At 42.8% G+C, this 72,089-nt stretch overlaps 1 long non-coding RNA gene across 1 annotated transcript; it reads left to right on the top strand.

Moving 5' to 3' along the window:
• Nucleotides 1–23,391: 23,391 nt before the first annotated feature.
• Nucleotides 23,392–70,352, top strand: LOC130281770 (uncharacterized). The gene is made up of 3 exons (XR_008846102.1): nt 23,392–23,498; nt 50,366–50,487; nt 70,039–70,352. It is a non-coding gene; the product is annotated as an uncharacterized LOC130281770 (long non-coding RNA).
• Nucleotides 70,353–72,089: the final 1,737 nt, after the last annotated feature.

Here is a 72,089-nt window from a genome sequence, read left to right as displayed (position 1 = left end):
GAGAGTGCTCCGCTGTCAAAAGACGGCGTCAGCGTTCCCCTGGCAACCTGGGTGCAGACCGGAAGTGACGTGCTGGGACGGCCCGCATAATGTACGCTCTCCCGGAGCGCGCCTTCCCTGCACGCCGGCATCATCACCAAACAGGATCCACACCAGGTATTCACATCCCCGCTGCTCAGATTCACTCTGAAACAGCCTTAGCACACTGGGCATTGACTGTCATATGTTTCTCCATCCACAGCACGCTCCCACTTGGCAGTTTAACCCCAGTGTTGCCAAATTGTATCACATGTAGTTAATTAGTTTACAAACATGTCCTTTCCCCCATAATTTATTGCAATCCAGTCAAGCTCATTTATCATCATTTTTTACCATATCTCATATTATATATATTGTGTATATCTACATCATACACTATACATTTTATTTTTTTTATTATTATACTCGCTGTATTTATTCTATTTATTTTATGATATGTGTGATATTTTATGATATGTGTTTTTTTTACCAACTAATTTGCTGGTCACATCACATTAATAAGAGTATATTATTAATTGACCATATTTAGTTTATCTATACATGTAATTGTCAGACCACCACCTCATATGAATACTAAAATAGTTGGTTGTCTGTTATGTTATTTTAGCAAATTTATTGCACCTGAGGAAGGCATCAGAAGTATGCCGAAACGCGTTGTCCATGTTTACCACAATAAAATCTATTGATATCCCGTTGCCGGTCTGCATTCTTGATTCTTGACGCCATACGAGCAGCGCCTTCATCAACCGCCATTTTTTACCCTTTTCCTTGCAACATTGAAATGTAGCAATGTGTTCCATACAGTATATACAATATTGTCAACGTCTTAATCCTTGGTGTTATATAGTTCTTATATTCTCCATAACAAATTTACTTTAAAGTTTAGCATAATATGTACGTAATTTTTTTTTTTGGGATTTTATATAAACTCCAGTTAGACTGAAAATTAATACCAGACACATTGACCCTAATGCAATGTTGTTTGCTGTCCGTTTTATTTTGCTGATTACTGGGGGTCTGGGGAGTCACCACCTATCAAAAAAACATGGGGGTACTCCGGTTTTGGGGTTTTGTTCAGAATGCTTGGAGCCAGAGGCCGTGATCGTGACATTGAGGCCAGACGCATCGTGATGTCACGCCATAACCCCTCCATTCATGTCTATGGGACGGGGCGTGTCGATCAATATGGAGGGGGCGTGGTGTGACATCACGAGGGGCGTGGTCACAGCATCACGATCACTGCTGACCCCAGTGTTTTGTTTAGAACATCGGGAGCTGCGGGAGATCGCAGGGGCCCCAGCAGTGGGGCCCCTGCAATCGGACATTTTATCCCCTATCCTTTGGATAGGAAATAAGATGTCTAGCAGCGGAGTGCCCCTTTAAGTCCCAAATACCCCTATAGACGAATATGCTTACAGGACGGAACCCCTTTACTTTAGGGTGTCTGATGCCTAGTGAGTTTTTCTGCATCCCAACAGCCCTCAAACTCTTTTAAGGGTGTTGCAGATAATGATGCCCTTGTGAAATCTAGGATTGGCCCAGCACCACCATGGGGGCACATTCAGATGATTTAGATCTAAAGTGCCATGACACAACCATGTAGTGCCACTTTGTCTATCAGCTGAGCAGCCAGCTATATTTGCCTTAGTGTGCGCACATTTTTATTTAGTACCCTAAAAGGAGTATGAAGGGGAGTGTAATTGGGGGTGTAGGAGCACATACTGGCATTTTTGTTAAAATTGGGGTCTGTATTGGCGCTAGACTTCTTTGAATAGTAAACATTATTTCATTTGGGCATGGGGGACCTATGGGTCTGGAAAATCTTCAATCCCTATTGCCAAATCACTAGCATGGAACAACGATCTTCTCCACATTGAGCCATTTCAGTAGGTGCATTGCATTTCTCGTTTCACACCGCCTTATTATTATTATTGTCATTCTTTTTCCAATGGTTTAAACCTCAGCATTGCCGAATACCTTGTGCTCACACATCTCTACATTGAGCAATCCTCGGCAGTGGCTCATGTACATGTTACTGTTCTATTTATCACAATGTTTGTAGCTCCAATAAATTGCCATTTATATTGCCCAACTAACTATGTGTTGTCCAACTTTCCAGCCTCTGCACTGAAACCCTCAGCAAATGGGAGGAGGATGTGTAAGAGCGGAGGGCCCGGAGATTATATGCGACACGTGCAATAAACTCTTATTATTAAACAAATCTAGGATTCTTCCTCCCTCATAATGAGCAAAGTCTGTTGTGCTGCCGAAAATACATCATCCTGGGCAACACATTATTACAGCTTTGCTTATCTCTTAATTTAGAAGATCAAAATGGAACGTATACATTATGTGATGAAAACCAGGGGCAGAAAATGTGCTGTAGAAATGCCATATATGACCATATACAGTGAACTTCCGTTAATATCTTACATATTCATCAGCAAAGTCTGATAATCCAATACATTTGATTGTGCTTATAATGTCACAGCTACATTCCCACAGCAAACTTTTCCTGCTTCAGACAGTTCCTGACATGGACAGAGGTGGCAGCAAAGAGCACTGTTTCTGACTGGAAAGACTATACAACTTTCTCCGGGGAATACAGTTGCTGGAAGTACTGGAAGGCTTGAATTTTTTAAATTGTAATACCGTATTTTTTGCTGCATAAGACGCACTTTTTCTTCCCCAAAACTGGGGGGGAAAAGTTGGTGCGTCTTATACGGCGAATACCTGCGGCCATCAATGGCCGGGACCCGCCGCTAATACAGGACATCACCGATCGCGGTGATGCCCTGTAGTAACTCTTCAGACGCGGCGATCAAAGCTGACCGCCGCGTCTGAAGCGAAAATAACACTAACTGCTCAGTCGGGCTGTTCGGGACCGCCGCGGTGAAATCGTGGCGTCCCGAACAGCTTACAGGACACCGGGAGGGACCTTACCTGCCTCCTCAGTGTCTTCTCCGTGCCGGGATCCCCTGCGCTCTCCTTCAAAGTCATCACGTCATCGCGCCATCGCGCACGCCGTTATCCAATTGGAGCGGCGTGCTTAGCGACATGATGACGGCGACGTGATGACGGCGACAGAGAGCGTGGATCCCGGGGAAGAAGAAGTCCGGAGCGTCGGGGACACCACGGGGAGGCGGCGACAGCGATGGAGCAACATCCAGGGCAGCGGTGACAGGTCCAGAGCGGCGGGGACACGTGAGTACTACCTCCTATACCAGTGGTCTTCAACCTGCGGACCTCCAGATGTTGCAAAACTACAACTCCCAGCATGCCCGGACAGCCGTTCGCTGTCCGGGCATGCTGGGGGTTGTAGTTTTGCAACATCTGGAGGTCCGCAGGTTGAAGACCACTGTTGGGTTCAGAATCTTTATATTTTTAGATTTTGCACCTATAAATAGGGTGCGTCTTATATGCCGGTGCGTCCTATAGGGCGAAAAATACGTAATTTACAAATCTGTTTCTATTAGCATTTGATTTGAAAAACATTTTTTTCCCTCCAGAATAGATCCCAGTGTCATCATATTGTAAATAAAATATGGTAGATGCAAGACCATATTAAAGAGTTAAAGAGCATTTGGGCCCAGTAAACTTACAGCAGATCTGTTTTTAGGGTATGAATTAAAGATATTGTGTATGGGGCTTTTAACCCTGAATCCAAACATACCTCTCATTAGTTAACTGGACCATCCAGTACCGAGATATCGGAGATGCTAAAGATATGCAAATTAGGCTTTTGTGCCCACTGGGCGTTTCCTTCAGCTGCAAAAGCCCAGCACAGAACGGCTCGTTCAGTGACCAGCGCACAGAGGGGTGTGACTTGGTGAAGTGGCTGAACTGTCCTGGGCTCTAGCAGTTGGAGGGAATGCCCAGTGAGCTTAAGGGGTCAATTAAAGGGGTACTCCGGCCCTAATAAATCTTTTCCCCTATTCAAAGGATAGGGGAAAAGATGTATGATCGCGTGGGTCCCGCCGCGGGGGACCCCCGCAATCTGTCATTCCGCATCCACCTTTGTGAGCTCTCCGCAGTGCTGGAGGCTCCGAGTGTGAAGCGTGACAACCACGAGGCCGGAGTATCGTGACGTCACAACTCCGCCCGTGTGACGTCAATGCAAGTCTACAGGAGGGGGCGTGAGCCTCCAGTGCTGCAGAGAGATCACAAAGGTGGGTGCGGAATGACAGATTGCGGGGGTCCCCAGCGGTGATACCCCTGCGATCATAGGGGATAAGATGTATTAGGGCCAGAGTACCCCTTTAACTAATGAGTGGTATGTGTGGATTCAGGTTCAAAAGCCCTATACAGCTCTAAATCTGCTGATAGATCCCCTATAATGTGTACCTATTTTTTTTTTAACAAACTTCTGACATTATAGTGCTATGCCAGGAGTGTTGGTGCAGAGACCCCCACTGACTGCTAAAACAAAATTTCTTCTTAGCTCTCCTTGGAAAGCCTAATGAGCTGTATACGGAGTTATGATAGTCACAGTGCATCTGATGCCTTGTTTTAGCAGTCTGTGGGAGTCTAAGCACCTGTAACCACAAAGATCAAAACTGTTATAGGGTACGTTCACATGTGCATATTTTCTGCTGCAAATCCGCTGCGCTTTTGCTGTGGCAGATTTTGCTACCCATTGAAGCCAATGGCAGCAAAATCTGCAGCAGATCTGCAGCAAAATATGCACATGTGAACACACCCATATTTCGTATTTAACTAAAATCTCCTGGACCTCACTGCAAAATTTTGAATACAACCCCTAACTACCATGTACTGTATATTACTCCTGTAATCCTATTTGGCAGATTAAGCCATTTAACCCTTTAGACATCCGGCTTTAAGTGTGGCCCCCTTGTATCCCAGTACCGTACCGCCGTCTCCGCTTCTCTGATCTCGCAAATGCGCCGCCTCTCAGATCTCGCACATTCATGTCTGCGCCGCTTCAGATCTCGCACATACGCCGTTACACTGCAGTCCTCAGGAGCAAGATCTGAGAGGCAGAGAAAGAGGTACGGTAATAGGATACATACAGGGCCGGATGGGTGAAAGATGTGTGTTTTTCTGGGTACAGCGCCACTCTCTCTCTACCCATACCCCGGGAGCCCCGCTGTATCTCTATCCGAACAGGGGAAGATCCAGAGTCTAGCCTGGGGAGGGGCACTATCAGAGTATCGTGCAGTGGTGGACATGCCCCCACCTATAGACTTGCATTGAGGGGGCGCGGTGTGACATCACAAGGGGCTTGCCTGTGACGTCACAACCCCCGCAGTCCGCACCCAGAGTTCGGAACAAAATGTTCCGAACGCTGGGGCAGTGGAATACCCCTTTAAGTACGCAGCATTGTTTTCCCACACTAGGTAGGCAGCATAGTTCACCCCACACTTGGTAGGCAGCATAGTTCCCCCACATTAAGTAGGCAGCCTAGTTCCCCCCCACTAGGTTGTCAGCATAGTTTCCCCCACATTAGATTGTCAGCATAGTTCCCTCCATATTAGGTTGTCAGCATAGTTCCCATCAAATTAGATTGGCAGTATAGTTCCCCCACATTAGGTTGCAGTTCCCCCACATTAGCTTGGCAGCATAGTTCCCCCCACATTAGGCTGGCAGTATAGTTCCCCCACATTAGGTTGTAGTTCCTCCCACATTAGGCTGGCAGTATAGTTGCCCCACATTAGGTCGGCAGTATAGTTCCACCAACATTAGGTTGGCAGTATAGCTCCCCCACATTAGGTTGTAGTTCCCCCACATTAGGTTGGCAGTATAGTTCCTCCACATTAGGTTGGCAGTATAGTTCCCCCACATTAGGTTGGCAGTATAGTTCCCCCACATTAGGTTGGCAGTATAGTTCCCCCACATTAGGGTGGCAGTATAGTTCCCCCACATTAGGTTGGCAGTATAGTTCCCCCACCTTAGGTTGTAGTTCCCTCACATTAGGTTGGCAGTATAGTTCCCCCACATTAGTTTGTAGTTCCCCCACATTAGGTAGGCAGTGCCCCCCACAGACATACAGCCTTCAGCCATATACAGTGTATGGCTGGAGACTGTGTGCCTGTGTACTGTCCCACTTCAGTGCTCCGACCACCACCCCTCCGGTCAGGGGTCATGATCTACTGCTATGGTCTATAGGCCATAGCAGTAGGTCCCAGGCCCGGAGGAGTGGTGGTCGGAGCACCAAAGATGACATGCCGCTGGTAACTTACCATGCGTGTGTCCTCCACCTTGCTGCTCTGTTTCTATGGGCGCGCACACGGTACGTCAGTGAAGTCCCTGCGTGTGCTACCTCCCGGCAGGCCCTGCATTTTTAAAGTTAACATGGGGCCGCAGAAAGGTAACCGGGACATCCTTGTGTCCCAAAAAGATATTTTGGAACACAGGGATGTCCTGAATGTTATGGGGGAAATTAATCTCGGCCAGGACGCCCAGGATATGGATAATTCATACCCCGGGCGTACCGGCCAACTGCAGCACCCGCCCTATAAGACGACCACTGACTTTTGAGAACATTTTAATGGGTTAAAAAGTCGTCTCATATGCCGGAAAATACAGTATTTAAAACTTTTATTTAGCAATGTGTTCCATACAGTATATACAATATTGTCAACATCTTAGTCCTTGGTGTTATATAGTTCTTATATTCTCCATAACAAATTTACTCTAAAGGGGTACTCCAGTGAAAAATGTATTTTTTTTAAATCAACTGGTGCCAGAAAGTTAAAAAGATTTGTAAATTACTTCTATTAAAAAATCTTAATCCTTCCAGTACTTATTAGCTGCTGAATACTACAGTGTAAATTATTTTCCGTTTGAAACACAGAGCTGTCTGCTGACATCACAAGCACAGTGCTCTCTGCTGACATCTCTGTCCATTTTAGTAACTGTCCAGAGTAGGAGAAAATCCCCATAGCAAACATATGCTGTTCTGGACAGTTCCTAAAATGGACAGGGTTGTCAGCAAAGAGCACTGTGCTCGTGATGTAAGCAGAGAGCTCTGTGTTTCAAAAAGAAAAGAATTTCCTCTGTAGTAGTCAACAGCTAATAAGTACTGGAAGGATTAAGATTTTTTTAATAGAAGTAATTTACAAATCTGTTTAACTTTCAGGCACCAGTTGATAAAAAAAAAAAGTTTTCCACTGGAGTACCCCTTTATAGTTTATCATAATATAAAAAGTTTATCATGTATAAAAAGAGGCATGGACTCGAGGGACAGGGACATAATACTCCCCCTTTATAAAGCATTGGTACGGCCTCACCTGGAATATGCTGTTCAGTTTTGGGCACCAGTCCATAAAAGGGACACTGTGGAGCTGGAAAGGGTGCAGAGACGCGCGACTAAACTAATATGGGGCATGGAACATCTTAGCTATGAGGAGCGATTAAAGGAGTTACAATTGTTTAGTCTTGAGAGGAGACGTTTACCCCCTTAAGGACGCAGGACGTAAATGTACGTCCTGGTGCGGTGGTACTTAACGCACCAGGACGTACATTTACGTCCTGTGCATAACCGCTGGAATCGGAGCGATGCCTGTGTCATGCGCGGCTGATCGCAGCCAGGGACCCGCCAGCAATGGCCGACGCCCGCGATCTCGCGGGCGTCCGCCATTAACCCCTCAGGTGCCGGGATCAATACAGATCCCGGCATCTGCGGCAGTGCACGATTTGAATGAATGATCGGATCGCCCGCAGCGCTGCTGCGGGGATCCAATCATTCAGAACGCCGCACGGAGGTCCCCTCACCTGCCTCCGTCCGGCTCCCGGCGTCTCCTGCTCTGGTCTGAGATCGAGCAGACCAGAGCAGAAGATCGCCGATAACACTGATCTGTTCTATGTCCTATACATAGAACAGATCAGTATTAGCAATCATGGTATTGCTATGAATAGTCCGCTATGGGGACTATTCAAGTGTAAAAAAAAATTTAAAAAAATGTAAAAGTAAAAAAAAAGTGAAAAATCCCCTCCCCCAATAAAAAAGTAAAACGTCCGTTTTTTCCTATTTTACCCCCAAAAAGCGTAAAAAATAAATTTTATAGACATATTTGGTATCGACGCGTGCGTAAATGTCCCAACTATTAAAATAAAATGTTAATGATCCCGTACGGTGAACGGCGTGAACGAAAAAAAAAAAAGTCCAAAATTGCTACTTTTTTAATACATTTTATTAAAAAAAAATTACAAAAAATGTATTAAAAGTTTTTTATATGCAAATGTGGTATCAAAAAAAAGTACAGATCAGCTTATGCAGAAAAATAAAAAAGTTAGAGGTCATCAAATAAAGGGATTATAAACGTACTAATTTGGTTAAAAAGTTTGTGATTTTTTTAAGCGCAACAATAATAGAAAAGTATGTAATAATGGGTATCATTTTAATCGTATTGACCCTCAGAATAAAGAACACATGTCATATTTACCATAAATTGTACGGCGTGAAAACGAAACCTTCCAAAATTAGCAAAATTGCGTTTTTTGTTTTAATTTCCTCACAAAAATAGTGTTTTTTGGTTGCGCCATACATTTTATGATATAATGAGTTATGTCATTACAAAGGACAACTGGTCATGCAAAAAATAAGCCCTCATACTAGTCTGTGGATGAAAATATAAAAGAGTTATGATTTTTAGAAGGCGAGGAGGAAAAAATGAAAACGTAAAAATTAAATTGTCTGAGTTCTTAAGGCAAAAATGGGCTGAGTCCTTAACCTCTTCAGGACATAGGGCGTATGGATACGCCCTGCATCCCGAGTCCTTAAGGACCGAGGGCGTATCCATACGCCCGTGGGAATTCCGGCCCCCACCGCTAGCCGGTTGGGGACCGGAGCCGGATGCCTGCTGAAATCGTTCAGCAGGCATCCCGGCATATCGCCCAGGGGGGTCATTATGCCCCCCCATGTCGGCGATCACCGCAGATCGCTGGACAATTCAGTCCAGCGATCTGCGGCGATTCCGGGTCAATCGGGTCTCCAGTGACCCGATGACCCGGAATTACCGGCTGTTCGGGGCCGTCTCTGACGGCCCCGAACAGCCAGAGCCTGCAGGGGTGAGGTGGCACTGGTGCCACCTCACGATCGCCCTGATTCCCTGATTCCGCCCTGATTCACGATCGCCCTGATTACCGGCCGACCAATCAGGGCACCTGCTGCGGGTGTCACTCCCGCACCCGCTCCGCCCCTCTTCCGGAGGACGTGAGCGGGTGCGGGATGTGCACCCCGGGTGCTGGGGACCCCGATCCCCGGCGCCCCTGTTGGGATCGGGGCCCCAGGAGCAGCTGCGGCGGCGGAGACGACGAGGGACTGACCTGCAGCGTCTGGATCGTTGGAGGTGAGTGACAGCCTCCTGCTGTTGCTTAGCAACAGCTCCCAGCATGCAAAAAGGGCATGCTGGGAGCTGTAGTTATGCAACAGCAGAAGGCAGACCACCACAACTCCCAGCATTCACTTATGGGCATGCTGGGACTTATGGTTTTGCAACAGCTGGAGGCACATTCTTTCTATGGAAAAGTGTACCTTCAATTGTTGTATAACTACAACTCCCAGCTTGCACAAACAGCTAAAGTGCATGCTGGGAGTTGTAGTGGTGCATCTGCTGGTTGCATAACTACAACTCCCAGCATGCCCGTTGGCTGTCGGTGACTGCTGAGAGTTGTAGTTTTGCAACAGCTGAAGGCACACTGGTTGTGAAACTCAGTTATTTTTTTACCTAACTCAGTGTTTCACGACCGGTGTGCCTCCAGCTGTTGCAAACTACAACTCTCAGCAGTCACCGTACACCATGCACCGTACATGCTGGGAGTTGTAGTTTTGCAACAGCTGGAGGCACACTGGTTGTGAAACACTGAGTTAGGTCACAAACTCAGTGATACATAACCAGTGTGCCTACAGTTGTTGCAAAACTGCAACTCTCAGCAGTCACCGACAGCCAACGGGCATGCTGGGAGTTGTAGTTATGCAACAGCTGGATGTCCCCCCCAATGTGAACGTACAGGGTACACTCACATGGGCGGAGGATTACAGTAAGTATCTGGCTGCAAATTTGAGCTGCCGCAAACTTTCTGCTGCAGCTCAAATTGCCAACAAGAAACTACTGTGAACCCCCGCCCGTGCGACTGTACCCTAAAAACACTACACTACACTAACACAAAAAATAAAATAAAAAGTAAAAAACACTACATATACACATACCCCTACACAGCCCCCCTCCCCTCCCCAATAAAAATGAAAAACGTCTGGTACGCCACTGTTTCCAGAACGGAGCCTCCAGCTGTTACAAAACAACTCCCAGTATTGTCGGACAGCCGTTGACTGTCCAGGCATGCTGGGAGTTTTGCAACAGCTGGAGGCACCCTGTTTGGGAATCACTGGCGTAGAATACCCCTATGTCCACCCCTATGCAATCCCTGATTTAGGCCTCAAATGCGCATGGCGCTCTCACTTTGGAGCCCTGTCGTATTTCAAGGCAACAGTTTAGGGTCACATATGGGGTATCGCCGTACTCGGGAGAAATTGTGTTACAAATTTTGGGGGGTATTTTCTGCTTTTACCCTTTTTAAAAATGTAAAATTTTTGGGAAAACAAGCATTTTAGGTAAAAAAAAAATTTTTTTTTTTACATATGCAAAAGTCGTGAAACACCTGTGGGGTATAAAGATTCACTTAACCCCTTGTTACGTTCCCCGAGGGGTCTAGTTTCCAAAATGGTATGCCATGTGGGTTTTTTTTTTTGCTGTCCTGGCACCATAGGGGCTTCCTAAATGCGACATGCCCCCAGAGAAAAATTTGCGTTCAAAAAGCCAAATGTAACTCCTTCTCTTCCGAGACCTGTAGTGCGCCAGCAGAGCACTTCTCACCCCCATATGGGGTGTTTTCTGAATAGGGAGAAATTGGGCTTCAAATTTTTAGGGGTATTTTCTGCTATTACCCTTTTTAAAAATAAAAATTTTTTGGGAAAACAAGCATTTTAGGTAAAATTTTTTATTTTTTTTTTACATTTGCAAAAGTCGTGAAACACCTGTGGGGTATTAAGGTTCACTTTATCCCATGTTACATTCCCCGAGGGGTCTAGTTTCCAAAATGGTATGCCATGTGTTTTTTTTTTGCTGTTCTGGCACCATAAGGGCTTCCTAAAGGTAACATGCCCCTCAAAAACCATTTCAGAAAAACGTACTCTCCAAAATCCCCTTGTCGCTCCTTCCCTTCTGAGCCCTCTACTGCGCCCGCCGAACACTTTACATAGACATATGAGGTATGTCCTTACTCGAGAGAAATTGGGCTACAAATACAAGTAAAAATTTTGTCCTTTTACCCCTTGTAAAAATTCAAAAATTGGGTCTACAAGAACATGTGAGTGTAAAAAATTAAGATTGTGAATTTTCTTCTTCACTTTGCTGCTATTCGTGTGAAACACCTAAAGGGTTAAAACGCTGACTGAATGTCATTTTGAATACTTTGGGGGGTGTAGTTTTTATAATGGGGTCATTTATGGGGTATTTCTAATATGAAGACCCTTCAAATCCACTTCAAACCTGAACTGGTCCCTGAAAAATACTGAGTTTGAAAATTTTGTGAAAAATCGGAAAATTGCTGCTGACCGTTGAAGCCCTCTGGGGTCTTCCAAAAGTAAAAACACGTCAATTTTATGATGCAAACATAAAGTAGACATATTGTATATGTGAACCAAAAAAAAATGTATTCGTAATATCCATTTTCCTTACAAGCAGAGAGCTTCAAAGTTAGAAAAATGCTAAATTTTCAAATTTTTCATCAAATTTATGAATTTTTCACCAAGAAAGGATGCAAGTATCGACAAAAATTTACCACTATGTTAACCCCTTAAGGACTCAGGGTTTTTCCGTTTTTGCACTTTCGTTTTTTCCTCCTTACCTTTTAAAAATCATAACCCTTTCAATTTTCCACCTAAAAATCCATATTATGGCTTATTTTTTGCGTCACCAATTCTACTTTGCAGTGACATTAGTCATTTTACCCAAAAATGCACGGCGAAACGGAAAAAAAAATCATTGTGCGACAAAATCGAAAAAAAAACGCCATTTTGTAACTTTTGGGGGCTTTCGTTTCTACGCAGTGCATATTTCGGTAAAAATTACACCTTATCATTATTCTGTAGGTCCATACGGTTAAAATGATACCCTACTTATATAGGTTTGATTTTGTCGCACTTCTGGAAAAAATCATAACTACATGCAGGAAAATTTATACGTTTAAAAATGTCATCTTCTGACCCCTATAACTTTTTTATTTTTCCATGTATGGGGTGGTATGAGGACTCATTTTTTGCGCCGTGATCTGAAGTTTTTATCGGTATGATTTTTGTTTTGATCGGACTTTTTGATCACTTTTTATTCATTTTTTAATGATATAAAAAGTGACCAAAATACGCTTTTTTGGACTTTGGAATTTTTTTGCGCGTACGCCATTGACCGTACGGCTTAATTAATGATATATTTTTATAGTTCGGACATTTACGCACACGGCGATACCACATATGTTTATTTTTTATTTTTTTTACACTGTTTTATTTTTTTTATGGGAAAAGGGGGGTGATTCAAACTTTTATTAGGGAAGGGGTTAAATGACCTTTATTAACACTTTTTTTTTACATTTTTTTTGCAGTGTTATAGGTCCCATAGGGACCTATAACACTGCACACAGTGATCTCTAATGCTGATCACTGGCGTGCATTAACACGCCTGTGATCAGCATTATCGGCGCTTGACTGCTCCTGCCTGGATCTCAGGCACGGAGCAGTCATTCGTCGATCGGACACCGGGGAGGCAGGTAAGAGCCCTCCCGGTGTCCGATCAGCTGTTCGGGACGCCGCGATTTCACCGCGGCGGTCCCGAACAGCCCGACTGAGCAGCCGGGTCACTTTCACTTTCACTTTAGAAGCGGCGGTCAGCTTTGACCGCCGCTTCTAAAGGGTTAATACCGCACATCGCCGCGATCGGCGATGTGTGGTATTAGCCGCGGGTCCCGGCCGTTGATTAGCGCCGGGACCCACGCGATATGATGCGGAATCAGAATGATAACTAAAAGCATTCCAGAGTTATTAATGTTTAAAGTGACAGTGGTCAGATGTGCAAAAAACGCTCCGGTCCTTAAGGCCAAAATGGGCTCCGTCCTGAAGGGGTTAAAGGGTTAAGGGGGGATATGATAAATGTATATAAGTATATTAATGGGCCATATAAAAAATATGGAGAAAAACTGTTCCAGGTTAACCCCCCCCCCCCTGTCTGGAGAAGAAATAGTTTAGTCTCAAGGGGCGACATGCCTTCTTTACCATGAGAACTGTGAACTTATGGAACAGTCTACCTCAGAAACTGGTCACAGCAGGAAAAATTAACACCTTTAAATCAGGATTAGATAAATTCCTGGAACAAAATAACATTAATGCTTATGAAGAAATATAAAATCCCATCCCTTCCCCAATATTGGGCCACACCCCTACCCTTCAATTCCCTGGTTGAACTTGATGGAGGTATGTCTTTTTTCAAACTATGTTACTATGTAACTATGTAATTATGTAATATGCATGTACATTTTTTTTATTAATTTTTTTTTAGATTTTATATAAACTCCGGTTAGACTGAGAATTAATAACAGACACATTGACCCTAATGCAATGTTATTTGCTGTCCGTTTTATTTTGCTGATCACTGGGGATCTGGGGAGTCACCACCTATCAAATAAGCATGGATGGGCTATCTTAAAGGGGTACTCCGGTGCTCCAGCGTTCTGAACTTTTTGTTCAGAACACTTGGAGCCAGAAGCTGTGATCGTGACATCGAGGCCACACCAGTCGTAATGTCACGCCATGACCCCTCCATTCATGTCTATGGGAGGGGGCGTGAATGGAGGGGGCATGGCGTGACATCACAAGGGGCGTGGTCATAGTGTCACGATCACTGCTGACCCCGGTGTTTTGTTTAGAACATCAGGAGCTGCGGAAGGTCGCTGGAACCCCAGCAGCGGGACCCCTGCAATCAAACATCTTATCCCCTATAATAAGATGATAAGATGTCTAGCAGCAGAGTTCCTTTTTAAATCCCAAATACCCCTATAGACTAATATGCGTACAGGATGGGAATGGCTTTACTTTAGGGTGTCTGATACCTAGTGAGTATTTCTGCATCCCAACAAACTCTTTTAAGGGTGTTGCAAATAATGATGCCCTTAATCCTTAATGCCGCAGCCAGACTCATCTTCCTCTCCAGCCGCTACACCGACGCCTCCTCCCTGTGCCAGTCACTTCACTGGTTACCAATTCAGTCCAGAATACAGTACAAAATCCTCAGTCTCACACACAAAGCTCTCCACAATGCTGCACCTCCCTACATCTCCTCTCTCATCTCTGTCTACCATCCTACACATTCTCTCTGATCTGCTAATGATCTCACACTAACATCTTCTATAATCCGAACTTCTCCCTTCCGTCTCTAAGACTTCACTCGTGCTGCACAGGTCTCTGGAATGCTATCCCTCAATCCCTCAGACTCAACAACAACATCCATAGTTTCAAACGTGGCCTAAAAACACATCTCTTCAGACAGGCCTATAACAGTCTCTAATTGGCCTCAACATATCCTCAACATATCCTCAACATATCCCCAACATATCCCCAACATATCCTCAATATATCCCCAACATATCCCCAACATATCCTCAACATATCCCCAACATATCCTAAACATATCCTCAACATATCCTCAACATATCCCCAACATATCCTCAATATATCCCCACACCTCTTGTTTGAATAGTTATTGTGTAATATTATGTCTGATACTTGTCGTTGTTTGTACCCCATAATTGTAAGCGCTGCGGAATCTGTAGGTGCTATATAAATAAATAAATAAATTGTGAAATGTAGGATTGGCCCAGCACCACCATAGGGCCACATTCAGATGATTTAGATCTAAAGTGCCATGATGCAACCATGTAGTTCCACTTTGTATGAAGAGAAGTGTAATTGGGGGTGTAGGGCCACACACTGGCATTTTTGTTAAAATTGGGTGTCTTTATTGGCGATAGACTTCTTTGAATAGAAGGGCTTTTGTTCCTGCTCTGGACAGTTCCTGGCATGAAAAGAGGTGTCAGCAGAGAGCACTGTGGTCAGACAGAAAATAAATTTAATAAGGAAAGAACTTACTGTGGAGCATACAGCAGCTGATATGTAATGGAAGAATTAAGATTTTTTTAATAGTGGTAAATTACAAATCTGTTTAACTTTCTGGCACCAGTTGATTAATAAAATAATAAATTGTTTTCCACCGGAGTACCCCTTTAACATTTGTGTTTTCCTTTATTGGTAATATCCCAGCCCAATCATTATTTCTGCCTTATCCCCAGTCATTGCTATTTGCTTCCCTCATGACCATCGTATCTCAGTAGACATATAGCTGCACTACCCATGTTAAACCATATGGACTGTTTATGGCCCATTGGGGACAAGTTCCAAGATAGAGTCGTGCTTTTCAAATCGAGTACTCTATTCAAGCAGGTCAATACAGGGCAATTCATGGCATTAGTCTTCAGTTTAGGATATTTCTAATTAACATTCTCCAACTATTTAGAGAACATAACATACTGAGGGGCAAAAGAAAACGTTGGCATGGGGGTTCAAAATGCAATCAACAAGAGAGAACCAATATGGCAATGCACAGAAGCTGTACAGGCTGCGTGTACGACAGTATGGTTCTGCGCACAGGGTTCTACCATATGGATGCGCAATTAGACGTTGTTTCATTTTTTTTAATATATATATAGAGCAGTGGTCTCAAACTATGGCCCTTCAGATGTCGCAAAACATCAACTCCCAGCATGCCCGGACAGCCGTTGGCTGTCCGGGCATGCTGGGAGTTGAATTTTTGCAACATCTGGAGGGCCACAGTCTAAGACCACTGATATAGAGCAATACACTAAAGGGGTACTCCCCTGGAAAACCTTTTTTTAAATCAACTGGTGCGAATTTTTTTTACAGATTTGCAGATTATTTCGATTTAAAAATCTTAATCCTTCCAGTACTTACAGTATCAGCTGCTATATGCTCCACAGGAAGTTCTTTTCTTTTGGAATTTCCTTTCTGTCTGACCACAGTTCTCTCTGCTGACACCTCTGTCCATGTCAGGAACTGTCCGGAGCAGGATAAGTTTGCTATGGGGATTTGCTCCTACTCTGGACAGTTCCTAAAATGGACAGAGGTGTCAGCAGAGAGCACTGTTGTCAGACAGAAAGGAAATTCAAAAATAACTTCCTCTGGAACATACAGCAGCTGACAAGTACTGGAAGGGTTAAGATTTTTAAATAGATGTAATTTACAAATCTGTTTAACTTTCTGGCACCAGTTGATTAAAAAAATGTTTTCCAGTAGAGTACCCCTTTAATTCACATCTCTGTGGCCACTTCCACTAATTTGAGGCAGAACCTGTGAACCATGATACCGTATCGAGCTTTCACTGCCATTATACTTGTTTAGCCCTTGATCGTTGAGAACTTTGGTTTCTCCCTTGCTTTGTGGTTCACCTTGTTGTGGAGGAAGAGCCCCAGGGTCTGTCCCTATAGTAGGCCCACCCTTGTCTCAATCCATAATTCAGTTCAATTAGATCAATTTCCTCGTAGGCCGCATGCCTCTTTACCTCTTGCAGTCTTACTGTTGTCTTTCTTATGCCTGCTCTTTGACTGAATTATATGCAAGTTTTTTTGTATTGTTTTGTTTTGTGTTGTTTCTGTATGGTATGACCCTTGTTAACCTTATGTTTCCAAAAGGGCACACTTGTTCTTTTTCTCATTCCGCCCTCCCACTTACTCAACAGCAATACAATGAGTCCAAAACTTCAAGCCATCCAACGTCACCTCACTCTGTCATTTTGGAAGAGGGAGCAAGTTGGCTGACAAGGGATGTATTGAGCAGCTCGATTTAAGGTGATCAACGAGGCTTGTGGGCTTCAGCAAGCAGCAGATGTTGATGCTCCTCCGATTGAGCTGTTAATGTAACCGGAGTGTATTGAACAGTAATTAGGAGGAGGTCTATTAACATATAAGTGGATCAAACACACACAGGCAGGCAACAGCGCGGCAACAAAGGGGTAACATGAGGCCAGCTGTGTTTTCACATCATCTGAAAGCGGAGAACAGTCGATTGTATTTATGTGACGATATTCAATTGAATACCTCATTTCTGGATATAATGCATTGCTTGCGTCTCCATGCCTGCCAATAACTTTTGACAAAATGCTAGGAAGGAAAAAGAAATACAATACCTCATTAGGTGGAAAATGTATTTTCAATTATGACGGTTTCTAATATTTTGGTTGCATTATTTAAAACAGAGAAAATCCATATACACTGGATTATAATTAGTTTGATCTTTCTTTATTGCTCGAGATTGGAACAGAGGCCTCAGATGATGGAGGAGCTGTTGGTGCAGGGAGGGTGAAAGGTTGTTTAGAGAATGAGTTACGCCATGTCTAGTATGGTATGGATCCATTATATAGTGCCCATCATCTGCTATGGTATCTACTATGGGGCCAAGTTGAGACTTTCCTTATTATATCTGAATTAGAGATGAGAAAATTGATTATTAGTGAATGGAATTTGCTCTGAGTTTGTCAAAACATTTATATTCACCTTAATCCACATTTTTCTGTGCAATTTTAGGAGCAGGGATTCCCGGAAAGGCAGGAGTCCCTGCTTATTATAAGATACTGGAGGTAAGCAACAATGCAGTATGCTTCGCCGCTTAAGATGACTAGTACATTCTGTGGAATGAGTGCATAGTCAAATTCAAATCAGCCATTAAATCTGAATTGAAAAAGACAAAGAATGACTTCATATTCCAAAAGACCACATTTTGACGCATTTCTAACGCATGTTATAACACTCTTTGTAAAAAGATACACAGACTCGTACACATCATGATTAAATGCTGACATACATAGATGCACTTAATTAAAAGTAAATTGTGAACCGAGAGGCAAGGTAATCCACAATAGGACATTTAAAAACATTTAAAAACAATTTCTCACTGAAAAGGATTGCAGTTACACATGTTTTGCTATACACATGTTTATTCCCTTTGTGTGTATTGGAACTAAACCAAAAAAGGGAGGGAAAAAAGCAAATTGGACATAATGTCACACCAAACTCCAAAAATGGGCTGGACAAAATTATTGGCACCCTTTCAAAATTGTGGAAAAATAAAATTGCTTCAAGCATGTGATGCTCCTTTAAACTCACCTGGGGCAAGTAACTGGTGTGTGCAATATAAAAAGCACCCCTGAAAGCAGATAAAAAAAGAGAGAAGTTCACTTAGTCTTTGCATTGTGTGTATGTGTGTGCCACACTAAGCCACAGAAAGAGGAGAAGAGGATTGTCTAAGGACTTAAGAACCAAAATTGTGGAAAAATATCAACAATCTTAAGGTTACAAGTCCATCTCCAGAGATCTAGATTTGCCTTTGTCCACAGTGCGCAACATTATCAAGAAGTTTACAACCCATGGCACTGTAGGTAATCTCCCTGGACGTGGACGGAAGAGAAAAATTGATGAAAGGTGTCAACGCAGGATAGTCCGGATGGCGGATAAGCAGCCCCAAACAAGTTCCAAAGATATTAAAGCTATCCTGCAGGCTCAGGAAGCATCAGTGTCAGTGTGAACTACCCATCGACATTTAAATTAAATGAAACGCTATGGCAGGAGACCCAGGAGGACAACACTGATGACACAGAGACATAAAAAAGCAAGAATACATTTGCCAAAATGAACTTGAGTAAGCCAAAATCCTTCTGGGAAAATGTCTTGTGGACAGATAAGACCCAGATAAAGCTTTTTGGTAGAGCACATCATTCTACTGTTTACCAAAAATGGAATGAGGCCTACAAAGAAAAGAACACAGTACCTACAGTGAAATATGGTGGAGGTTCAATGATGTTTTGGGGTTGTTTTTCTGCCTCTGGCACTGGGTGCCTTCAATGTGTGCAAGGCATCATGACATCTGAGGATTACCAACGAATTTTGGGTCGCACTATACAGCCCAGTGTCAGAAGGCTGGGTTTGTGTCTGAGATCTTGGGTCTTCCAGCTGGAGAATCATGTCAAACATACGTCAAATAGCATTCAGAAATGGATGGCAAAAAAGCGCTAGAGAGTTCTGAAGAGGCCAGCAATGAGTCCAGATCTAAATTCCATTAAACACCTGTGGAGAGATCTTAAAATTGCTGTTGGGAAAAGACGCCTTCCAATAAGAGAGACATGGAGCTGTTTTCAAAGGAAGAGTGGTCCAACATTCTGGCTGAGAGGTGTAAGAAGCTTATTGATGGTTATAGGAAGCGACTGATTTCAGTTATTTTTTCCAAAGGGTGTTCAACCAAATATTAAGATAAGGGTGGCAAAAATTTTGTCCAGCCCTTTTTTGGGGTTTGGTGTGACATTATGTCCAATTTCCTTTTTTTCCTCCCTTTTTGGTTTAGTTCCAATACACACAAAGGGAATAAACATGTGTATAGCAAAATGTGTTACTGCAATCCTTTTCTGTGAGAAATAATTTTCTAGAAAAATTTCAGGGGTGCAAACATTTACGACCATGACTGTACTACAATAGAACTTAGACATCTGTTAGGTTCCTGAATAAAATGTAGAGATGCACTGGAACGGTTTCTGAAACTGGTATTAGTGATGTCATTGATCTAGGAAACGAGTTTTACGTTTTCTAGTGGTACACCCTACATATTTTTTTGTCACAATCCCGGCATTCAATGACCTATATATAATTGGTAGTGTTGCAATTCAGATGTTTTTTGATAGAATAAGTTTTGGTCTGGCTGGCATTAGTAAATTATTTGCATGGTTTGCATGGCAAACTGACAAGTACGACACCTATTCGCACCACATTTATAGAAACCCTGCATTTTTAACCAGTACTTGTTTCCTCCTGATTTGACAAGATCATTGTCAGGATCCGGATGGGTAAACAGTGAGGATACTGGTGGTGGATCCTCTGTGTTAGTGGGGTGATGACGTGGGCCGTACCAGGGGAATGGAGTCTAAGGGGTTACTGGTTTTCACCAGAGCCCGCCGCAAAGTGCGATTGACTTGCAGGTAACCCCCAGGTCGTTCCACCCGATAGCGACTCAACCCCAGCTGATGGCTGGGACAGGCGCGGTACAAGGGATAAGGCAAGAACAAGGTTGGACGTAGCAGAAGGTCAGGGCAGGCAGCAAGGATCGTAGTCAGGGGCAACGGCAGAGGGTCTGGAACACTGGCTTGGAACATACACAAGAACACTTTCACTGGCACTACCAGGAAGGGGAAGTGGGCTTTTATAATGAGGACACCGGTGAATATACTGATTGGACCAGGCGCCAATCAATGGCGCACTGGCCCTTTAAACCTCAGAGAGCCGGCGCGCGCGCCGGGACTGAGCCGACGGAGGACAGGACAGGTGAGGGGATTGGGATGCAAGCCACGGGAGGGCGCGTCCTGCTACGCGGGTCGCATCCCCGCCGGTGATACTAATGCAGCGCTCCCGGTCAGCGGGTCTGACCGGGGCGCTGCATGGAGGTAAACGCCGCGAGCGCTCCGGGGAGGAGCAGGGACCTGGAGCGTTCGGCGTAACAATCATACTCGGGGATAACAAACCCCCAAAAATAAGAAGAGGAGGACATAAACATACCAAGAAATCCACAGTACAGAGACGTCCCATTGCATCTGATCAATCCAAACCTATACAGGGTGTACTTAACCTATCTTCCAGGACACTCTCATACGAACATGTTTCATTACTAGCACGGGGTTTACATTTTTCGCCTTCCAATTATATTTTGTGTGATGTGAACAAATTTGTTTGTCTACTTTACTATAAAAAAAACTTTTTTGTATCGGATACATCTTTTATGGACCGTACTTTAGATGTTACTAATGAGGAGGTATGGATTTTTGTGAACAGCAAGCATTGTTATCTTTACAGGATTTAGAGGAACCATGTCATAATCCTTCAACTGTTGATAGGAATTTGTTCCACACCAATAAAAATCCATACTTCTATCCCATTCAATCTAGAACGGAAGGTATGGATTTTATTTTAGATTTGGAAATAAAGTTGTTCTTTTGAAACTGCTGGATCATTCTTTGTTTCTTATATTTTTTTTGTGTTACAAGACACCCGAGTCTGAGTGTCGGATCTGAACACATAGGGAGATAATCTAGACGTTGTTTCATTCATTTACATGGATTAAATCTGAATTGAATTGATTTAAGCAAATCAACCAAAAATAAATTTTATCTCATTCCTAGTCTAAATCCAAAAATCATGACCTACTCCAATGCACAGCCATATTACTCATTGAAGAATTACCTCTAGGGGAGTGGATAGTCCCTCACAGAGGCACCATATGGTGGCACACATTTAGACAGATTATTTTTGTGGGGCATGACTTAACCGGAAAGATGTAACTTCAAACACCAAATTATGTAAACATTTTGCCAAAAGTCAACAAACAGGTTACTTAGCTTAGATTACACTCTCCTATAGCAACAATTCCTTCAAAGCACAAGTGGAGTAAGATGGCGCTGGACAACCAACAGATAGACTGCTTTATCAGGCATGCCTAATGAAGCAGTCTATCTGAAATAAACTATCTTCTCCCGTTTGTTGGCTGTCTGGCGCCATCTTACTCCCTTTGTGCTTTGGTGGAATTGTTGCTATAGAAGAGTGTGTCTCTTGGATCTGACATGGAGCGGCTGCAGGCACTTTCATGTTTATGCTATTCCCATTGTTACACTTGGTGGAGTGTAACCATCCTTAGTAAGCGCTAGTTCTCACTAGTGTGTACTGATCCTGACAATATTACACCACGGAGCGCTGTCTCTCCTTTCTATTGTAAACTTTGATTAGACAGTCTAAGGATGTACCATATTTATCAAACAGCAAAGCCACAGTGATAAATCTGGTATCTAGTCTAAGGGCTGTTACGAGGAGAGCTCCAGTCTGGTACTCTGACCCGTGAGTGCTCACCTCTCCGCTTCTCACCTTCCTCCGCTATGGCCCTGTCTCCTGCTGCAGCCGGCTGGGATTAGCATCGCGGGACGTGCCCGCATCTGAATTCCAGCCCATCACTCACAACATGCTCCTTCTGCATCCTCCTCTGCTTCTCTGCTCCGGCACACATGTCCCCGTCTCCTAGGGCATGCGTGCCGGAGCTCGAAAATTTTAAGGGCCGGTACACACAATAATTAAAGGGGGCAAAAACATTTTATCCCCTATCCAAAGCCCCGTGATCTCCCTGCAGCACCCGCATTCTATGCGGAAGCTGCGTCTCCAGTTTCGGAAACCTCCGGGTTTCTGGGACTGGGGACATGATGTCCCGCCACGCCCCCACCATTCATGTCTATGGGAGGGGGCGTGACGGCCATGGCAGGCATCTTATCTGCTATCCTTGAGGTAGGGGATAAAATGTTTTTGCCCGGAATACTACTTTAAGTAATCATCTGTGCCTCAGTTATAAGTTCCCCCACCTCCCACACTTACCTGCCGGATCTTCAGTGCCCCTAGCCTGAGATTAAGCGTTCATGTTGTCTGTTTGCCTTTCCCGTGTATTTTGACCCTTCAGCTACGTTATTTGTCTACGCACCTTTGCCACCTGCCCTGACCTTCTGCTAAGTCTGACTACGCTTGTGCCTCATCCTTCTGTACCTTGTCTTGCCCAGTTACCTGTGTGGTCGAGTCGTATCGGGGGTAGCGACCTGAGTGTCGCCTGCCACAACAAACCCATCCTGCCTTGTGGTGGTCTCTGGTGAAGACCAGCGGCACCTTAGACCCCATTCCTTGATACGGTTTGTGTCATCTACCACACAGGCAGCGCTACTACTATTACTGTGAGCGTTACAAGGGCCTTATTAGATGGGCCAATTATTGGGTGAACAGGCTGACATTACCTGGTGTAATAAGGCCAAAGATCAGCCACCAAACTTTTTGACCTGCAAAGAAATAATTTGCCATTGGTCACACATATCCTGGGGGCTAATTGTGTTAAAGGGCAACAAATGATCATGCTATTGTTTGCACAGCCCTCTCCGCATGGTGTTCAAGCTGTCTGATAGGCCCAGTAAACTTGCGTTGATCTATGAGATCAGATCTCCCTTACAGGATGGCTTGGGCCGTCTATTGTGACCCTATGTGTATTAGCATTAGTATATCTGCTTCACTGGGGGACATTTATCAAAACCTGTGTAGAGGAAAAGTTGCCCAGTTGCCCATAGCAACCAGGTTGCTTTAATTTTTAAAGAGGCCTGTGAAAAATGAAAGAAGCTATCTGATTGGTTGCTAGGGGCAACTGGTGTCTATTGGTCAATAAAATAGAACTGAGAAGAGTCCAAAGTACACACCTGTATGAACTTTTCTATAAAAGCACATCACTTTGCAACACCTTTCCACTTACTTCAGGAAATGCTGGAGATTAGGTAATTTTTTTGTTTTGTTTGTTAGCCCTAACAGTGCTTTGTTTAACCAGGGAGGGGCCAATAATAACTATTTATTATAGTAAGTAATACATGACCACAAAACTACTTATAGAGCTACTACTACTACTACTTATAGTTATAGTTATAAAACTACTTATAGTTATAGGGCAGTGATGTTCAAACTGTGGACCTCCAGCAGTTGCAAAACAACAACTCCCAGCAAACCACTGCTATAGAACAACATTTGTGGAGTGCATTACTGTATACAGTCATGGCCATTCGAGATGAGCAAATCGAAGCTGACAAATCTGAATTAATAACGAATTTCATGAAAAATTCAATTTGCAACGAATGCGAATATCGCCGCGATTCTATCGCCAAATCACTTCATTAAACTTCATTTAATGCCGTCTAGGCTCCAGGGCATCTAAAATGGTGGATCCATTTGTCAGTACATGGGGCAAAGAATGTTGGGAAGGCGGGAAGGCAAGGCGGGAAGGCAGGTAGGCGGGATGACTCTGAATCACATGCAGGATGCAGCCTATCAGCAGCCAGTAACCCCTGGGATGTCACAGACCTATATAATGAGCAGCAGCCATATTGCGTTTCGTCACTTCATTCATGACACTGCAGAGAGATAGGACGGACAGCCTGTTTGTGTGTTACACAGAAAAGCTTATTTAAAGGGGTACTCCGCCCCTAGACATCTTATAAGATGTCAGATCGCCGCGGTCCCGCTGCAGGAGTCGCAGCGAGAGGCCTGAGCTCCCAGTATCAGCTAGCGGTCATGTCTCGACCAGCAACTCATCTGCCGTCATCGATTGGTTAACACGGTCATCCACTTAATCACAAGTGACATCTTATACCCCAGTCAACAGTCGGTGGGTTCCTCAGACATAACCCTTAGTTGGCATGGCCCGGGAGCAGTCCCTGTCCTCCCATTGACTCTGTCATATGCTGTTACCTCCACTAAAGAAGTATCTTATGCTGTGGGTTCAGCTCCACTATTCAGTGAGGACAATGTACTACTACTACTATGATCTACTACTTAGCTACTGCCCAGCCAAGAAGTGGAGGAAACATCCGCCGCATCCCCCACGAGGCGGGCAAGTAGTGATGAAGAGAGTGACGTGGGAGGCAGTGTTGCCAGCGTTCAGGGTACTAAAGCAGACACTGTTGAGGAACCTGATGAGGACATCAGTGACGTGCAGACACTTGTTGATGATGATGAAGCTGATCGCAATTGGGAGCCGGGTGCAGAAGGGGCTTCATCATCATCAGGAGAAGAGAGTTGCAGGTTGCCCAGAGCCAGGAACGTGGTAGCATGGTTGGCAGTCAGAATGGTGGCAGAAGTGCCCGGGGGAGACCACCTGCTTCGCGGCAGCCTACCTTCCCGGGAGATAGTGGAACAGGGTTTCCTGGATCCGGCGGCAGTAGCAGTCAAATAGTGCGGACTGTTGGTGGGAAAATCAGCTACTCGGCGGTGTGGCAGTTTTTCATCAAGCATCTGTAGGAGGTTAATAATAGCCACATGCAAGATATGTTGGCAGAAGGGGAAGCGTGGCCAGGGTCCCAATGTTGGCACCACGGCCCTGCTCAACATATGCTGCGCCACCATAAAGCGGGCTGGGAGAATCGTGGCTCCGATGTAGTGGTCCAGCCTGCTGCATTACCCAGTGGCACGCTGCTCCCTCTTTCAGCCAGCCAAGGCTCCACCACCTCAGCCAAAGGGAGCAATGTGTCGTACCCTACTTCTGTCGCTCCAGATGTTCCTGCTCCTCCTACTTTTTTTCAGTCATTCCGCCAACAATCCATTAGCGAAACCATGTCCAAGAGACAACAGTATGCGCCCATTCATCCAACAGCGCAGTACCTGAATGCGCTCCTGTCTAAGTTGGTGGTGCTGCAGTCCCTCCCTTTTCAAGTGGTGGACACTGCACCTTTCAGAGAACTGATGGTTTGTGCCGAGCCGAGGTGGAGAGTGCCAACCCGTAATTTTTTACGAAGAAGGCAGTACCAGCCCTGCACAATTTTGTGGAAGAGAAGGTGGGCCAGTCCTTGAGCCTGTCGGTGTGTACCAAAGTGCATGGCAGCACTGACATCTGGAGCTGTAAATATGGTCAGGGACAATACATGTCCTTTACGGCTCACTGGGTGAATGTGGTTCCTGCACAGCCACAACACCAACTTGAACAGGTCACGCCGCTTCCTCCTCCACACTCTCCTGTGACAGTGTGCGACTCTGCCTCCTCATGCTCCACTGTGTCCTCAGCCTCCACGGCCCAGACAAGTGTCAGTGGCCCTTCAGCATACCATGGGTGCAGGGCACGGCGGTGTCACGCTGTTCTTCACATGGTTTGCCTAGGTGAACGAAGTCACACAGGGGAGGAACTGCTAAAAGTAATTTGTAAAGAAATCGGAGCATGGCTTACTCCACGAAAACTGGAAATGGGAATCGGGTTGGGGGACTCCCCTGTGTAACTTCAATGTGAACCAGTGGCCGTTCATAAGTGACACCTGCCATTTGCTCAGGACTAGTGTTGCTCGTGAATATTCGCAAAGCGAATTTTATTCGCGAATATTGCATATTCGCGAATTCGCGAATATTCGCGAATATAGCACTATATATTCGTAATTACGAATATTCGTTTTTTGTTTTTTTCACAGTACACATCACAGTGATCACCCCTCTCTGCTTCCAGCTTGTGTGGTGTAAAGAAGGCTCTAATACTACTGTATGAGACTGGCTTGCGAATTTTCGCATATGCGAATTTTTGCTTATGCAAATTTTTGTATATGCTAATTTTCGCATATGTAAATTTTCGCAGTCACGAATTTTTGCATATGCGAAAATAAAACGAGAATATTACAAATATGCGAATATTCGCGAATATATGACGAATATTCGTCCATATATTCGCGAATATTCGCGAATTCGAATATGGCCTATGCCGCTCTACACTACTCAGGACCTTTGAGGAAGACACATTATTAGTAAGTTGCCAGGATTACGGGATGAATGTTGTCATTCCACTGCTTCATTTCTTACAACACGTCTTGGAAATGATGGCTGGTCAGGGCACTGGAGACGTGGCGCCTACATCTCACGGCCACATGAGCACAGTGGAGCACAGTTTAGATTTTGCTAAATTTGCGATTTTTCTAGTAAACTGACAGGAGAGGGGGAGCAGGAGCAGCCAGAAGAGCTAGAGGGTTATGAGGAAGGTGAGACAGAGGACCCAGACACACCCTGGCAGTATGCAGTGGAGATGGAGGCAGGGAGTTCCTCCGAGTCACTTGCACAAACGGCATGATGCATGCTCACTTGCTTGTGTGGGGATAGCCGAATTGTCACCATTCGGCAGCGGATGACTTCTGGCTCTCCACCTTATTGGACCCTCACTACCACCACAAAATACACCCACTGAGGAAAGACTGACCTACTACAGAAGCATCCTATGTAGTCAGTTGGCCGATGCCTATCGGCACCATCGTCCATCCTCTCGCAGGTCTGAATCGGGGGGCCCCCTGCACTCACCTTCCACTGCCATGGCTGCTGGGGAGGGGTGGGGTGGCAGGAGCAGTACCAGCTCCATCAGCAACAGCCTGAGTCTACAGTCACCTTTCTTCACCCGCATAGTGAAGCAACTCATCAGCAGCAGGTAGACCTGGAGCAGGACCTGAATCAGCAGGAGGTGGCATGCCTTGACATGCCCATGCAAACACACCTAGAAGATCTGCTGGACTTCTGGGCAGCAAAACTTGATTTGTGGCCACAACTAGCAGAGTTTGCCCTGGAAAAGCTGTACTGTCCGGCCAGGAGTGTGCTATCAGAGTGGGTGTTTAGTGTGGCAGGGGCCATAGTCACCCCAAAGAGAACTCGACTGTCCACGAAAAATGTGGAGAGAATGACCTTTGTGAAGATGAATCAGGCATGGATCAGCCAGGATTTCCACCCACCAATGCCTGATGCATCAGAGTAGATTGACCATGGTGCCACACCAACACTTCACAAATAGTGATGAGCGGCATAGGCATATTTGAATTCGTTATATTTCACAAATATATGGACGAATATTCGTCATATATTCGCATATTCGTTATATTCGGGTTTTTTTGCGCATTTGCAAAAATATATGCATATATTTGCGAATATTGAGCCCTCCCTACTTTAATGGTATAGGGAACTATGACTAGTGCATTAACTGTGATTTTTTGCCCATTGAAATCGATTGCCATTGTGGTCTATGGGGATCTCATGGCATGTAAAACAGTAAAAAAAAATCAGGAGCGTCTTGGCAGCACAGTGGATGGGAGACCACCACTGGTTCGAGTCCCGGGGTAGGACAGAGGGTTACAGTGTTGTGGTTAAATTTTACTTTCATGGAAAAGCTGCTGAGTTGCCCATAGCAACCAATCAGATTGCTTCTTTCATTTTTCACAAGGCCTCTGCAAAATTAAAGAAGCAATCTGATTGGTTGCTATGTGCAACTCCGCAGCTTTTCCTGGAAAATTTCAGAGGCCTTTTCAAAAATGAAAGAAGCACTCTGGTTGCTATGGGCAACTGCACAACTCTTCCTCTACACTGGTTTTGATGAATCTCCCCCATAGAGGGAGATTTATCAAAACCTGTCCAGAGGAAAAGTTTCTGAGTTGCCCATAGCAACCAATCAGATTGCTTCCTTCATTTTTCAGAGGCCTTTTCAAAAATGAAAGAAGCGATCTGATTGGTTGCTATGGGCAACTGCACAACTCTTCCTCTACACTGGTTTTGATGAATCTCCCCCATAGAGGGAGATTTATTAAAACCTGTCCAGAGGAAAAGTTTCTGAATTGCCCATAGCAACCAATCAGATTGCTTCCTTCATTTTTCAGAGGCCTTTTCAAAAATGAAAGAAGCAATCTGATTGGTTGCTATGGGCAACTCAGAAACTTTTCCTCTGGACAGGTTTTGATAAATCTCCCTCTATGGGGGAGATTCATCAAAACCATTGTAGAGGAAGAGTTGTGCAGTTGCCCATAGCAACCAATCAGATTGCTTCTTTCATTTTGCAGAGACCTTGGGAAAAATGAAAGAAGCAATCTGATTGGTTGCTATGGGCAACTCAGCAGCTTTTCCAGGAAAGTAACGTTTAATAAGGTGCTACTCCCCAGGTACAAACATTCCTCCGCATCAGACCTTCATTCACCCACCTTCGTCACTGGGTACTGGTATTGCCACCCACCACACCACTCTATCACCGAGTCACTTTCAGGACTCTTGATGCTGCTGCTGCAACCTGCCATTAAGCCACTATAAGGTCTCCTCATGCTGCCACAAACTCCAGGCTGTGCCATTCAGCCACTATATGGTCTCCTCATGCTTCAGCCACCTCCAGACTGTGCCATTCAGACACTATATGGTCTCCTCATGCTGCCACAAACTCCAAGCGGTCATTCAGCCACTATATGGTCTCCTCTTACTGATGCCACCTCCAGGCTCAGGCTTTCATTGTGTGGACATGTGACTCCTTGTTAGCTTTGGTCCTTTGTACCCACACACCGGTGCCCAGGACACAAAAACTTGGCAGATTTGGCTAAAATTTCAATTTCAAATTCTTAAATTTCAATGGTCTCTTCTTGCTGCCACAAACTCCAGGCTGTGCCATTCAGACACTATATGGTCTCCTCATGCTGCTACAAACTCCAGGCGGTCATTCAGATACTATGTGGTCTCCTCATACTTATGCCACCTTCAGGCTCTGTCATTGTGCTGCCATGCGACATGTGACTCCTTGTTATATTTGGTCCTTTGTAATCACATGCCGAGGCCCGGGACACTAAAACTTGGGAGTGTTAGCTAAAATTTCAAAATCTTACATTTCTATATCAAAATCTTTAATTTCAATGGTCTCCTCATGCTGTCACAAACTCCAGGCTGTGCCATTCAGTCACTATATGGTCTCTCCTAATGCTTTAGCCAGCTCCTAGATATGCCATTCAGACACTATATAGTCTCTCCTCATGCTTCAGCCAGCTACAGGCTGCACCATTCAGACACTACATAGTCTCCTCATGCTGCCACAAACTCCAGGCGGTCATTCAGCCACTATATGGTCTCCTCATACTGATGCCACCTCCAGGCTCTGTCATTGTGCTGCCAGGTGACTCCTTGTTAGATTTGATCCTTTGTAATCATACGCCAGGGCCCGGGACACTAAACTTGAGAGTGTTAGCTAAAATTTCAAAATCTTAAATTTCAGTTTCAAAATTTAAAATGTCAAAATCATACATTTCAATGGTCTCCTCATGCTTCTGCCAACTCCAGGCTGTGCCATTCAGACACTATATGGACTCCTTATGCTTCAGCCACATCCAGGCTGTGGCTAAGCCATGACTAAGAGCACTAGCTCGAAATGCGTCGGCATTTCATCCGTTTTTAGAGTGACATGTAACTTGCCGCTTATGTGGCAACCAGTTTTTAACATGTGTTGAATTAAACGTTAAGTTTTACTCCATTTCCTGGGTGCTGGATCCTACCTACTTTCTACATCAATTACCACGAGGAGAGGCAGCTCCTTCATCCGTGCTTCCAACACTCATGCAGCGGTGTCTATACATGAACTATACTGTAGTGAGCTGATCTTTTTTCTTTGAACTCAAGCATGTGATGCTCCTTTAAACTCACCTGGGGTAAGTAACAGGTGTGGGCAATATAAAAATCACTCCTGAAAGCAGTTAAAAAGGAGAGAAGTCCACTTAGTCTTTACATTGTATGTCTGTGTGTGCCACACTAAGCATGGACAACAGAAAGAGGAGAAATGTCTGAGAACTTGAGAACCAAAATTGTGGAAAAATATCAACAATCCCAAGGTTACAAGTCTATCTTCAGAGATCTAGATTTGCCTTTGTCTACAGTGCGCAACATTATCAAGAAGTTTACAACTCGTGGCACTGTAGCTAATCTCCCCGGGCGTGGACGGAAGAGAAAAATTGATGAAAGGTGTCAACGCAGGATAGTCTGGATGGTGGATAAGCAGCCCCAAACAAGTTCCAAACATATTCAAGCTGTCCTGCAGGCTCAGGGAGCATCAGTGTCAGTGTGAACTATCCGTTGACATTTAAATGAAATGAAACGCTATGGCAGGAGACCCAGGAGGACCCCACTGCTGACACAGAGACATAAAAAAGCAAGACTACATTTTGCCAAAATGAACTTGAGTAAGCGAAAATCCTTCTGGGAAAACGTCTTGTGGACAGATAGGACCAAGAAAAAGCTTTTTGGTAGAGCACATCATTCTACTGTTTACCAAAAATGGAATGAGGCCTACAAAGAAAAGAACAGTACCTACAGAGAAATATGGTAGAGGTTGAATTATGTTTTGGGGTGGTTTTGCTACCTCTTGCACTGTGTGCAAGACATCATGAATTCCGGAGATTACCAACGGATTTAGGGTCGCCACTGTACAGCCCAGTGTCAGAAAGCTGGGTTTGCATCCGAGATCTTGGGTCTTTCAGCAGGACAATGACCCCAAACATACGTCAAAAGGCACCCAGAAATGGATTGCAACAAAGTGTAGGTCCCTCGTAAGTCGTAGTGCATGCACCATTGGTAAACTACCAGATCCCCAATTGACCCCATTCTGGTCAATGAGATCCAGCAGTACCTGGTGGTTATCCTGTTGTATTAGTTTAGTTGTATTCTGACTCATTTTGGGGCCATTCGGCAGAAAAAGAGAGCTGAATGGACCCAGAAAGGGACAGAACACAACAGCAATGGTAACCAAGCCTAAAAAAGCTGTAATGATGGACATGTCATCAAGGCCACATTGGGGGTGCAGTCTCCAAATGCACAGGCTATCAGAGCCAGTGGCATCCCCTTTAATAGTGACAGGAAATGTGCCAAGTGCAACCATGCAAGTTGACCTCTTAGGCTTACTCTGAATATTCTCAGCTACCAGAGAATAACATTTTTTTTTTTTTTTTTTTGCAAATAATGAATTCATATGTGTTGGCAGTGGGTAGTGAAATAGACTATTCGCTTTGTGTCAGATTAAACAATAAAACTGAATGAATCTCTATTTCATGTGTGCGCTCTCATAATTACATTTGACAATGTACTTTCTGTTTAGTTCCTTTTACATAAATTCTAATAAAAGTGACTCAATTATTGGGGGGTCTCAGAAAGAACAGCTAATCCCACACTACTCTGCAGTTTCTTGTTACTGCTGAAAATAAGCGCCGAAGTAGCCAAAAACGCACAGATACTGGCCAGGACTGGCTTATTCATTTAGCAGTTTATTTTCCCCTGCTGTCTGTTAAAACTCAGTAACACAAACAGAAGGGTTCTTCCCTGCAGAGATATACAGAAGCTTTTTGGCTGCTTTTCATGGTCTGAGGTAAAACCCCATTAGCAGGGAGCCGTTTTAGAGCTATTTAGGTACTTGTAAAATTATAATCAGATTTCACCAAGTTCTTCTCTGTGCCTTCTGCTTGGTATTTTCCAGTTCCATGTGTGTTGTTAAATATTGAAATTCCAAACAGAGAACAATAATGGATTTAATATTTCTGAATGGAAAGGCGAATATGGAATCATATAGTGTGGTTTTATTTGTCAGAATAAGAGACGGGGTCCCCTAAAAAAATTAATATGCCCTTTGTTCTTTGTGACAGTTTATATACTGTAGCTTACCTCATCGTGAGATGGGAGGGCTCAGTATTTATTTACTTCCCACCCCCTTCCTTTGCCTTTCCTCTTAAAGAGTACCCGTCATGATCTTGTGTACCAGTCATGATTTTATAATCTTCCCAGTTTACTGCCCCCATCATGATAAACCACCCCCTGCCTTTATTCTTTTTATTATTTTTTCGTTTTCTACCTTGATATTGCTCTGTATTTTCTGCTCAGTCTCAGTTAGATTCACAGACTGGGAAGGGGCGTTACCCAGTAGCCGGGACATCATCTGAAGCCATACAGTGGAGAAATTCCTCCCTCAATCTGCTACACACAGCTCAGAGCAGTTCAGTGTGTGAGATGAGCTATGATTGGCTAAGGCTGCACACACACCTCTCAGCACTCCAGACTGCATTTCTTGATTTTGGACTTTTGCCAGGCCAGCAGTAGTAAGAATTCTGTGCAAGAGATGCGGGAGGAGGAGATGTACCCTGGACAAGTAGGGAGACACCTAGTGGCAGCTTATTTAACCCCTTAACGACAATGGACGTAAATATATGCCATGGTGCTGTGGTACTTAACGCACCATGACGTACATTTACGCGCCACCATGACCGCGAGCACCAGAGCGGTGTTCGAGTCATGCGCGGCAGGTCCTGGCTGCTATCATTACCTGATGGTAATGGCGGACATCCGCAATCACGCAGATGTCCGCCATTAACCCCTTTTTAGAACATTGCCTATTTCACAGTATAAACAACATTATCTACTTACCTTTAGCACTCCCGCAGAGACTCTAATGTCTTGCTCCTGTCCCCAACTCCAATCATCTTCCTGAGCTGCAGCATGATGCTTGGGCCCAGAGTTATGTTGGGGCCCAGTGTGTCATAATGCCGCTTAGCCACTCACTGGGGAAATGTATGACCAACGGCCAATAATTTCTTAGCAGGTCAAAAAATGTGTCTTCTGATTTTTGCCTCTATTACAGCAGGGAGTGTCGGCATGTTCACCCTGTAATCGACCTGTCTAGTATGACGTATAAACTAGACACTAGATTTATTACTGTGGCTATGCTGTTTGATTAATAAGGTACATCCCTAGACTATCTAGTCTAAGTTTAGATCACCAATTAGATGACTTAATTTTGGTGTTTAAAGTTGGGTAAAGTCGAGTCTCCTTGGCTGATCTTTGGCCCTATTACACCAGGTGATATCAGCCTGTTCACCCAATAATTGATCCATCTAATAAGGCCCTGAGAGTAGACACCAGATTTATCATGTACACATGCTCACTCAAAAGCATTCAGCCTATTAAATGGGAAGTCTAGTACAGAAAGGTAGTCCATGTTCATACATGTACATTGCAGTCCAATCTCCTTGCCTGTCAGGTTAAATCTATGTTGTAGAAATCATTCTTATTATATTAACAATGGCTGGATACTTTACGGACAGTCTTTGCATGTATGGCCAACAACATCACCACACCTGTCAAAAGGTTATATTTGGCGTTACTACACCCATTTAAGTCATGCCCATTCCCACGCCACTTTCGGGTATGCCACGCCTCCTTGTCAAGTGAAGTTTTCAAGTTGTCAAGTGCCAAAAAAGGACTAAAATATATATTTAAAAAAATATGGAGCTAATCATGTAAGCCAGTTTTTTGCTGTAAATTGCACCAGGTTTTGGCACAGGAAGTTTTCAGTATGTCCCCTATAGTGTGTATGGCAGCTTTATCAATGTATTCATTCCAGATTCATAAGGTTATTATAGATAAAGATATGTATATATTGTTTTTATATTGTTTTATATAGTTATTTTTCCCCACACAAGCAAGTATGTCTGAAAAAAGGAAGTGATGCCAACCATAACTCATTCTTCAAACATTTTCTGACACTTTTCCTTTTACCGTATATACTCGAGTATAAGCCGAGTTTTTCAGCACGATTTTTCCTGCTGAAAACACCCCCCTCGGCTTATACTCGAGTGAACTCTCCACCCGCAGTGGTCTTCAACCTACGGACCTCCAGAGGTTTCAAAACTACAACTCCCAGCAAGCCCGGGCAGCCATCGGCTGTCCGGGCTTGCTGGGAGTTGTAGTTTTGAAACCTCTGGAGGTCCGCTGGTTGAAGACCACTGCGGCCTTCGACATCATCCAGCCCCCTCTCACCCCCCTTTAGTTCTGTACAGTACTCACCTCCGCTCGGCGCTGGTCCGGTGCTGCAGGACTGTCCGGAGAGGAGGTCGTCCGGTGGGATAGTGGTTCCGGGCTGCTATCTTCACCGGGGAGGCCTCTTCTAAGCGCTTCGGGCCCGGCCCCAGAATTGTCACGTTGCCTTGACAACGACGCAGAGGTACGTTCATTGCCAACCTACTTCTGCGTCATTGTCAAGGCAACGCCTCTATTCCGGGCCGGAAGCGCGGAGAAGAGGCGGCCCCGGTGAAGATAGCAGCCCGGAACCACTATCCCACCGTACCACCTCCTCTCCGGACAGCCCTGCAGCACCGGACCAGCGCCGAGCGGAGGTGAGTACTGTACATAACTAAAGGGGGTGAGAGGGGGCTGGATGATGTCGAAGGCCGCAGTGGTCTTCAACCTGCGGACCTCCGGAGGTTTCAAAACTACAATTCCCAGCAAGCCCGGACAGCCGATGGCTGCCCGGGCTTGCTGGGAGTTGTAGTTTTGAAACCTCTGGAGGTCCGCAGGTTGAAGACCACTGAGGGCGGATGATGAGAAGAGGATGATGAAGGGGGGGTGTGGAATGATGAGAAGAGGATGATGAAGGGGGGTGTGGGATGATGAAGGGGGGTGGGGATGATGACAAGGGGATGATGAAGGGGGTGTGTGGGATGATTACAAGGGGATGATGAAGGGGTGTGTGTGGGATGATTACAAGGGGATGATGAAGGGGGGTGGGGATGATGACAAGGGGATGATGAAGGGGGGATGTGTGGGATGATGACAGGTGATGATGATGAGGGTCTGGATGATGACAGGCGGTGATGATGATCAGGATGTTAATGACGGGTCTGGATGATGACAGGGGGGGATGATGTATTTCCCACCCTAGGCTTATACTCGAATCAATAACTTTTCCTGGGATTTTGGGTTGAAATTAGGGGTCTCGGCTTATACTCGGGTCGGCTTATACTCGAGTATATACGGTAGTTCATAACAATTCCAGGTCTGACCTGCTGTTTGTTTCAGAGTGTGTGCACTAGTGAATCGTCCTCATTCTCTCGCCTGCGCAGTGTGCACCCGATTCATTTACAGAGCTCATGTCCTATGGTTGAATCCGCTGCAGGTTGGACATGGTGTTCTCTTCCGATACTTTTTCAAGTAGAAAACGTTTATAAATGTTCTGTGGTTGTTGCAATTCTAGGTCCTCCCACATTTCCTATTACATTCATTTGTCTTATTGTGTATTGTCATTTATCTAAATGAAGCCATAATATAATATGCCTAGTAAATAATTTGAAGAATTCAAATATCCTTATATTGACGACAAACAAATCATTGCTGATTTCTAAAACAAAACCTTAAATATTCAATGCCAAATCCCTACAAATTTACATGTAAATTCCAAATGTTAATAAAGATAGGTCATTGATTTATTTATATATTCCTAACATCAGTCTCAAGGTATTTAGCCCTTGTGTGTCATTACAATGTAACTAAAAGTAAACATTTACAGAGGCGACACAAGCAATGAATGGGGCTTTGGGCAGGCACTAGATTATACATTAAATTGTGCTGATTTTAGTTTTTTGTCCGGTTTGACAGCAAGCACCTGGTGTATTCTCTCCTAGTGTATTCTCTCCTCCGTCCATTCCTTCTCCCCATTGCACTTTCATCCCAGCCACACAGGCACGCTCGCCACACTCCCGCAGGTTTTAAAATGCAAACATATGTTACCATTATTGTGAAAATCAGTTCTGTAAGCAGGAGTCTCTTTTTATTCATGACTGCCCACCCCCACCCCCTCCTTTCTTCCTATCCATTTCCTAAGAGACATACGAGGTCAAGTGGATAACATTATCATCCCTTTCCCTATGGATCTGCAAAGAAAAAAAATGAATTAGCCCACTCAATGATAGGGTGAAATAGGACAACAGCAAGTAGTGACCCAGTGGGAATTCGCAGACTGCAGGCAGCATTAAACCATTCTGAGAGAAAATTACATACTGCAGTCAGACATGGGCTGGTAGTTGGTCCTTTGAACTGCACATGACTGAATATAACTTCCTCGGGCTGTATGTTTTCCTTTTAGGTTCGAAATGGGAAATCCCTCATTGTAAATTAAGCTGTTGACCAATGTTTCTGATAAAAGTAATTAAAAAAAAAATTAGTTACCGCAGGCAAAAGGGAAGTGAAGATGTTAGAGATTAGCATTATGGGACTCTGGGGTAAAGCTTTTGTTCGGTAGGAGAAACTAGTTTTTTTTTTCTTTAAAGCCAATGGATTTTCCTTCATTCATTTGTATCATAAGCCTTGTAAATAAGAGCTAAAGCCATAAGAACCCAGTTTATTTATCCGGCTTATCATTCCTACATGAAGCTAATGAGACCAATGAGACATAAGACAACATTAACAATTATACATCTCCAAATTTACATGGACTAAGACTTAAAAGAGAAAAAACATTCTTTTGAATGTGAAAAAAATGAATATTGAAAAGTACAGATATAAGTTTAACAACAATTCTAAAAATAGATATTTGTTAATGTGCAAAAATGTCTTTGTTTTTGAGGTGTGTATTTCATGTACACTGCTCAAAAAAATAAAGGTAACACTTAAGCAACACAATGTAACTCCAGGTCAATCACACTTCTGTGAAATCACACTGTCCACTCAGGAAGCAACACTGATTGACAATCAATTTCACATGCTGTTGTGCAAATGGAACATTACATCAAAGTTGGATCAGCCTGTAGTGGGGTTCTCTACTTTGATTTTGAGTGTGACTCCATATCCAGACCTCCATGGGTTGACAAATTTGATTTCCATTGATCATTTTTTTGTGATTTTGTTGTCAGCACATTCAACTATGTAAAGACGAAAGTATTTCATACGATTAGTTCCTTCATTCAGATCTAACCAAAACCTGAGGAAGGGTCCTTTTCAGACCAGAAACAAGTTGTTTTTAGTGCAATAAAATATATTTTGGACCTGGAAACGTGTCCTACTGCTTTACCGGAGACCAGCGCCCAGGAGAGCTCAACTTTTACACTTGGATTGTTCATTCAGATCTAGGATGTGTTATCTTAGTGTTCCCTTTATTTTCTTGAGTAGTGTATGTGCTAAACCTAATGTGAACCCAGCCTTAGGGACAGACAAAGACCATCCTGGTCTTATATATAGATAGAGGATAAGTTATAGATTGTGGGGGGTCCGACCGCTGGGGCCTCTCATAATCTCCTGTATGGAGCCATGGCTCTCCCTGGGAGCAGCACATAATGACCCCCGCCCGAAGTGGGGCTGCCATGCCCACTCCATATATATCATGGGAGAGCCGGGGCTCCATACAGGAGATCGCGGGGGAGGGGGGGGGGGGGGGCATATGTTTTTCTGTAATATTACTGTAAAGTATGAGACATCTCCTTTAAGTTCCTGGTAGGAACAGGCTACACCAGTGTTTCCCAACCAGTGTGCCTCCTGCTGTTGCAAAACTTCAACTCCAACATTCCCGGAGGCATCTGGAGCCACTCTGTTTGGAAAACACTGGGCAACACTATTATTAGTGTCAGAAAGAGGCTCAAGTGTGAACACAGCCTAAAAAGTAACTGTTCACATGGGTAATTTACTTATCACTTCTAAGGCTGTTAGAATAATTCAGCAGAAAATTCTGCCAAAATTTAATGCACTTTATGTTTAAAGGATTTTGTCATCCCATTCGAACAGCGGAATTTCCGCATTCCAGATTCTGCAAAATTATAACACCACAGAAATTCCATCAGAATTCTGTCCAAATTGCAGAAATTCCGCCGTGTGTGAACATAGATCAATACTATTATCCTCAATTATTTCCTCCCTATTACATCCTCCATGTAAATGCTGTTACGCCGAGCGCTCCGGGTCCCTGCTCCTCCCCGGAGCGCTCGCGGCGTTCTCCTCTCTGCAGCGCCCCGGTCAGACCCGCTGAGTGGGAGCGCTGCACTGACATTCACGATGGGGATTTGATTCGCATAGCGGGACGCGCCCGCTCGCGAATCGCATCCCAAGCCACTTACCGGTCCCGGTCCCCGGCTGTCATGTTCTGGCGCGCGCGGCTCCGCTCTCTAGGGCGCGCGCGCGCCAGCTCTCTAAGATTTAAAGGGCCATTGCACCAGTGATTGGTGCCTGGCCCAATCAGTCTAATTAGCTTCCACCTGCTCCCTGTCCATATAACCTCACTTCCCCTGCACTTCTTTTGCCGGATCTTGTTGCCTTGTGCCAGAGAAAGCATTTAGTGTTGTCCAAAGCCTGTGTTTCCAGACCTTCTGCTATTGCTATTGACTACGAACCTTGCCGCCTGCCCCAACCTTCTGCTACGTCTGACCTTGCCTCTGCCTAGTCCTTCTGTCCCACGCCTTCTCAGCAGTCAGCGTAGTTGAGCCATTGCCGGTGGATACGACCTGGTTGCTACCGCCGCAGCAAGACCATCCCGCTTTGCGGCGGGCTATGGTGAAAACCAGTAGCAACCTAGAACCGGTCCACCGACACAGTCCACGCCAATCCCTCGCTGACACAGAGGATCCACATCCAGCTAGCCGAATCCTAACAAACGCTTACAAATACTCCGATATGTAAGATAAAAATAAATAAATATGATCAGTAAACATGCAGTTTCTTTGTGAAATTCTGAACTTGTGCCAGGAAATGTTTTTGTATTATACAGATCTAACTGTTTTGTTTTACTACTCAATTTTCTGTATTGTGCAGCAAAGCCGGTGACTTTTCTCACTCCAATTGCGGGGCTGCAAATCTCATGTGGTGTTAGCCCTGTCAAGAAACTGTCAAACAAGCTTGATGACTTCATTCAGCAGGAGTACAGCCGGCGAAATCAGATTAACTCATGAACAGTGAAATACCTACCGCAATACAAACGCAACGCAAAACAATGGAGCATGTAATAAAGAAAGAAAAAACATACATTATGAGGTAAACCAAAATAGGGGGAGAAAATTTCGGATTTTCTCAGCAGAGATTAGGAGCAGAGTGCTCCATGGACAACTGGAAAAGAGAGAGAAATAAAGAGGGTATGGGTTTGGGGAGCAGATAAAAAAAAAAAAAAGGCAGCACTGTATAAAAACCTTCCAGAATTGGGTACAGTCCAATAAAACAAAATACTGTAGCTCACAGATCCAAAGACCAGTGGTGTCCTACAGTCATCTACTATATGCATTTATTTGTTTTTTTAAGCTGCTTGCAGCAGCATGAGGAGACCATATATTGGATGAATGATACAGCCTGGAGTTGACATCAGCAAGAGGATTCCATATAGTGGCTTAATGACACAGCGTGGAGGTGGCAGCAGCATGAGGAGACCATATAGTGCCTGAATGACACAGCATGGAGGTGGCGGCAGCATGAGGAGACCATATAGTGGCTGACTGACCCAGCCTGGAGGTGGCAACAGCCTGACTAGACCATAGGGCCTCACAATTGAAAAGATTAAAGATATTTATTTAAATTGCATGTGGCCATGTTAACATCCTCCGGATACTTGATGAAAAACTGGCACACACAGCAGAGTAGCTGATTTTCCCCCCAACAGTCCGCACTGACTGACTGCTTCTGTTGCCTGTTCCTCTACCTACCAGGCAGGTAGACTGCTGTGAAGCAAGTGGTCTACCCCGGGCACGATTTGGCACCAGACATCCCACCGCCGCCACCATGCTAACTCCCAACAATGCTACCACCTTGCTGGCTCAACTGCTGCCTCACGGGTAACCTGCCACCCTCTTCCCCCGATGACGATGAAACCCATTCTGCACCTGGCTCCCAAGTGCGATCGGCTTCATCATCATCGAGTTGTGTCTGCACGTCACTGATGTCCTTCTCAGGTTCCTCAACAGTGTCTGCTTCAGGAGCCTGAATGCTTCCAACACCACCTACCACGCCACTCTCCTCATCACTACTTGCCCACCTAGCAGAGGAAGCAGCAGATGTCTCCTCCACTTCTTGGCTGGGCAGTAGCTGCTGACTGTCCTCTAGTAGATCGTCGTGACTAAAAAGTGGAGCTGAACCCACAGCATAGAATTCTTCTATGGGGGAGGTAACAGCATAGGACAGAGGCAATTGGAGGGCAGGGACTGCTCCTGGACCATGCCAACTGAGGGTTGTGTCTGAGGAACCCACCGACTGTTGACTGGGGGTGTCAGATGTCACCTGTGATGAAGTGGATGACCGTGTTAACCAATCAATGACAGCAGATGACATGCTGGTCGAGACACAACTGCTAGCTGATACCAGGAGCTCAGGCCTCTCGCTGCGACTCCTGCTGCCCCTCGCCCTTAGTCTGCTGCGACCTCTGCCTGCGCCTGATGAATTTAGGCCTCTATCACTCTTCTGTGCACAGCCTGGCACTTCTCTGCTTGACATACTTAGTGTGTATATGAGGGGAGTACAATACGCTCCACTACGCTTAAAACAGTATTTTTTTCTTGAACAGCAGCAGGTGCATACTTTTGGCTGGCCTTTCACAGTAACTAGGCCCTTAGGACAACAACAGGAACCAAATGGTACACCACTTAGATGTACGTACATGGTATGCACTTATGAGCAGAGTACAATATGCTCTACTACGCTTTAAACAGTATTTGTCTAGAACAGCAGAAGGTGTGTACTTTTGGCTGGCCTTTCACAGTAACTAGGCCCTTAAGACTATAACAGGAACACAATGGTACACCACGTAGATGTGCGTACGTGGTATGCACTTATGTGGGGAGAACAATACACTTCACTATGCTTAAAAAAGTGTTTGTCTAGAACAGCAGCAGGTGTGTACTTTTGGCTGGCCTTTCACAGTAACTAGGCCCTTAGGAATATAACAGAAACAAAATGGTACACCACTTATGTATGCACAGGTTACACTTAATAGGGGACAATACGCTCCACTACACAACCTGTATTAGGCACTAATAGCAGGTGATTGTGGCTTTTAGTGCTCTGCTCACCCTAACTGGCTGGCTACTATTAGCTTTTCAGTTGTTGTACACACCAGTGCTGCAGCACACAGTCGCTGTGTAGTACACCCAAAATTGCACTTTCTCTCTCAATCTCTCTCCCTTCCCTATCAGTGCTTCTAGGCTGTATTTGGGCTTGAGGTGAATCACTGCTGTAAAAATGCTTTTCTGTGCAACACACACTGCTCTCTGTCCCTCTCTCCTTGCAATAGAACGCTAAAGTGACTGGCCGCAAGATGGCTGCCCATTATATAGGGCAGTGACACCACAGGGGGAACTGGCTGCTGATAGGCTGCATGCTGCATGTGATTCAGGGTCATCCCGCCTACCCATGTTCCTGCCTTCCCAGTGTTCCCTGCCCCAAGTCCTGACATGTGGAGCCACCATTTAGATGTCCTGGAACCTGGACTGCACTAAATGGAGTTTAATGAAGCAATTTGTGCGATCGAATCACGGCGATATTTGGATTCATTGTGAAGCAAATTTTCCCTGAAATTCGTAGCGAATTCGGATTTGTTAGATTCGATAGATCCCTACTTATATATGTTTTATCACTAGGTCATACAGATATTTTACACATCTTATTATTTATCTAGCTTCTGTATTTGGCCCACAAATCCCTCTGTTCTGCTGCTCACTCATTCTGAAATCCACTGCTCAGGAAGGGGTGTGTCTGAGGCAAGCACTGAGCCTGTCCTTACTCACCATGCATTCACTTCCTCCCTGAGTCTGCTGTGCTGTGCTGGGTCTCTTCATGGTCATAAGATACGATGTCTAGGGGGGGAGTTTCCCTTTAATGAGAAGTAATGACTTTGGAATTATGGTGTTTTCTGTACTATTCTGTATGATTTAGTATGCTGTATAAAAGCTATAAATAAATCTTAAGAAATATTTCACCATTCAGCCCTCTTTTCTCATTATGACTAGTTTTGTTATATGTGTAGAAATTGTATAAATAATGTCAATGTTTTGTTTTCACCAATTGAGAACAATGCTTTTTATGTGTGTTTTTTTATTATTTTTTTTATTAATTTTTTTATTTTTTGCTGCATTAATGCTTGGAAATTATCATTAGAAATGTTTGAAATCATTTAAATTGTAAGTAACAATAATTCTTATGTGTTAACAGGTTGTAACTTGTACAAAAAAATTATAGTTTTTTATTATCAGCGTATTGTATTAGAAGTAATAACATTTGTTACCTCTACCTCTGGTCTCTCCAAGTTAAAGAAGACCTCCGCCACAGTCAGTAGGGTGTCTCGTCTGTCATCTCTCTTTGTTTGCAGCTGGGACCAGGAACATTGTTAGATTGTGTCACTACTATGTACAATCCTTCTAGTGTATGGTGATTGACAATACTTGATCTCCACATTGGTGTGAAGATTTGTCAGTGTCACTTACCAGCCAGTGATTTTTGGTAGGCAGCTAGCTATGTATATATGGGCCATAGCTTTAGACCTATCAGGGAATCCTAAATACACAAAATTCACACCTTCTATCAGGGAAAGCTTTTTCATGCATTATGCCTTTTGTTGTACTACTGTATTTGCACCTTGTAGTAAACTATTTATTGTACATTGTACAATTTACTTTATCCAAAAGACCCTAAGGAGGCTGTACAGGTTAGGCCTCTTTTACAATGCCTTTGTGCCCATCGGCAAAAGTCTGTCAGGCACTTTTTTGGGGGGCCTTAACGGACGTTAATTTTGATAGAGCACAATGGGAAACAACAGGTCCTGACAGATCCCATCTACTATTATGGGGTCCGTCGGGCACTGTTGTTTTCTGACAGGAGTAGCGGGAGGAAAAAACGTTGTGTATTTTTCCTCCCACTATTCTCCCCAGGTTCCCCGACGAACGTCAGACTTTTGTGTCACACGGCAGTGTGAAAGAAGCCTTAATTATAAAATGGTTGTTATTTTCTATTTTTTCACATGAACAGTGCATCACCTGTCCACAGGTTTATATATATATATATATATATATATATATATATATATAGGCAGCTGACCTCAGTTTTATTCAATAGAGACAAGCTGCAGTACCCGGCACAACCAATGGAAAGTTGTGGCACTATTGGAATAGGGAAGAAGCCATGTTTTTGTATTCCTGCACAATCCATGCAAAGGGATTGCTAATAGGAAATTATATAGTTACATAGTTACATAGTTAGTATGGTTGAAAAAAGACATACGTCCATCAAGTCCAACCAGGGGATTGAAGGGAAGGATGTAAGGGGATAAGGGAAAGGGATGTAGTTTTATAATTCTGCATAAGCATTAATGTTATTTTGTTCCAGGAATGTATCTAACCCTGCTTTAAAGCTGTTAATTGTTCCTGCTGTGACCAGTTCCTGAGGTAGACCATTCCATAAATTCACAGTCCTCACGGTAAAGAAGGCGTGCCGCCCCTTTAGACTAAACCTTTTCTTCTCCAGACGGAGGGAGTGCCCCCTCGTCCTTTGGGGGGGTTTAACCTGGAACAGTTTTTCTCCATATTTTTTGTATGGGCCATTTATATACTTATATACGTTTATCATATCCCCCCTTAAACGTCTCTTCTCAAGACTAAACAATTGTAACTCCTTTAATCGCTCCTCATAGCTAAGATGTTCCATGCCCCATATTAGTTTAGTCGCGCGTCTCTGCACCCTTTCCAACTCCGCAGTGTCCCTTTTATGAACAGGCGACCAAAACTGAACAGCATATTCCAGGTGAGGCCGTACCAATGCTTTATAAAGGGGGAGTATTATGTCCCTGGCCCTCGAGTCCATGCCTCTTTTTATACATGACAATATCCTGCTGGCTTTGGAAGCAGCAGCCTGACATTGCATGCTATTTTGTAGTCTGTGATCTACAAGTACACCCAGATCCTTCTCTACCAGTGACTCTGCCAGTTTAATCCCCCCTAAGACATACGACGCATGCAGGTTATTAGTACCCAGATGCATAACTTTACATTTATCCACATTGAACCTCATTTGCCAAGTGGATGCCCAGACACTTAGTCTATCCAAGTCATCTTGTAACTTATGCACATCCTCTATAGACTGTACCGTGCTACAAAGCTTGGTGTCATCTGCAAAGATAGAAACAGAGCTGTTAATACCATCCTCTATATCATTGATAAATAAATTAAACAGCAGCGGGCCCAGTACTGAACCTTGGGGTACACCACTAATAACCGGGGACCAATCAGAGTACGAATCATTTACCACCACTCTCTGGGTACGATCCATGAGCCAGTGTTCAATCCAGTTACAAACTAAAGTTTCCAAGCCCAAGGACCTTAACTTACCTGTCAGACGTCTGTGAGGGACAGTATCAAACGCTTTGGCAAAATCCAGAAACATTATATCCACAGCCATTCCTCTGTCAAGGCTTCTACTCACCTCTTCATAAAAGCAAATTAGATTGGTTTGACAACTTCTATCCTTAGTAAACCCATGCTGGCTATCACTTATAATACTATTATCCCCTATGTATTCCTGTATGTAATCCCTTATAAGTCCTTCAAACAATTTACCCACAATGCACGTTAGACTTACCGGTCTATAATTGCCTGGCGAAGACCTAGAGCCCTTCTTGAAGATTGGTACCACATTAGCCTTGCGCCAGTCCCTTGGCACAATACCAGACACCAGAGAATCTCTAAATATCATGAACAAGGGTACAGATATTACTGAACTTACCTCTCTAAGAACTCTTGGGTGTAGTCCATCCGGCCCTGGAGATTTGCTTACATTTACTTTACTTAACTTACCTTGTACCATCTCTACATTAAGCCAGTTCAATACATTATATGATGTGTTACCAGCACTGACCTGGCCAATGTCAGCTCCTTCTTCCATAGTATATACAGAACTAAAGAACCCATTCAGTAGCTCCGCCTTCTCTTGATCGCCCGTGACAACCTCCCCATTATCATTATTAAGGGGTCCTACATGCTCAGTCCTTGGTTTTTTTGTATTTATATATCTAAAAAAATATTTAGGATTAGTTTTGCTTTCTTTGGCCACCTGTCTCTCATTTAGAATTTTTGCTGTTTTTATTACATTTTTACAGATTTTATTAAGCTCCTTGTACTGTTTAAATGTTATAGCTGACCCATCAGATTTGTATTTTTTGAAGGCTATTTTTTTGTTGTTTATTGCTCTTTTAACCTCATTTGTCAGCCATGTAGGATTTAGTTTTAATCCTTTATATTTGTTCCCCTTTGGTATATATTTAGCTGTATAGTTATTTAGAGTTGATTTAAAGATGTCCCATTTACCTTCTGTATCAGCATTTGAGAACACCTCCCCCCAGTCTATGTCCTGTAGTGCAGCCCTCAACCCAGGGAAGTTTGCCTTTTTAAAGTTATATGTTTTTGCTTTCCCCGTCTGTCTTTGTTTTCTACATTTTAAGTCAAAAGTAACTATATTGTGGTCGCTATTACCAAGGTTTTCCCGCACAGTTACATTACCAACCAGCTCTGTGTTGTTGGAAATGATCAGATCCAACAAGGCATCACTTCTTGTTGGGTCCTCCACAAACTGGCCCATAAAATTATCCTGCAATAAATTTAGGAATTTTCTCCCCTTTGTAGTTTTAGCCAACCCCCGGCCCCAATCTATATCTGGATAGTTAAAATCTCCCATTATTACCACTGTACCTGCCCGGGCGGCCCTCTCTATTTGTTTATACAGCCGGCCTTCTATCTCTTCAGTGATATTAGGGGGTCTGTAGATTACACCAAATATTATTTTTTCAGTATTTCCCTCCTTTTGTAATTCTACCCACAGTGATTCCACCTCCTCAGAATCATCACACACTATGGCATCTTTCACACTGACTTTCATACCACTTCTTACATACAGACAGACTCCACCACCTTTTCTGTTCATTCTATCCTTGCGAAACAATGTAAACCCCTGCAGATTAACAGCCCAGTCATGCGAGGAGTCCAGCCATGTCTCAGTGACCCCAACTATATCAATATGTTCCTCCAGTATCAAGGCCTCAAGCTCCCCCATTTTATTTGCTAGGCTTCTGGCATTTGTGAACATACACTTTACATTTCCATTAAGTTTTACACATATAGTCTCACTAATGGGATTTTCAGAGTTATTGGGGTTAATGTCATTTTTTGAGTTATAAGGGCTAATTGTACTATTTAAGTTATTGGGGCTAATGGGATTTTTTGAGTTATTGGGTCTAACGTTATTATTTAAGTTATTGGGGCTAATGGGATTTTTTGCGTTATTGCGTCTAACGTTGTTATTTAAGTTATTGGGGCTAACGGTATTTTTTGAGTTAATGGGGCTTATTGTAGTTATCGAGTTATTGGGGCTAATGGAATTTTTTGAATTATTGGGATTACAATTTTTCGGGCTACATTTATTTTTACAGCTGGTTTGTAACGCATGAATCTCCTTATCCACTGCTCTTAACTTCCCCCCACAGGACTCCTCTCCACCCGCCATTATGTCCTGACCCCTCTCTAACCTATCCATCCCACTGTCTGCTTTCTTTGCTTTATTATCCTCCCCCCACTCACCTAGTTTAAATACTCAGCCACCCCTTCCAGGATTCTCTCCCCCAGCACAGCAGACCCCCTTCCATTCAGGTGCAAATTATCCGTAGAATAGAGTTTGTACCCCAATGAAAAGTCAGCCCAGTGCTCTAAAAACCCAAACCCTTCCCCCTCACACCACGACTTAAGCCATGCATTTAACTCCCTAAGCTCCCGCTGTCTTTCCTGCGATGCGCATGGCACAGGAAGTATTCCAGAGAACACAACCTTAGAGGTCCTTCCCTTCAGCTTGGCACCTAGTTCCTTGTAATTATTCTTCAAGGACCTCCACCTACCATGTATTCTGTCGTTGGTTCCCACATGGACCACGACAGCTGGGTCATCCCCAGCCCCCCCTAGTAATTTGTCCACCCTTTCCACCACATGCCGAACCCTGGCACCAGGGAGACAGCAAACCATTCGGTTGAGGTGGTCTTGGAGACAAATTATTCTATCCGTCTTCCTGATTATAGAGTCCCCTACCACAACTAACTGTCTTGGCCTACCTGCGTTACCATCCCGCAGACTACTAGTTGAGCTGTTCCCCCGGCTGTTAGGGAGAACAGTATCCACTAGGGTTGCCATCTCTGATACTGAGGCCCTCGCATCATCGCCCAACTTGGCAATTTTACTTGGGAGATCAGAAGCAGAAGTGACCTTCCTTTTCCTTGCCCCCTTTCCAGTCCCTCTAACTACATTAACACAGCTCCCTACTTGGGCCTCCTGGCTAGTTTCTCCAACCTCCATTTCTACCCCACTAACTGCTTGCTCTGTAAGATTGTCAATCGCCCTCAATGTTGCATTTTGCTCCTCTAGATCTCTAATACGAGCTTCCAGGTGGGCAACATGCTCACATTTGTCACAGCGGTATTCACCCTGAAGCTGCTGCTCCAGAGATGTATACATGTGGCACAATGTGCACTGAAGAAAACCTCCAATCCTGCTGTCCATATGCTTGGTGACAAACAGCTGTTATTAACTATTAAGAAAAACTACTTTTATCAAGGGAGTGTAATACTTACAGTTACAGTGGGTCCTGCTTACAACTCCTGCTTTTTAAACTTCTCAAATGTAACACTTAATAATACAACACTTTAGAATACAGACCCAGCTTCAGCTAGACTCAGTCAGAGTTTATTTGTGATAAATAAAGATCAAGGGCTGCCCATGTATGTGTTGTGTAAACATTGGAAACTGCCACTCTCTAAGACCCTGCAATAGACAATGGCAGCAGTCACATGATTTGGCCAGGCAACCACAGTAACTTAACATGCCCAGCTCACATGCATGTACAGGAGGGTCTATGCATTCAGCTACCGTTCAGCACCTATGCAAAGATAAGACAATTTGCGACAGATGAGGAACTGGTCTTGTGTAAACATTTCAAACCTACTTTGCTCTAATATCCCCCCCCCCCCCCCAAAAAAAAAAAAAAATATTCTACAGCCCATTCAGATTTGGACAAAGGCAGGGACTCATCTCAAAAGACATGAGTCCCCACTTTTGTACACTTAGCAGTAATGATTGAGGTCACAATTTCTGGACCACATACAGAGCACCCAGCTTAGCTAAGCAGCACTGCTAAATAAAGTCTTTACCACTAACAGTGAATTGAGTAAATCCTCCTGACACTCATATCTGGAGCTTTACTTATCTCTTATCACATAGATGAATCCAATGACTACTATCATCTTACATGGACATGTCAGTCTCCAATGTTACACAGCCATTTTTTTTACAACTTAAAGCTGGCTTCTCACACAGTAATTAGTCAATATTCTAGCCAAAACCAGGAGGGGAACTGAAACAGAGAAAACAGTAATGGAAACATTTTTACTGTGTTGGTACCACTCCTGGTTTTTGCCTAAAAAGACTAACCAAAGTGCATCATTATGTGTTAACTCATAACTTAAAGCCATAGAGTTTATTCTGTTTTGGAATTTATTCTATAGAGTATCCACCCTTTTTATGGGAAAGCATCATACTGTATCCAGTATGCACAAATACCAGTGCCATACCGTGGCCAAAAGAAACCTCCGTACAACTGCCTAAATAACAGTGTTGTACAGTGCTGCCATTATGATACACTACAGAAATGCAAACAAAAATAATAGAATAGAAACACAAGAGAAAACACAGATCCGGCACAGTTCTGTATACCTGACAGCTTAATCCCTCTTAGTATATAACTTGGTGTGGCAGGTGTCTGCTTTCCTATGGGTGGTGCTACATGCTGAAAATGCAAGTGTAATCAATATCCTTAAAAGAGAAAGTAGCGGAGCAACTCACCCTGTGGTAGCGGAGTCAGTTCAAATAATGGACATCGCGATCAGGCCAAGATTAAGTGAGAGGCGGAAGATGCAACAGGGGGAAGTCAGGCGAAGATGCAGCGGGAGGTGGAAGATGTAACGCGGGGAAGTCAGGCGTTGGGCCACAGCCATATCGCACCCACTGGTGCTTCATCAGGCCCCTGCTGTCGCAGGGGCCTGATGAAGCACCAGTGGGTGCGATACGGCTGTGGCCCAACGCCTGACTTCCCCGCGTTACATCTTCCGCCTCCCGCTGCATCTTTGCCTGACCGCGATGTCCATTATTTGAACTGACTCCGCTACCACCGGGTGAGTTGCTCCGCTACTTTCTCTTTTATGGATAAAAATAATAGAATACTATTTCGTAGCAGTGCCAAACCATAACTATATAAATAAACAATAAGTAAATGCTGCTATACAGTGACAAACAAAAGGTCCATACACGATAATGCTATACAATAAATATTAAGATTCATAGTGGTCACAAGCCTGAGGTTCCAGACCATCTTAGTTGCCCCTTCATCAGGTGTAGCCAATGTATCCTGTGTGTTGGAATACGATTGCAACGCTAAACTGAAGAGCTAGACTTCTGGGGCTGTAGTATATAGAATTCAAGGCATTGTACTAACGTTACATATCATTTCTTGCCTCTGTAATAAATTTGCATTCTAATATTAAGGTGCAAAAGGAAACCTGTTAAATGTGCATTACGCAAAATAGTGCTGTCCATGCTCCTGAAGACGAAATTTTATTTCCTGTCATTGAATTAGGTTTGGTCCAATGCATTGTGGGATGCTGAAATAACATCTGAAATTGGCCATTTTCTTCAAGTTTGTTTATTAAATATGGATTAAGGATTAAATATTAAAGCAAGGAGGGAAATCAGATTAGTCATTGCCTACTTTGGAGTTATAAATGCAGGGTCTGCAATTCTGCTTTCTTCATGAATGAATAAAATGGCAAAATAAGAGATTATTTAAATGCACCTACAAGCGCGGAGACATTTGTTCACTTTTATCCTTCTCCTGAAGCTTCTGTTGTATTATCCTTATGAAGAGTTTTCTCTTCTACAAAAATCCATTGTATATATGCAATATGACCAAATCAGCCATCATGCAACACTCTCATACACCTGCAATAACAATTCTTTATTCCAAAATCTTATGTCTCACTTTCCTGCTGCTTCAGCAGTTCCAATATCGCATTGGAATGAAACAAACCACAGGACCTGTGTGCAAATCCGCAAGGATAAGACGTAGGCTACATCAATTCAGGGCCAGTGGTGTCGCATGGTGGAAACATGTTTGCAGGTACTGCATCTGAGATGACTTGTGAAATACTGTAGATTATGGAGGTTACACCACATGTTGCTGTTTATTTCCTCAAAATAGTGCCACACTGATCACATAGGTTGTGTGTGGTATTGCAGTTCTATAAAACTGATTACTATGTGATCACTAGTAACCTCGATTTCCCACCCACTAAATCATGATAAAAACATAACTTTTATTGTGTTCCTTTAAATTAAAAACCTCAACCCGCTGGTTTATCCATTTGCGCTTGATAAAGCCACTGTGTGTGGTGAAACATTGGGGGGTGGTTCATTGAGGAGGTGGAAGAGAAACTCTGCCAGATTTAAAGGGGTACTCTGGCGCTAAGACATCTTATCCCCTATCCAAAGCATAGGGGATAAGATGCCTGATCGCGGGGGTCCCGCCGCTGGGGACCCCCGTGATCTTGCACGCAGCACCCCGTTACAATCAGTCCCCGGAGCATGTTCGCTCCGGGTCTGATTACTGGCGATCACGGGGGCCGGAGCATTGTGACGTCAAGGCCCCGCCCCGTGTGACGTCACGTTCCACCCCCTCAATGCAAGGCTATGGGAGGGGACGTGACCACGGTCACGCCCCCTCTCATAGGCTTGTATTGAGGGGGCGGAGCATGATGTCACACGGGGTGGGGCCATGACGTCACAATGCTCTGCGGTCATGCTCCCTCCCATAGGCTTGCATTGAGGGGCGGAATGTGATGTCACACGGGGGTGGGGCCGTGACGTCACAATGCTCCGGCTCCCATGATCGCCAGTAATCAGACCCGGAGCGAACATGCTCCGGGGACTGATTGTAAAGGGGTGCTGCGTGCAAGATCACGGGGGTCCCCAGCGGCGGGACCCCCCGTGATCAGGCATCTTATCCCTATCCTTTGGATAGGGGATAAGATGTCTTAGCTTCGGAGTACCCCTTTAACATTTAATTTCTTTATTTAAATGGACGCTCTCTTGACAAAGTCCATTATGGACTGTCTTTCGAATGAGATGGGTTTCCAGAAATAATGTGGACATGTGGCTCTAATTATAGCTGATAACATACTTGACAAGCAGTGCACGTGCAGTATATACAGTAAGAGCCCGTTCACACTACAGAAAGTCCATGTAGAATTTCCACAAGAAAATTCGTGCAAGAAGATCACAGATCATCTGTAGAATTTTAAAAAGGAACTTCTTCACTGAATTTCCGTATTGCAAACATACCCCAATGAGAAGAAGAATGTACATTTTCTTTGAATTTTATGATTTTTTCTTATATTAGTACATAATAAAAAAATTATCTGGTCCTCTAAAGGCCTTAAAATTAGGTAAACACAACCTCAGATGACAAATTAAACCAAATTACAACCTTCATGTAGCCGGCCCATGCATTTGTTAAGCCTTGTGATCTACCACAGTACTTCAGTAATGTGATTTCCGTTTTAAAATATTTTTTCTTGAATAACAATTGGGAGCTAATGAATTGTCTCATAAACCATTGATCGCATTTTGTCAAATTATTTATTGGGTTTCATCTCATGTTGTTGTCTTGTGGATTTGTGCAGCAGAATGCCACTGGAGACAGCCCAGGTCATTCATCTTTGACCTGAATATAATTGGAAAAAGAAAAAGGTCATCATGTACTCTCTTGGTTAAAAGATGTCAAATTGTCATTTGTCACCTTCAGACAAAATATGCGCGCAATGTACAGGGAAACACTGGGTTCATACCACCATATTAGTCACACATTTCATAACGAAATAAGTCAAAATAAACCAATCATCGATACAGAAATATTTCACATTACTGTCAATTTGTTACTATTAACAGCAATTATTCTGCTATCCTGTCCTCTCCTGTCGATTTTTTTTTTTGTTTGGGAAAGTTGCTATGCAACTGTCTCATAGATGACCCATTACTCTAGATTGGCTAATCGTGACTCCCAGTTGGAAATTTACTCCCAGTTGGAGTTCCTGGTTGATTTGTTTCTCTTTTAAAATCTCTGGCTTGTTCATTTCTGTGGATTATAGCATAATGTCCCATATTTTTGTTTTTGTGCTTCCAGTCCCATGTTCTAGTCTTGTTATACAGTAGTTACTCCAATGGTTCTTTTTTTTTTCTTCTGTAGCCCCCTATCAGGAACTGTCCAGAGGAGGAGAAATTTCCCATAGCAAACCTATGCTGCTCTGGATAGTTCCTGACACGGACAGAGGTGTCAGCAGAGAGCACTGTGGACAAGACAAAAAAGAAATTAAAAAAGAATAGAATTTCCTCTGTAGCATACAGCTGCTAAAAAGTACTGGAAAGGTAAAGATTTTTTAATAGAAGTCATTAAAAAATCTGTTTAACTTTCCTGCATCAGTTCATTTAACAAAAAAAGTTTTCCACCAGAGTACCCCTTTAAGTGTGTCCCTGAGTTACTGCTTGTAGCACCAGTATAAGGGAGGCAGGCAGTGGTGTATCATGTGGCAACATTTCTGACGTCCTCCTTAAACTGCCACCCTAGGCCAGTGCCTTGTTGGCCTTTTGGTAAATACGCCATTTACATGTGGAAAATGACCTGAACATAGTCATTAGTTGACTGTGTTCAGGCCATCAAAGTAGGGCCATTGCGTTGTCAACATATACATGCCACAAAGAGCACAATTGTGATGTGAACATGGCCTTCTAAATCTATGTCAATGTAGGGAATTTGGTGCTCTGCATCAAAAACAAAAAATAGTGACAATTGCTATAAAGATGTACCGTATTTTTCGCCCTATAGGACGCACCGGCGTATAAGACGCACCCTATTTTTAGGTGCAAAATCTAAAAAATTAAAGCTTTTGAACCCAATAGTGGTCTTCAACCTGCGGACCTCCAGATGTTGCAAAACTACAACTCCCAGCATGCCCGGACAGCCATTGGCTGTCCGGGCATGCTGGGAGTTGTAGTTTTGCAACATCTGGAGGTCCGCAGGTTAAAGACCACTGCATAGAAGGTAATACTCACGTGTCCCCGCCGCTCCGGACCCGTCACCGCTGCCCTGGATGTCGCTCCATCGCTGTCGCCGTGTCCCCGTCGCTATGCTGCCGGCCTGCTGCTGAACATCTCTGCTGCCGGCCGGGTATCCTTGCTCTCCGTCATCACGTCGTTACGCACGCCGACGCACGTACGCGACAACGTGATGACGAGGAAGGAGAGCGCCGGCCAATCCGGCGGATCCCTGAACGGAGAAGACACCGAGGAGGCAGGTAAGGTCCCTCCCGATGTCCTGTAAGCACTAACCCGGCTATTCAGTCGGGCTGTTATTAGCCGCGGGTCCCGGCCGTTGATGGCCGCAGGGACCGCCGCGATAAGGGTGTATTCGCCGTATAAGACGCACCGACTTTTTCCTTCCAGTTTTGGGGAAGAAAAAGTGCATCTTATACGGCGAAAAATACGGTACTAAATTTACAACTTATTCAGAAAAAAAATTTTGAGTGTTGAATAAACTATAAAAAGTTGTTAAACACTACATGTTCTGCATTTAGAGGTCAATATATCCTTGCAGAAGATGTGTTGACAAGTAACTTCATAAACTACTTCCTTCACTGTTGATGATTGGACTAATCACTATCACCTTTCACATCCTCCTTAGGAATCCTAGAATAAGAAGAACATGATATGTTGGCCCAACATACATTCACTGTAGGTATATATTTATGCATTTTATTTCCTTTCTATTACTACAACAGAATCTAAGCAATTACATGGCAATCATTCGGATTTGACTTACAGTCCTATTTTGTTAGGTCAGTCACAAATTCCAGGAGTGAAAACAGTTGTAACCTGGTGACAAAGCATGTGACGTTGCCCGTTTGGTTGCCGCTGCCCTTTAAGAAGACACAATTTAGAGTTTTGATGTCTTTATATTGAAAGTAAAAAAATACAAAAATTTTATCCAAAAAATTCTTAAATTCCCTGACTAAATGCTATGTATTTTTTTTTATTATGATGATGATTATTATTATCGTTATGATCGTTATTTATTTTTGTTTTGTCTGGAGGTCAAATTGTAAAATAGAAAATTCATTGGTCTTGTAATGGATGACATAGGTGCCTTAATAACCTTCTGTGGTCAGCCAGTTGGAGAGCTGATCACTATAGGGGGCTTCCTCCGAACAAGAAGGATTGGACACTTATAAAGATTTACAGCTCTTGTAACAAATACTTTATCTCAGCAGCTATTCAAGTCATCTCGCCTACTTGACATCCCAGGTCAGGGTCATGGAGGCCTTTGTCTTGTTTCACCCTATATTACCATGAATACATAACGTCACAATAGCATTATCATTTTATACTCTTCCTTAATGCACTCTGCTGAAGAAAGTAAAAAAAAGGCCATTGGATTTAGATTTATTTGCTATCCTTCCAACAATTTAAGTCTATATTGGTTGAAAAATGGTCAGGATGGAATTTTTCCCTCAAAGAGAAGCAGTGTCAGGTTCAGCAGACATTTATCTATCATCTGCTCTAAAAGAATTGTTTAAAAATTGTTCTTGCTGCAGAAACATTATTTGTTTACTGGTAGTCTAATGTCTATTGGGAACTATAGTCCTCCCATAGGCTTCGGATTTTTGGTTGAAGAACTTTTTTTCAGGAAAAGGATAATCTAACCTGTTGTATCTGGCAGACCCTAAATCAATTTTTCTAGCCAATGTTAAGCAATATTCACACTGTATTTTAGTTTTTTTTTTTTTTTTATTGTATTGAATTCAATTGGAAACTCTGTCAGTTCATATGGAACAAAAGTGGAAATGATTCTCCTTGAGGAGGGCGCTAAAGTCAAGTGGAGACTTAAAGGTCATTTGCACTCTAGTGAGAATTTTGGTGAGAAGTCATTCCCTTCCAAAAAAGGCCTGCTTTCCGATGTCGTCTTATGGAGGTAGCATACCTTCAAGTCAATGCTTGACTCTGTTAAGAAGACCTCCTATCAAATAAATGCACCAGACGTGAAAATATAAATAAAATAACAAGCTTTATTAAACATTGAAAATAATAAAAATAAAAAACATAAATAATGTGAATCAGCAATACTCCCTGACGAAGCGGGTAGCGAAACGGCGTAGGGGTTGTGTGTGATCTCAGATGTGAGTATAACGTGGTGACTCTGGATGCACTGTGGCAGCGTGTTTATCCTCTCTTCCCTTCCGAGGGCTGGCGTATTTTCCTAGTGCAGTGATGTTGCTGTTGATGTACTTGTTAATCTTTTCAGGTCTCATACCAACACACTTTTTTCTCTAGGTTTTTCAGGCTCCCACAGTGCACCAATAGATCACCTGTACACATTGTCTCTCTTCTCTTATTATCATTTATATTTTTTGTTTGCCTTTTCTATGTGTGCCTAATGTCGCAGTGCTGTTCTGCAGTATATGTTTAATTGGTAATGGCAAACCTTTAAGAGAATAGTCCTTATTAGATCACTACACATTTTTCTGGCTATTGCTGATTCTCATTATTTATGTTTTTTATTTTTATTATTATCAATGTTTAATAAAGCTTGTTATTTTATTTATATTTTCACGTCTGGTGCATTTATTTGATAGGAGGTATACTAAAGTGTTTTGCACCAAACGCAATTTACTTTTCGAGTTGAAAAGCAACTTTGGTCACATATCTTTGGTTTCTGTTAAGAAGACTTAGAACAGGACTAGGGATTTAACCCCTTAAGGACACATGACGTACTGGAACGTCATGTGTCCGCTCCCGATCTAACAACGGCCGGGACCAGTGGCTAATAGCGTGCGGCATTGATCAGTGTGTGCAGTGTTAGAGGTCCCTATGGGAGCTATAACACTGCAAAAAAAAAGTGAATAAAGATCATTTAACCCCTCCCCTATTAAAAGTTTGAATCACCCCCCTTTTCCCATAAAAAAACAGTGCAAATAAAAATAAAAATAAACATATATAGTATCGCCGTGTGCAGAAATGTCCAAATTATAAAAATATATTGTTAATTAAACCGCACGGTCAATGGCGTACGCGCAAAAAAACATTCCAAAGTCCAAAATAGTGCATTTTATATCCTAATAAGTCCTATCAATGCAAAAATTGTACCGTTAAAAACGTCAGATCACGTCGCAAAAAATGAGCCCTCATACCGCCCCATACGCGGAAAAATAAAAAAGTTATAGGGGTCAGAAGATCACCATTTTAAACGTATAAATTTTCCTACATGAAGTTATGAATTTTTCCAGACGTACGACAAAATCAAATCTATATAAGTAGGGTTTCATTTTAATCGTATGAACCTACAGAATAAAGATAAGGTGTCATTTTTATCAAAAAATTTACTATGTAGAAACGGAAGCCCCCAAAAATTACAAAACAGTGTTTTTTTTTCAATTTTGTCTCACAATGATTTTTTTTTCTGTTTCACCGTAGATTTATGGGCAAAATGACTGACGTCATTACAAAGTAGAATTGGTGGCGCAAAAAATAAGCAATCATATGGATTTTTAGGTGCAAAATTTAAAGAGTTATGATTTTTTAAATGCTGATCCCCCGCCCCCCAATTCCTATAATGACAGGGACACTTTAACCCCTTAAGGACGCAGGACGTAAATGTACGTCCTGGTGAGGTGGTACTTAACGCACCAGGACGTACATTTACGTCCTGTGCATAACCGCGGGCATCGCAGCGATGCACATGTCATGCGCGTCCGCCATTAAACCCTCAGGTGCCGGGATCAATACAGATCCCGGCATCTGCGGCAGTGGCGATTTCAATGAATGATCGGATCGCCGGCAGCGCTGCTGCGGGGATCCGATCATTCAAAACCCGCACGGAGGTCCCCTCACCTTCCTCCGTCCGGCTCCCGGCGTCTTCTGCTCTGGTCTGAGATCGAGCAGACCAGAACAGAAGATGACCGATAACACTGATCTGTTCTATGTCCTATACATAGAACAGATCAGTATTAGCAATCATGGTATTGCTATGAATAGTCCCCTATGGGGACTATTCAAGTGTAAAAAAAAATGTAAAAAAATGTAAAAGTAAAATGTAAAAGTAAAAGTAAAAGCTACTTTTTTAATACATTTTAAAAAAAAATTATAAAAAATTTCTTAAAAGTTTTTTATATGTAAATGTGGTTTAAAAAAATTACAGATCATGGCGCAAAAAATGAGCCCTCACACCGCCGCTTATACGGAAAAATAAAAAAGTTAGAGGTCATCAAAATAAAGGGATTATAAACGTACTAATTTGGTTAAAAAGTTTGTGATTTTTTTTAAGCACAACAATAATATAAAAGTACGTAATATTGGGTATCATTTTTATCGTATTGACCCTCAGAATAAAGAACACATGTCATTTTTACCGTAAATTGTACGGCGTTAAAACGAAACCTTCCAAAATTTGCAAAATTGCGTTTTTCTTTTTAATTTCCCCACAAAAATAGTGTTTTTTGGTTGCACCATACATTTTATGATATAATGAGTTATGTCATTACCAAGGACAACTGGTCACGCAAAAAAGAAACCCTCATACTAGTCTGTGGATGAAAATATAAAAGAGTTATGATTTTTAGAAGGCAAGGAGGAAAAAATGAAAACGTAAAAATTAAATTGTCTGAGTCCTTAAGGCCAAAATGGGCTGAGTCCTTAAGGGGTTAAAAGAATCAAGCCTTAACTATGCTACCACCAATAGGGAGCTTCACAAAACAAGCTCCTGTTAGAAGCGAACTACTTTGCATATCCTGTGAGCTCAAATGTAGTTTCATTTTACATCAATTTATACAGTATCACAACTAAAAAATTAAGTGCTGTTCCTGAGGGGAAAACATTTATAAGAACATTTTTGGCCCTTTTACTACCCCAAAAACAGCTGGTTTATAAATTGAACATTAGCATTTTATGTAGCCCCCAAAAATGGAGGCTACATGTTTTCCATACAAATTTATAGACAGTGGAAGGCATGGAAGGTGATGGGAGCAAGTATAGACACTGAAGTAAAGAGAAAGACACAGGGATACTGCAAAGAGACTACACATGACTGTGAAGATTAGATTTCACCCCAGGGATTGATTCACAGCTTGGACTGCTCAATATTGTTCTATACTATCCTCCATGCTGCTGCTTCTTGAAGTTAGTATAGAAACATATCAGAACTTCTGTGTGTGTGTGTGTGTGTGTGTGTAGTGCATGGGATACCTCACAAAGGCTAGGCTCAAGGACAATTCAAAATTATAGCTGGAGCCTTTAGAGGAAAAAAATTATATAAATGCCAAATACATGTTATATAATGGCCAGACATAGTGTCACTCCTCACCTCATGTACATACAAAGAAAAGCTTATCCTGAATAGTTACCCTAAACTTTAATTCATATCAGAATTTTGAACAGTTTAGAATATACAATATATATATATATATATATATATATATATATATATATATATATATAAATTATATTTATTTATGTTGCAGAAGAATTTTTTCAAACTTGTTTTGGGTTATATTTATTCCACAAGATATTGAAATAAATACAATATACAAGTACGAAATCTATTAATATATAAAGTATGAAATCTATTAATATCTTATTGTGACTTTTATTTAGTTAATTATTTTTATACATATTACAATATATTGTGTACTTTTACAGTATATGACTAAATACAGAGGCAGCTGTTACGGTATATACCTAAGTATAGCCTCAGAAACAGCTACCCAATAACTAGCTGGCCAGATACCGGATGCTAAGTGAACATCATCCTCAAAAAGCTCCCACTGCTTTGTTGTCCCTTTGTGTACACAGCAAATAGGGTTAAACCACAGATCTTTTCAAATCTAAGTTGAAATTATAACCACTAATGTGTACACATATGCCCTGGTGTGTGACATGGTTAAATCAAACACAGGCAAGTGACAATCCCAAGTGTATAGACAAGTAGCCCAGGGCTAAGACTCACGAACATGGCTGTGTTATAGCTTCATACTCTTCTGTGGAGCTCCACTGTACCTTTGCATGCTACCAATTTTAATCAGTTTTGTTCGGATGCCAATACAAAAAAAAAATAATAATTGTAGTATGCTCTATCAGATGATTTTCTCCCCTTGGAAACAAGTACAGCAAATATAGTCAGTAATATCACCATCTAACAGACATGTATCTTAAAGCTGCCAAATGTGCCCCCACCAACCATGTGTCATGTAAAATATCGACATCTTTTAATATGGAAGAAGGGCCCGGATGTAACTGCAGCCTCTACTTTCCATTGAGTTTTGCCCCTTTCTTTCGAGGATCTAATGTGAATTGCATGTTGAGGCCTTGGTTGAAAAAAAACAGGCTTTCTTCCATTCTGTACTCAATCAGAAGGTGAAATTAGAATTGTTGAAATTTTTTGCTAATTTATAAAACAGGAAAAAATTAAATTAAGCATGGAGAGTATTCAGTATTCAAACCCTTTGCTATGACACTTGGAGGAGGCACAGATCTAGAGATCTAGAAATGTTCAAAAAAGTGTCTACTGCACTGAAAGTTTCCAAGGAAACAATGGCCTCCATCATTCCTAAATGGAGGAAGTTTGGAACAACCAGGACTCCTAATGCTGGTCGCCCCACCAAACTAAATAGGGGGAAGAAGTGTCTTGGTAAGAGAGGTAACTAAAAATCCAATCCAAAGATCATGTGTGCAGAATGGAGACACTTCCAGAAGGTCAACCATCCCTGCAGCGTCCATCAATCTAGACTTTATGGCCAGAAAGAAGCTGCTCCTCAGTAAAGGATCCATAAAAGCCAGTCTGGAGTTTGAAAAAAAAAAAAATACCTCAAGGACTCTCAGACTGTCAGAAATAAGATTCCCTGGTCCGATGAAACCAAGATTGAACATTTTGGCCTCGAATCTAAGCGTCATGTCTGGGGGAAACCAGGCACTGCTCATGGTAGTGGTAGTGTCATGCAGAGGGGGGGGGGGTTCAGAGGCTGGAACAGGAAGACTAGTCAGGATTGAGGAAAGCTGAATGAAGCAAAGTACAGAGATATTCCTAATGAAAGGCTGATCCAGAGTGCTCTGCACCTCAGACTGGGCCGAAGGTTTATCTCCCAACAAGACAATGACCCTTAGCACAAAGCCAAGATAACACAAGAACGGCTATGGTACAACTATGTGGAGGTTCTTGACTGGCCCTGCCAGAACCCTAACTTAAACTCAATTGAACATCTCTGAACTGAAAATGGCTTCTACCAACCTTTCCCATCCTACATGACAAGGCATGACAAATCGTTCAACTGGATCCAAAACCTGTCTGCCTTGATGTTCCATATACTGTTGTTGATACAAAAAAGTACTCATGTTTTACTGCATCCTACAACAAAAAACGTGGTCTCAAATGGCTGGAGGTGCTCAACCCCAAATGCAGTTGTGCATATATACTGGGGGAGCAGATCCTGCCCTTGTAGTCCGTTGCTAGGGGCGATCCCCAGCATAAAAATGCATACAATGGAGGATGCCTGCAGCGGACTACAAGTGCCACAATAGAATCCTACACCAGATAAACGGTGTGGATGTGTAACAATTAGAATAATACAATACAGAAATGTAGGTGCACTACTGTGGTAGATGTATACAATGTCATTGGCTAATCCCTCAACACTGATGTTAAAATTGAGACATTCGCCAGTGTATCCTTATATGAAGGACACACCAGAGCCCGCACACCAACGCCAAGGTTTCTCAGATGGCACGGGACCTAACGCTAACCTACCTGTGCGTAATAAGCAAAAACCAGGGGCCAGTGGGCAATTACAGCAGCACTAGGTCGACATGTAGCCTGCTCCCAGTTCCCTCCAGCGTGACTAAGCACACATACAATGGAAGGGGGGAGAGAGGCTACAAGCCCGGGCTCTGGTGTGTCCTTCATATAAGGATACACTGGCGAATGTCTCAATTTTAACATCAGTGTTGAGGGATAGCCAATGTCATTGTATACATCTACCACAGTAGTGCACCTAAATTTCTGTATTTTACTGCATCCTCCATCATCTTTTGCCGGATTCTCCTGGAATGACTGGAGACGCTGGAGACGCTGCCGGGCCAGCCCACGCACAGGTGGAGGGTGTTGAACTTTTGTTGTTAAGTTGTGAGTAAAGGGTCTGAATTCTTATGTCAATACAAAATTTAAGATTTTCCTTTTCAATAAATACATTTAAAAAAAAATTATTTACCATTCTCATTATGAAGTATTACAGTATGTGCAAAATGGGGGAAAAACTTAACTTGATTTTTAAAAACTTTAGCACCAGACCACAGCATAACAAAATGCAGTCTTAAAACTTTCCAAATGTAATGTGGATAATTTATAATAATACAAATGATACAATTATAAATTTTTTAAATATAATTATATAAATTTTTTTAACCTATCAGTACTTGTATATGTGTGTATATATACATATATTTCTTAGTATTATTATTAATAATAATAATTATTATCATTGTTATTATTCAAAATAATAATAATATCATTATATACATATATTTTTATTCTTCCTAGTATTATTATTAGTATTCATAATAATAATCAAATATTCTTAATATTCTTGTATTATTATGAATTATAAGAAGAACAATAACAATATATGTATACAATAATATTATTATTTAGTATTATTATTATTAATAATTATAATAATAACAAGAATAATAAGAATAAAAAAACATGTGTATAATCATATTATTATTATTATTGTTATTTTGTAAATTTTTTATAATATTACCACATACCAGGAAAGCATGCAGCAAAACAGCAGCAGTGACATAAAATGTCTCTGAACACAGGCAATCCATATTTCTAGGTGGAACACAAGCATTTTTTTTGCGATTACTTCCCCCATAACTCGTTGCCTAGACAAGAGGGGGCTTCCCCCTAGTGGTTTCCTGAAAACATGGCATCTGGAACAAGAGGTGCAATTAATCATTCATTTTCACCACTAATTTGCTCTGTCTAAAGAAAATTGCAATGTCCCTCTAAGTAAGAGAAGCAGCAGCACATGGCATTAGCAAATCACCTCTGCACAAAGAAAACTAAACATTAATCATTTTCACATTATTATACAATGTTTAAAGGCTAATGCCGATAAAAAGCCATTTAACATTATGGGACCTGTACACTGCAGAACAGACAATAGACAAAGGGAAATCAGGAGCCGTGTTAACGTGTAGTGAGCGGGAGCTGGGTGTATTTTAGGAAATCTTAGGGTTTTATATGTTTTTTTTGGGGTGGGGGGGGTGGGGGGGGGGATTTTGCATTTACGTCGGTTGTAATGCTTTTAGTGGGTAAATGTATGGGTATTATTAGTGCAGGTTTTGTGTAAGAAATACACAGAGAACCAGAAGGTGCATTTAATCTCCGCTTGTCTGGCGTAATTTATGGCAGTATATTACATTTTATTACTAGGAAAAGAAGCTGGGACGAATCAATCATAATCGTCACCAGGAATATTTAACAAAATAGGATTTTTATTGTGACATTTTGATGTTGGTACGTACATCTCTAAACTACCTTAACTTGAATGACCCAGGAAGGAGCATGGCTGATCAGAAGGACGACATGCCCCACCAGACATCTGAAGTATCAGGGTCTTTAGATGACCTATCCTTACAATAGACCAGTGCTGCTTAACCAGGGTACCTTCAGCTTTCTGCTGTCTGGGCATGCTGGGAGTTGTAGTTTTACAATAGCTGGAGGCATCCTGGTTGGGAAACTTTGCAATAGACCATATGATTTATTGGGTTCCAACTCTGCCACATCACATACCCTTTATTGTTTACCAAGCCACAGCGCTGCATGTACTGTTGAGGCAGTGCCGGGTACTGCACCACAGTCCCATTTATTTGAATGAGATGAAGCAGCAGATGCCATCATATGTATGGCGCTGTGCATAGGTAAACAAGTTGGGGGGTCCTTAGCAAGGTGTCAAACCTCTAGCAATGAAATAATTATAGACTATCCCATTCCTGACCATCAGTATTAAAGGGATATTCCAGTGGAAAACACTTTTTTTTAAGCAACTGGTGCCGGAAAGTTATACATATTTGTAAATCACTTCTATTTAAAAAAATAATAATAATCCTTCCAGTACTTATCAGCTGCTGTATACTACAGAGGAAGTTGTGTAGTTCTTTCCAGTCTGACCACAGTGCTCTCTGCTGACACCTCTGTCCATGACAGGAATTGTCCAGAGCAGGAGCAAATCCCCATTGTAGCAATATAACATTTCATGTTTTATCTGTATCTTTGTGCTAGCAGTGTGCTGCTGTATTCTCCTGTTTGTGTATATTTAGCCTAGCAGCGTGCACCTGTATGCTGGGTCCATGCAATTGTTTGGTATCAGTATGTGCTGGCCAACTTATCCTTTTTTGTGTTATACATATGGGGTAGTGGCTACCTCCATGTTGGTTCCTGCACCCCACCAATCTTATTAGGTGCTGGATGTTTCAGACCTTACAAGCCTGGTAAATGTTTGCACAAAGGCACATTCACAGTGTAAGGTCCGTCCCAATGAGGTCACCTTATCGCGGTGGGATGGTCCAAACTATTTGGCCAAATGGTGAGTGAAGCACCTCAATATTTCATTTTTCATTGTAGCAATATAGCATTTCATGTTTTATCTGCTAGCAGTGTGCTGCTGTATTCTCCTGTTTGTGTATATTTAGCCTAGCAGCGTGCACCTGTATGCCGGATCCATGCAATAGTTTGGTATCAGTATGTGCTGGCCAACTTATCCTTTTTTTTATCCTTTTTTGTGATATATATATATATATATATATATATATATATCCTCTGGAGAACCCCTTGAATATTAAAGTTGTGGACAATTCCTTTAACCCCTTAAGGACTCGGCCCATTAAGTGTGCCCGTCAGATATAAGATTTAATATATCACTTAGTACCTAATCCTGACCATGTTCATCTAATTTTTTTGTGTCTAGCACCTTTATTTTATTTTTTTATTACACTTTTAATTTAGCTCACTAGTCTGAATTCCTCTCAAAGGGAGGGGACATGTCCTCACTCTGCAGGTCTCCGCCCCCTCCCTCAGTATGCTGTCTGTTCACATCTCCCCTAGCATTAGCAAAACTACAACTCCCTGCGCTCCCAGCTGTCAATCAAGGAAGGGTGTCCATGACGTAGGAGATGATGCATGGACACAGCAGGACTAGTATGTGTCCAAGCAGACAGGGGGGCTGTTGTTTGACTGGCTTTTTCAATATGAAATACTGAAAATTTTCTAATGAAAGCAATGGCAAAACCTATTGGTTTTACATGCTTTACAACATATGAAAAAAAAGTTTTTGTATCTGACCATCAGATTTATTCTCGTCGGCAGATGATTCCACTTCACAGATGGCAGATGGTTTAAAGAAAAAGAAGGCCGCTCAAAAAGAGATGCCACATTTCTACCGATCCCGCTATTGGTAAAAAATTCAAAATGTCTAGACAGGTTGATGCTAAAGCTTTATCAAAAAGAACAAGATGCATCTAATTTGCATCACAGCCCCTCAGCCCCCGAGGAAGCCACATCTAAGCGGGCATCTACAGCCTCTTCTAAACAGAAGGCAATATCTCTCCATATGTCTCCTCAGCAATCCTCTTCTGAGGAAAATGCTATTATATTTGACTAGGACAGAGATTCTGAATGTGAGGATATCTCAGATAAAGATCTTGACTTTGAGGAGGAGGATTCTACTGAACCTCTTTTATTGGACAGGGCAGGCAACCCCTTACTTCGATCCTGGTCATATAAAATACCCCCGATCAGGACAATGGGTCCCTCACCCCAAGGTTTCTAAGTATGTTTGCTCCCAGGTTAAGAAACCTTTAGATAAGGCAGCTCATAGCATGCTCAAATTGAAATGCTCTAGGCCTACTCTCCCCAACAAGCTGTGTAACACTCTGGATCTGACTCTAGTCCGTTATCTAACCAAATCAGGCAAAAACCCTAAGAAGGGAGGGGATTGATCCTTTCGATCAATTCAAGAAACATTTTTAGATGTTCTCGGTCCCCTAACCAGGGTATTGGATATGACAGAGGAAGCTTCCTCATCAGGAAATCCCATTGACCTCCATATTTTGCAAGGTATGGCTGAACGCGCCCAATGCCTTTTTGGAAATGCCAATGCAGCACTGTGTATGGAGAGGAAGAGATCCATTTTAATGAAGTTAGACCCTCAGTTGGTCCACTTGGCAAATTCAGAATCTGGTCCCTCTGCTGATAACCATCTATTTGAAGACTCCTACATAAAGGAGATCAATAAATATGTAGGGCTATTTTCATCATTGGAGAAGGCCCAAACGTCTCTTAAGAGAGTTTTTCAGGGGCGTGTTTTTGGTAGGGCTGGGAAATGGCGGGGCCGGAGGCCTAGAGGACAGAGAGGCTTCTCTAGATCGAGACCTGATCTAGAGAAGCAATTCTTCTACATTCTTCTCACATATCCCTAGGGGGAAGGTTAAGACATGGACACCTGGTCCATGATTACATCAGATGCATGGATTTTGAACACAGTTCTAGGCTTCCAAATGGAGTTTATAACTCTGCCTATACAGATTCAGGAACCTCATCCAATAGTTTTTTCCAACACAGAGTGAGATCTGATTCATCTAGAAATCAAGGAATTATGTTCCAAAGGCACAATATTTCAGGTACCTATAAATACCATATTTATCGGGGTATACCACGCACCGGCCTATAACACGCACCCTCATTTTACCAAGGATATTTGGGTAAAAAAAGTTTTTTACCCAAACATCCTTGGTAAAATGAGGGTGCGTGTGTGTGCATGCGTATACCCCGATACACCCCCAGGAAAGGCAGGGGGAAAGAGGCTGTCGCTGCCCGCTTCTCTCCCCCTGCCTGTCCTGGGGTCTAGAGCCCTGCTGCTGCCGCTTCTCTCCCGCTGGCTATCTGCGCCGATAGCCAGGGGGAGAGAAGGGGCAGTGGCACCCATAACCGGCGCCGCTGCCCCGTTGCCTCCCCCATCCCCGGTTGTATAATTACCTGTTGCCAGGGTCGGGTCCTCGCTGCTTCAGGCCTCCGGTGTGCGTCCCCTGCGTCGTTGCTATGCACTGCACGATGCGGCGCAATGACGAGTGACATCAGTGCGCACACCGGAGGCCTGAAGCAGCGCGGACCCGACCCCGGCAACAGGTAATTATACAACCGGGGATGGGGAGGCAACAGGGCAGCGGCGCGGGCAATGGATGCCGCTGCCCCTTCTCTCCCCCTGGCTATCGGCACCGGCAATAGGGCGCCGGCACCGATAGTCATGGGGAGAGAACGGGAAGCGGCACCGATAGCCAGGGGGAGAGAAGGGCCGGCAGCAGGGCTCTAGACCCCAGGACAGGCAGGGACAGAGAAGCCGGCAGCGACGGCAGGTCTCTGCACCTGCAAAGCCGCTGTAGTTCATTGATTTAAAGCGCCCGCTTTAAATTATTGAACTGCAGTGGCTTATCGGCGTATAACACGCAGGTAGACTTTAGGCAAAAAATTTTAGCCTAAAAAGTGCGTGTTATACGCCGATAAATACGGTACTCCAATTTTTCTCAGCAACTTTTTTTGGGTGAAAAAGAAAGACGCAGGTCATCAATCTAAGACTATTAAACAATTATGTTCTATACCATCATTTCAAGATGGAAGGCATACACCTCTTAAGAGATTTATTATTACAAGACGACTGGCTGATCAAGATAGATCTCACAGACGTCTACCTCACAGTGCCTATGCACCCTAAGTCACAATCATACATTCATATGGGAAGGTCAGAAATAGCAATTCGACAGTCTACCATTCGGTCTATCCTCAGCTCCATGGTGTTTTACAAAATTATTAAAACCAGTAATAGCTGTTCTGAGGGCTCGAGGTGTTTGTCTAATCATCTACTTAGATGATATTCTTCTCATGGCCGAATCATTGCCACTCATTCAGTTACACTCTCAATGGACAATAGCCCTATTATCCAATCTGGGTGTCATTGAAAACTGAGAAAAATCTGTTTTAATACCCTCAAAAGAGATAGAATTTCTAGGTTTCCTTGTCAATACAATTAAAATTAATCTGGAGAGAAATACGATCTGTTCTAAACAAACAGTTAGTGTCCCTTTGAGCTATCGCTCGTATTGTAGGCCTTCTTTCCTCTTCTATTCAAGCAATATTCCCTGCACCTCTCCATTATCGAGCCCTTCAACGTCTCAAAGCTCAACATTTAAGAGAAGGGCTAGGATATTCAGACAAGATAACTCACAATTCGGAAACCAGGGAAGAACTCCTCTGGTGGCTCCAACATATACAGTCCTGTAATGGAAAAGCAATTTTCACCCCATTCCAGATTTGATCATAGAATCGGATGCCAGCCGCCTAGGTTGGGGTGCTCGATGTGGCCCGCTTTCCACAGGAGGGAAATGGTCAGAACAGGAATGCCTTTTACACATAAACTGTCTAGAACTTTTAGCAGGTTTCTTTGCCCTCAAATGGACAATGTATCCGCAGTACAAAATATCAACCTGTTAGGAGGCACCAGATGTTAGCAAACATCGCAAAATAATTTTGGCATTTTTGTCTGGACAGACATATTATATTAAAAGCAGAATACCTTCCGGGGGTATCCAACTCCATAGCAGACTGGAACTCTCATTTTTTAACAGACTACAGCGATTGGAAACTAGATCCACTCATTTTCAATCAACTCAATCATCTATGGGGTCCCATTCATTTGGATCTTTTTGCATCCAGACTGAATCGTCAACTGCCTAATTTTTACAGTTGGCGTCTGGATCCAGAATTTCAGGGTAATACTATATGCTTTCCCTCCATTTGCTCTGATATCGAGAACACTACTTTTGACCAAAATCCAGAAATCCACTCTGATTTTGGTAACCCCTTTATGGCCAACTCAAACATGGTTTCCTCAGGTCTTGAAAATGTCCATAAACTACCCTCACATTCTTCCGAATCATCACTCAATACTTTTAGATCCATCAGGGAAACCTCATCCACTCATTGTGTCAGGTCTACTATTCCCGGTTCATTTCCGGGAATCAGAACCTGACCTTGAAATTTCTGAATCAACTAGAAACATCCTCTCAGACGCTTGGGCCCCAGGTACTAGATCAGCCTATAATTCAGCCTGGAAAGTTTTTGGTTCGATTGGTGCACTCAACGGGCATTGGATCCCATACACGCACCTTTAAATCAAATAGTTAATTTTCTCTCTCACTCCTTTTGAGTCAGGTAAAGCCTATAGAACCATAAATGTATATTGCTCTGCTATATTCTTTTATCACGCTCCCACACATTCTTTATGCATAGGAAAACATCCATTAATATGCAAACTCTTGGAAGGTATCAAATTTCGCAGACCTCTACTGCCCAAATACAATTTCACTTGGGATGACTCCATGGTTTTGGACTTGATAGTTTCTTGGGGAGATAATGATTCTCTCCCTTTTGAAATTATTATCTTTCAAACTTACCATGCTATTATGTCTCATTTCATTTAAAAGACTTTCAGATGTTTGTGCCCTAGATATCTCACATAGACAGTTTTCTCCTCAAGGAGTTACTTTTCAGGTATGCAAACGTACAAAAACTAACATTGGTAGAGTTTTCTATCCAGCTTTTCCTCATCAGGAAAATTTTTATGTAGTTCATACTTTAAAAACTTATGAACTAAAAACTGCATCTTTTAGAACTAATTCTAATTCTCAGTTATTTATTTCCTTTTGTAAACCCAACTTACCAGTTTCTTCAGCACTTTTAGCCAGATGGATCCAACAAACCATGACTTTAGCGGGTATAGATGTTTCTGTCTTTGGTGCTCATTCCACTAGAAGTGCGATGTCTACCAAAGTCAGTCAAGTAGGAAGCTCTTTATCAGATATTTTAAAGGCTGCTAATTGGTCTTCAGGGTCAACGTTTAAAACATTTTACTTTAGACCTGATACACATGGTTCCATGGTATTAGTTTGAAATGTTTTATTTAATATATACATTTATATTAAAAGGGTATTCCAGGAAAAAACTATTTTTTTATATCAACTGGCTCCAGAAAGTTAATCAGATTTGTAAATTACTTCTATTAAAAAATCTTAATCCTTTCAATAATTATCAGCTGCTGAAGTTGAGTTGTTGTTTTCTGTCTGGCAACAGTGCTCTCTGCTGACATCTCTGCTTGTCTCGGGAACTGCACAGAGTAGAAGAGGTTTGCTGTGGGGATTTGCTTCTAAACTGGGCGGTTCTCGAGACAGGTGTCATCAGAGAGCACTTAGACAGAAAAGAACAACTCAACTTCAGCAGCTCATAAGTACAGAAAGGATTACGATTTTTTAATAGAAGTAATTTACAAATCTGTTTAACTTTAATCTAAATTTGAAACTTTAAACAAGCATAATGTGAAGTCTCCTGTCTTGTAATAAAATTGGAGAGTTTCCTACCTTTGGTGACGGAAAATATAGATTTTATTAAAGACAGGAGACGAACCTTATCCCTCCCTTTGTATTTACCCAACCCTATTTATTTGTATCTTTCTATTTCTTGCAGTTTGACCAACTGATCGAAAGGTTCATATGTTTGAGATTCTACATGAATTAAGAATCAGAGTTTAGACATTCTTTCTAAAATTTTGGATGTTCCGGTTCAAGTTCGTCTTTCCAGTCTGGAAGAAATTTTTCTTCATTCTAGTTCAAGTTTATTCTTATAGCTTTATCAAAGAAAAGAGGGAGTTGGTTTATTCAGTTGGGACATGATACCACTGGACTGTCCTGTGATTGGCTACTGGCCGAACTCAACATACATATTTTTCTTGGCAACCTTATTTTAACTCTTTGTTTGCTGCTGAAGTAGTAAAGGGAAGATTTAAGCATAATGTTTGTCTCCTGTCTTTAATAAAATCTATATTTTCCATCACCAAGGGTAGGAGAATCTCCAATTACTGTGGGATTTTGCCAAATTTTGAGTCAGTAATACTGGCTTTGAACAAAAATTGCGCAATTTTAACTACAAATTCAGAAAATAGTGGTTACATTTTGGCAATAATTAGCGTGAGCACAGAATCATTGTGTATCCTGTGGATAGGTTATAACTCCTTTAACCCCTTAACGACGCATGACATAAATGTACATCCTGGTGAGCTGGTACTTAATGCACCAGGATGTATATTTACGTCCTATGCATAACCACAAGCATTGGAGCGATGCTCGCGTCATGCGCGGCAGGTCCCAGCTGCTGATAGCAGCCAGGGACCCGCCCGTAATGGCGGACATCCGCGATCGTGCGGATGTCCGCCATTAACCCCTCAGATGCCGTGAATCAATACAGATCACGGCATCTGCACCATTGCGGACACTAAAATGTATGATCGGATCGCCAGCAGCACTACCGCGGCGATCCGATCATCCTGCATGGCAGCCGGAGGTCCCCTCACCTGCTTCCACTGCCTTCCATGGGTCTTCTGCTCTGGTCTGCGATCGAGCAGACCAGAGCAGAAGATGACCGATAATACTGATCAGTGCTGTGCCCTATGCATAGCACTGAACAGTATTAGCAATCGAATGATTGCTATAAATAGTCCCCTATGGGGACTATTAAAGTGTAAAAATGAAAGTAAAAAAGTATTAAAAAAATCCCCTCCCCAAATAAAAACGTGAATTGTCCCATATTCCCTATTTCACCCCCAAAAAGTGTAAAACAAATATTTTATATACATATTTGGTATCGCCGCGTGCGTAAATATCCCAACTATTAAAATAAAATGTTAATGATACTGTACGGTGAACGGCGTGAATGTAAAAAAAAAGTAGCTGCTTTTTTACAACATTTTATTCCAAAAACATTAATAAAAAAAGTATTGAAAGATTTATATAACCAAATATGGTATCAATGAAAAGTACAGATCACGGTGCAAAACAGGAGCCCTCATACTGCTGCTTCTACTGAAAAATGAAAAAGTTATAGGTCTTCAAAATAGGGGGATTTTAAACATACTAATTTGGTTAAACAGTTTGCGATTTTTTTTTAACGCAACAGTAATAGAAAAGTATGTTATCATGCAATCATTATAATCGTATTGACCCAAAGAATAAAGAACACATGTTCTTCTTACCGTAAATTGTACGGCGTGAAAACGAAACCTTCCAAAATTTACAAAATTGTGTTTTTCTTTTTAATTTCCCCACACAAATAGTATTTTTTGGGTTGCGCCATACATTTTATGGTAAAGTGAGTGATGGCATTGCAACGGACAACTGGTCGCGCAAAAACAAGCCCTCATACTAGTCTGTGGATGAAAATATAAAAGAGTTATGATTTTTTGAAGGCGAGGAGGAAAAAACGAAAAAGTAAAAATAAAATTGTCCTTAAGTCCTTAAGGCTCAAATGGGCTGAGTCCTTAACGGGTTAAAGTAAAGTCTCAGACATATGGACCATTCATTAAATGGTAGCATTGCAAATTAAACCTAAAGTCGCAGACATATGCCATAGTCCATGATAGACAAAGTCACAACTTAAACAGAAAGTCCCAGATTCTCTTTGTTAACAGGGCTGTTAAAGGGGTACTCCAGTGGGAAACATTTTTTTTTTAGGTCTTTATAAGT

Source organism: Hyla sarda, chromosome 7 (assembly GCF_029499605.1).
Source record: "Hyla sarda isolate aHylSar1 chromosome 7, aHylSar1.hap1, whole genome shotgun sequence".
NCBI lineage: Eukaryota > Metazoa > Chordata > Amphibia > Anura > Hylidae > Hyla > Hyla sarda.
Note: the sequence above shows the minus strand (reverse complement) of the source record. Positions and strands in the feature narration are given on the sequence as shown.